The 72,089-nt window shown below is 45.7% G+C and overlaps 2 long non-coding RNA genes across 3 annotated transcripts in view; one reads left to right on the forward strand and one right to left on the reverse strand.

Moving 5' to 3' along the window:
- Nucleotides 1–3,163, reverse strand: part of LOC115838311 — an 11,515-nt gene extending 8,352 nt beyond the window's left edge. The window contains exon 1 of the long non-coding RNA XR_004033320.1: nt 3,086–3,163. This is a non-coding gene — a long non-coding RNA (uncharacterized LOC115838311). The remainder of the gene's footprint in view (nt 1–3,085) is intronic.
- Nucleotides 3,164–37,679: 34,516 nt separating this feature from the next.
- Nucleotides 37,680–46,007, forward strand: LOC115838296. Of its 2 annotated transcripts, XR_004033294.1 has the most exons (4): nt 37,680–37,777; nt 39,177–39,359; nt 44,941–45,048; nt 45,919–46,007. It is a non-coding gene; the product is annotated as an uncharacterized LOC115838296 (long non-coding RNA). The 2 variants fall into 2 exon arrangements; XR_004033295.1 differs by lacking the exon at nt 44,941–45,048 and having other exon boundaries at nt 37,688–37,777; nt 45,919–45,963.
- The last annotated feature ends 26,082 nt before the right edge of the window (nt 46,008–72,089 follow it).

A 72,089-nucleotide genomic window follows, 5' to 3' on the forward strand; every position in this document is an offset into this window, starting at 1 on the left:
CTAGAACTGCAGTGACTCCAGTTCCAGTGAGCAGAGCGTGTACAGACTCCAGACGGGCTCCTCTGAGTTCTGCTTTGGCCTCCTCCAAGGCTGGAGCTGAAGGCCACTCAGTCCAAAAAGGGCCCTGGGTGAGAAACTGTGACTCCCTGAAGCCATCAGGTTTTCAAATTGCTCCAAATCCCAGGTGCATCTATTCTTAGGGCCCTGACCCCTAAGGGGATTGTGAGGGCTGAGTTCTGGTTCCAGCTGGTACTGGAGTCCTCCAGGGGTTGTACATGTGAGTTGCACCAGGCTTAGGGGCACATGTGTGTGATGGCTGCACGTGCCCAGGTGGCCCCCCTGTGTAATTAAACACAGGCAGCATGCAGGGGAGTGATCACGTAATATCCTATCCATGCATACAACCTCTGATCTTTGGTCAGAACTTTATAACCCTGAAAATCCCAACTCCTGGGATGCAGATGCCCTGGAATACACCATCTGGAGGAGTCCCCAGGGTGTCAGCCTCAGTGACATCATAGTCATTAACAATAAGAAAGAGTCTCCTGGTATCTACAGGTGTTCATTGGGACACATATCTCCACCACCCGCAGGGCAAAGGCCTCCAGGACTAACACGGGCAGCACGCAGTGAAGGGGGTGTTGTGACCCCATTTTTTGGATGAAGAAAGGGAGGCTGAGAGGTTAAAGGGCTCACTCAAGGCCACAGGCTAGGAGTGACAGGAGGACAGAACAGACAGCCCATTGGTCCCAGACTCCCCAACCTCCTCCTTAACGAAGTGGGCTTCCAGGTCATTTAACCCCTGAGGACACACCTGGGCCAAGCTTCCCCCTTCTACCGCTGCGTGTAGCCAAGATGGCTTTCGAAGAAAGCAGGGCCCTTCTCTCCAGTCCTGGCGGGCAGGGGCTGAGCCTCCAGGGAGGGATTGGCTCTCCTTCCCTTAGCAGATCCCAGGGTAGATCTCTGGCTTTCCTGCTTGCCATTCCACAGGGTGTTCGGAGGTCACATTTTGGAAATCCAGGAGTTGGGTGGGGAGTGTGTGTTTTAGATTGGCACACCAGGGGGAGGAGTTTCCCTTCCAGCGGTCCTGGGTGGGGCCTGAGGGCAGACCCAGGGCCACACAGAAGGAAGCTCAGCCACTGCTTCGCTCTTACCCCCTCCCAGAGGGAGGCTGACACAGGTGCCCGGGGCTCAGGCTGGGCTACAGGGAGGCCCAGTGGGGTCTTGCTCACTCAGACCTCTCTCAGACACTGGCCACCATCCTGTTCAGGATGGCCAGAGCTGCAATCCCTGTTTACAGAAGGGACCAGGAGGCTTGGGAAGAGCACACAGACCTCAAGCCCTGGAAGCAGCCCCAGGAGCGGGACTGGGGTGGACCGTCAGCTCCTTCTGCTCTCTACGGGGGTTCCTAGAGCTCTTCCCACCCGCTCACTCCTGGGAGGAAGAGCTGCTTTCCGATGACTGATGCAGAAGAATGGACGCTAGGAACAGCAGCCCGCAGTGAGGGGGGCCACAGCCAACTGCAGCCCCAGCTCTGTCACTGAATTCTGAGGACAGTGACTTAGGTCCTGTGCCCAGTTTCCTAATCCTTGAATCCGGGAGAGTAAAAGCGCTTAACTCTAGGGGTGCCAGGAGGGGGAAGGCCTCAGCACTAAGAATCAGGCTGCAGGGACAAAGCCTCATTAAGGGTTGCCATCACTTTGAGGGGCCCAGCGGGACTCACTGCAGGACTGCTGAAGATGCAGGAAAAGAGCAGCCTGCCCACTCCACCCCCAGCCCGGCAGGCTCAATGCCCCGCACCCCTCACCTCCATAAACAAACACGCAGGGACACAGCCTACCCACAGACCTATGATAAATGGGGCTACCGGCAGCCGCAGGCACGCCCACCCAGACCTGCAGGGCTCAGGCTAGGACCGGGGCCTCCAGTCCTGCCTCTGAAGTCATTGGCTTTGTCTCTGCAGGACTTGGGCCTCAGTTTCTCCACCTGTAAAATGGCGGGGTAGAGATGGGATGGAGGGCGATGGAGAGACGATTCCCAGCGCCTGCTTCCACCTCTCCGCCTGGGAAGCCGCGTCTTCCACCAGTGGTACCTGGACCTGCCCCTCCCGCGGGTCTGTTCACGCCTTGCCCGTAGCCTGGACGGGCCTTGCCTCGGGGCAGCCGGCGGCGTCCAGTAGGCGCGCAGGGCGCGGCGGGGCGCGGGTCCCCGCAGGTGCGAGGACCGCGGGGCCAGCAGCGGGCGGTGGGCGCCCCAGGCGAGGTGCACCGCACCCCCTCTCCGTCACGCCGTTTCTCCACCCCCACTTCGAGCGAGGCCGAGACAGATTCTGTCTAAAGGAGATCGCGGCTCAACAGGTAAGGACTCGGCTGGGTTCAGGAATGTGGAAATATGACTTGGAGCAGCTACAGCAGAGAGCAGCTAGCGCGGCCAGAGGGAGCGCGGCGAGAGGGGCCGGGCCCAGGGCCCCGGGCAGGCGGGGCGCTGTCCCCAGACCGAGCCGGAGGCTGCCCGGCCAGCCCCACGGCCCATCCCGAGCCAGCTGGACAAGTTGTCAAGGTAATTTCAACACGTCTGGGTGATGGATAGAGACGAAGGGCCGCGGCAGGTGCCCCGGCCTGCGCGCTTGCGGCCGGGTGCGCACCCCCCGCCCTCCCGTGCCTCCGCAGGCGCCGGACGTCCCCCGACCCCGCCTCGGCGCACCCTCCAGGTGGCGAGCGCTCGGCCTGGGCTCGGCGCCCAGCGCAGCCCCGGAGGGGGAAGGCGCGTCCCACCCCCCGGTCCTGGAGCCCAAACAGGTGAAAGTACGTGCCGGGCACGCTCGCCGGTACCCGCGAGCCCAGCCGGACTGGCCGCGCGCCCCGCTCTCTCCTTCCGCGCTGGGCTCGGCCCCCCTCGGGAGCTCAGGGGGTTGGGCTGCGTCTCTGCTGGCGTGGGGTGAGGGTCTGACACACGGGCCAGCCCCGGAGCCCAGAGAGCTGCCGTGGCCCCCTCCAGTCCCTATGTCCCCAAGGGGACGCCCTGGAGGCAGCTCCTTCGTGCTGTCTTGGCCCCTGGCTGCCTCCCCAGCCTACGGGGTACTCACCCGAGCTTCACGTACAGGACGCCAAAGCAGAGAAACACGTAGAAAATCCACTTGCGAAAGTTTCTGTGCATGATCCAGGGAGGGGGGCTGCGCCATAGACAGCTGCGGCCAGAAGGGACTCGCGGGCCCGGCAGGGCCGGGCAGGGGCCAGGGGACTCCGGGCAGACTGCGCTCAGCCGGAGCTGCGGCTCGGACGGCCGGCGACGCGCGGGCACTCGGCGCGCGCTGCCACCATGGTGAGCCCGGGATGCCGCCGCCGCCGCCGCCGCGTGAGCTCGGGGAATTGACCCAGGCTGGGGGCCGCGACCTCGAAGCCCGGTTGAGCGACCGTGGGCCCCTGCAAGCGCGGGCTGGGGGCCAGAGCGCGGCTAGCAGGGGGGTGCAGCCTGCACTAGGCGCAGCCGCCTGAGGCCGTGCGCGCCTCGCCGAGCGCCGCGGCGGCCAATGTGTCCGCACTTGTCGGCCTCCCCAGGTGACTCGCCGCCCAGGCAAGCGAGCCGGGAGCGAGCGAGCGCGCCCCAGGTAGGAGGATCCGCCTCCCGCCCGCCCTCCTCGCTCGCCGCCCCTCTCTCCCTCGCTCCCTGGCTCTCCCCTCCCTTTTCTCCTCCCTCCCCCGTGACACACAAACGCATCTACCCCCCCGGACCCCCTCCCCAGGCCAGCTCCCTTCCGATTGCCCTCTGGGGACTAGGCAGGGGAAGAGGGCTTGGGTGACGGGTGGTGGGGGTGCAGGGAGGGTGCGGCTCGGAAGAGACACCTGCGCTCCTCCACGCACGCGGGGGTAGGGGCGGAGGTACAGGTGGGGGTGGGAAACCACTGGTACAGGTTGCGGTGGCCACTTGGCTTTCAGTTTCCGGTGGGGGAGGGAGAGACCAGCCACCACTCCCTTTGCCTCTCCGAGTGCACTTTCCTGACCCCCCAAAATTATCCGCATGGGGTACTCTGGGGCCATCCTTTTAGTCCAGGCATCGCTGCCACTCCAGCAAACCTCAACGGGAGATTCCCACAACCCCAGGTCCCAGCACTGCTGCCACCTGCGCTAGCCCAGCTTTGGGACCTGAAAGATGACAGACGGGCTAACCTGGCCACATGCAGGGAGATGGCATGCGTGACCTCCTGCACAACCCATTGGCCAAGTGCCGTGATGGAGGCCTGTGGAAGGAGGTTGAGGGGCTTCCCCGGCACTAGGGGAGGCTCCTGGCCCCCAGAGTCCCTGCCCCTGCGCCATGGTTTTCGTGGCCTCCTCTGCAGCGCCCAGCTGTGTTCAGTTTCCCTGAGGAGAGCCCGAAGTCAGATTGACTCGGTGCCGCGCACACCCAAAGCCCATCTAGCTTGATTCAGCCCAGAGCGAACGAGCGCCAGAGTCCCGCAGACCCTACTGCGCCAAGCCTCGTCTGTCCTCAGGGGGCAGGACCCAGACCCACAGCCAGATCGCTGTCCGGGCCAGGTTCCCTGCCTGCTCTGTGCTTTCTCAGCCCTGGATGGCTCCCCGTGTTGCAGGCGGGCGGGACAGGGAAGAGCTCAGTCCCCGAGGACCAGCAGGGACCGCGGCCACCAAGGCGAGAGTCTGTGTGTGCATCCGGCTGCCCTCTCCCACCTGGCCAAGCCTGGGTAGGGACCTCGAGCTCAGAGCCTGCCTCCCCTGCCCCCGCAGTCCCGCCAGACCCCCTGCCCCGATCCCTTCTTAATCCCTCCAAATCCCTGAACCTTTGCCACGACCCCGGTGCAGTTCATTCCTGGACCCCTCGATCTGAGGCCCCCGGTGCCGCCGAGCCCCGTGCGCCGATAGGGAGGCTTCCCAGATAAAACGGACGTTGGCGATCAATACAGACAGGGGAACCGAGGCACAGGAAGAAGTGAAATGGCAATAGCAGCTCCACCCCTGGGTGGACCCTGCTCCCCAGAGCCCCACTCTAGGGCAGCCACCCCCATTTCACGGCTTGGAAGCTGGACGTGGGGAGCAGGAGGGTCTGGCCTGGCCCTCGCAGCCAGTGGCGGGAGCGGGCGCAGCTCGGGCTCGGGCGGATGCTGCCACCCGGCGGCGGCACTGAGGTCGCTGGGACTCAGGCGCGCAGGGGCTGGAGGTGTCGGGCGTCGGAGCCACGCCGGGCCCCGGGGCCATGAGGCAGGAACTCCATCCCTTCCCGGAGCCCGGGACCCCGTCCCCACTGCCGCCAGCCTCAGTCTTGGCGCCCTTTAATGGTGCGGATCGCCAGGAGCTGTCGGGCTGTGGCGGAGCTGGAACCACATGGACTGCACCGGCGGCGTCCCTGCTGCGGGTCTGGGCGCTTGACCCCCGACCCAGCCGCGCCAGCCTCCACCCGATCTTCTTCCGGCCCGAGGTGGGGTCGGCTCTGGGACCGGCCGGGCGGGGTTCATCCGGGAGAGGAGGGGGTTACGGTCGGTGGGCGGGATGCCCGGGTTCGTTCGCAGCCTCGGCTGCGTCTCAGTGCCTTGGTTTCCCCGGGAGAGAGGGAGGCGGAGCCGCGCCTCAGAGCGCAGAGGGACCGCGGCGTGGTTCTGTCCCCTGTCGGCCGCGGGGAGAGGCGGCGCGCGGAGAAGGGCGGGGCTGAGCGGGGTCCGGGCTGCTCGCAACCCAGCGAGTAGCTCCCACCCCAGCTAGTCGCTCCCACCACGGGGTGCAGTTTCTCCATCGTGGTCTCCGAGGGTCTTTGAATGGCTCCAAGGTTGGGGAAATGTGGGGTGGGAGGAGCTCACAGCCCACGCGCACACAGCACACATAGACCTCACACAAACAACACACATACACCACACAAACACACACCACACACACCACACACACACACAAACACACACAACACACATACACCACACACAAACAACACACATACACCACACACAAACCACACACCACACACAAACAACACACATACACCACACAAACACACACCACACAAACACACCACACACCACACAAGCAACACACACCACACACAACACACATACACCACACACCACACACACCACACACACACCACACACACCACACACACACCACACACACCACACACACACAACACACACATCACAGACACACCACACAACACACACCACACACACCACATAAAAACAACACACACCACACAAACATACACCACACACAACACAATACACACGCACACAACACAACACACGCAACACACAACACACATACACCACTCACCACAAACACACAACACACATACACCACACAACACAACACACACCACATACACAATGCACATAACACATCACACACATCACACACATAAACACATCACACCACACAAACACTACACAAACAACACATATAACACACCACACACAACACATACACAACACACACATCATACAGACACACCACACATAACACAAGCACAACACACCACACACACGCACACACAACACACACAACACACAATACACGTACACCACATACAACACATACACAACACAAACATACAACACACAACACAGAAACAGCATACACACAACACACAAACATACACCATACAAACACAACACATGCCACACACAAACACACAACACATGCAACACACGCAACACACAACAGAGAAACATACACCACACAACACACACCACACACAACACACAAACACACACCACAAACACACAATACACAGATCACACACCACACACAACACACACACACCACATGCAACACACACAACACACCATACACACAACCCAGAACATACACCACACAAACACCACACTTACCACACACACAGCACACACCAGAAATCACACAAACACACAACACTCAACACACCACACACTACACACACAGCACACAAACACACACAACACACAAACACAACCCACAACACACAGCCACCATATAACACACACACAACACACACAACACATACAAAACACAATACACACACAACACACAACACAACACACATACACTACACGCAAACACAACACACAACAGACACATGCAATGCAATACACACAACACACCATGCACAAATACACATCACACACAACACACACAACACACCATACACATCACAAACAGAAAACACAACTCACACAACACACATAACACATCACACACACATTAGACATAACACACATAAACGCACCACACCACGCACACAACACACACAAAACACAACACACATAACACACCACCCACAACACATACACAGCACACACACATCACACACACCACACATACACAACACAAATACACACACAACACAGCACACACACAACATGCGAACACCACACACACAACACAACGCACACACGCCACATTCATACACGATGCACCCATACCACACCACACACAGGCAGCAGGAGTCCCCAGGGCAACAGGGCGGCTGTGTCTGAGCCTCCACCCAGCTGGGGCTCCGAAGGCTGGTCCCAGGCCTCAGAGGTCTGCATGACCACAGGCAGGTCCACTGTCCCCCCATATGGGATCATGGCTCTGATCATCTCGAATGTGAGGTTGGCCGGGATCCAGGCCTAAGGGTCCCCACGCCTGTTGTGGGTAGGGGGTGATTGAGTGGGCAGAGGTGGAGCCTGTGCTTCTGCTGGGAGTGGAAGCCTCTCTGGTTCCCAGTCAGCATGGAGACCTGTCAAGGACTGATGTCTCCAAAGTCAGGATACCCTGGGGCCCCAATGGTCACCTTTGGGCTCCATGGAACTCAGCTACTTCTTATCCGTGTGTGCTGTGTGTTTCTGTTGCGTGTGTTGTGTGTGGTGTGTGTGGTGTTGTGTGTGGTGTGTGTTGTTTGGTGTGTGTGGTGTGTGTTTGTGTGTTGTGTGTTGTATGTGTGTTTTGTGTGTGTGCATATGTGGTGTGTGTGTTTGTGTGTTGTGTGGTGTGTTTGTGTGGTGTGTTTGTGTGGTGTGTTTGTGTGTTGTAAGTTTGTGTGCTGTGTATGTGTTGTGTGTGGTGTGTATGGTGTGTGTGCGTGTGTGTGATGTGTGCATGTGTGTGGTGTGTGTGTTTGTGTGTGGTGTGTGTTGTGTGTGGTGTATGTTTGTGTGTGACCGCAGGTAGAACTGTCAATGTCCCCAGCCCAGGCATAGTAATCATGAGCCCACACTCCATGGGGTTCTTCTGTCAGGGGAATGAGTTAACTAAAAAATGATTTGACCAGCCGGGCACAGGGGCTCACGCCTGTAATCCCAACACTTTGGGAGGCCCAGGCAGGCAGATCACGAGGTCAGGAGTGTGAGACCATCCTGGCTAACACAGTGAAACCCCGTCTCTACTAAAAATACAAAATATTAGCCGGGCGTGGTGGCAGACACCTGTAGTCCCAGCTACTTGGAAGTCTGAGGCAGGAGAATGGTGTGAACCCAGGAGGCGGAGCTTGCAGTGAGCTGAGATCGAGCCACTGCACTCCAGCCTGCGCGACAGAGCAAGACTCCGTCTCAAAAAAAAAAAAAAAAAAAAAAAAAGATTAACCTGGCCAGGCGTGGTGGTTCATGCCTGTAATCCCAGCACTTTGGGAAGCCGAGGCGGGCAGATCACCTGAGGTCGGGAGTTCAAGACCAGCCGGACAACCATGGTCTTTAGTAGAGACCAGTCTCTACTAAAAATACAAAATTAGCTGGGTGTGGTAGCACATGCCTGTAATCCTAGCTACTTGGGAGGCAGGAGAATCACTTGAACCTGGGAGGCGGAGGTTGCGGTGAGCTGAGATCACGCCATTGCACTCCAGCCTGGGCAACAAGAGCAAAACTCCGTCTCAAAAAAAAAAAAAAAAAAAAAAAAATGATTAACCTAAAAACGAGTACAGTGCCCAGCGCACACGGGCATTCAATCAGTGCATGTTCTATGTCCTGACCCTACAGGCCTGTGCCAGGCAGAGCTTAGGGTGTGGCCCAGGAGGACAAGCCAGGTGCCTGATCCCACTGCCAGACCACCTCCCTCCACCAGCCCCACAGTTCCCAGAGAAGGCTGAGAGGAGCTGACTGTGGGGTGGCCATAAGCAGGACCAGTCCCTAATTGCACAGGGCGTTGGGGCAGGCATCCATGTGCCCTGCCCAGGCCTCCTTGAAGTACAGGAGTGTAGGGGAGAAGCCCACCACACCTCCCTCCGCCAGGCCCATGGTGGACTCACAGGTGCCCTGGGGCCTCTTTCTTTTCTCTGGGCAGCAAGGACTCTGGACTCTCTTTTTAAGCAGCTGCCTCTATTGGGTCTGCCTTCTCTGAACATGGAGGGTTTCTGGCAGAGGTGACCTGCAAGAAGCTGAGATCCGGAAGAGCATGGCCCCTGTGGGGAGAGACAAGTTCCGTGTGGCTGGAGTGGAGGCAGAGCCTTGGTCGCCCACCCAAGGATCCTGGGCTGGACCTTGAGCATGGTGTGAGCCATGAACTGGTTCCATACAGGGGAGCAACAGGGTCAGGTTTCCAATTTAGACAGCCCGTGTGCCCGTGACACCACATTGGCCTTTGGCCAGGGTCCTCCTCTGTGTCTTCCAGGCTAGACATCTTAAGGCCAGTGCCACATCTGACTTATCCCCATGTTCCCAGCATCTAGAACAGAGGTGAGGGTTTGGTGAGAGTGAAAGATGGATGGATGATTATGTGTAATACTGGGAGGATGGATGGATGGATGGATGGAGGGATGGACGGACAGATGGATGTTTAATACAGGATGGATGGATGGATGGATGTTTAATACAGGATGGATGGATGGATTTGCTGTGGGAGGAGACAGCACACCCTCCTACCTTCACTCTGCTCCATGTGGACCAGTGTGGGCTGTAATGATGGAATCAGGTCTGAGTGTGGTTTGCCTGAGATGTTCCCAGTTTTAGCACTAGAAGTTCCACATCTCAGGAACCCTCAGTTCTGGGAGAACAGGGATGGTCGGTCACCCTAGATCTAAGATTGTAAAAGGAAGGATGACTTCATCTTCAGTATTTTCCTAGGTACAAACAGTTTTTCTGGTGCCCTGGCAAGGGGCTTCTGGACTGGTCACACTGGGATGTGTTTTGTGTGGGAACGGGACTATTAAAAGCTATTTAAATAATAGTAACAGCTCCCATTTAGTGAACAGCTGCTGTGCCAGGCCTGTCCCAGCTGCTGGATCCCCCTGAATCCTCGTGAGCTTACAAAGCAGGGCCTGTCCACACCCTCGTGCTCTGAGTTCATTTGTCCTCCCACTGGACAGGCATTCCTGAGCACTCGTGATGTTCCAGTCTGGAGTGAGGTCCTGGGATGTGGAGAGAACACGTCCCCACCTTTGGGGGCTGGCAGGCTGGAGGGGGAGGTAAGGACACCGAGGTCACAAGATAAGGGCCTGGGGCCCGAGCCCAGCGCTCGCACCTGTGAGTGCACATGTAACCCAACCTCCTCCCCAGGGGCTGCCTGCAGGGTGTGTTTGTGTCACTGTCACCAGAGTTGGAAGCTTGAGTCCTCCACTACAAAGCCTCATGCCAGTTTCTCAAGGTGGAATTCGAGGAGCTGCCCTCACTTCTTCATCCTTTCCGCTTCCCACACCAAATCCACTCACAAGGCCTTTGGCCCTCATTCCAAAACAGATCCTGCTACTACCCTCCCACCTCCACCACTGCTACCTACTGGTGTGAGTCCACCCAGAAGATGAAATAGGCCCCAACTGCTCCTCTGCATCCTCTCCTGACCTTCTGCAGTGCATCTTCCAGCTGGCAGCCAGAGGAGTCTTCGATAAATGCAAGCCGAATCAGGCCACTTCTCCTGCTTAAACCTTCTATGGCTCCCCATTGCTCTCTGAATAAAATCAAAGTCCTGATCTGGCCTGCAGCATGGCATCTTCTGGCCCCTGCCTGTTCCCCAGTCTCATCATGTAAATGAGCCCGCATCTTGTCTCCTCTCCATTCTCCATGTTGTTCCTTCTGTTACTTGAACAAGTCCAGGGTGGTTCCTGCCCCAGGACTTTTGTATGTGCTCTCTCTTTTAGCACAGGGCTCTTCCTCTGGTTTTATGCAGCCTCAGCTTAAATGTCCCACATCAGAGGGGGCCCACACTCCTCCCCACAAACACAATCTCTGATATTTGCTACCATAACACTTGCTGTTCCCTTGGTGACACTGAGGACACTATGTCATTATTTTTTCCTGTCTGTCTCCCACCAGTACATGAGCTCCACAGGGGTCATTGCAACACCTGCTTTGGTTACTGCTCTATCCCCAAGGTGTAAGACAGAACCTGGCATATAGTCAGTGCTCAATTAAACAACGAATGAATGAATGAATGAATGATTTTCTAGGAAGCAGCTGGCATACATAACCAGCATTGTTACAGGCTGGAGAGGGCAGAGACCTGACCTGGACTTTTTTGAACTTGACTTTGAGCCCAGCTCAGCATGTCCAGTGTCACCCCATTCTTGCTGCCCTGCCCTGGCTGCCTTCTTGCATGTTATGACTGATATGACTGACAAGCATCTCCTGAACCCCAGCAACTCCTGCTTGGGTGACACTGAGCGTGTATTGGTTCCTCTAGATAAGGAGCAGGTGCTTGTTTGTTGCACCTGGCACAGTCTTGTGAAATGGTGCTGCTGGACTCATTGTGCAGATGAGGAAACTGAGGTAGAGAAGGAAGTGCTTGAAGTCACACAGCTGGTGGAGCTGGGATTTGAACCCATGCTTGTCAGGCTCAGAGCTTGAGCTCCTTCCACTACATGGCCCAGCCTCCTGGAGTGGGGACTATGGGGCGTTCACAATCTGCTGCCAGGACCCCCAGTCCTATGGCAAGAGGACATGAGGTCATGAGGAGCACACTGCAGCAGGACCAAGGCAGGTGCAGGGGGCCTGGAATGGAATCAAGGTATGGTGGACAGAATCCTAAACCATCCCAAGATGTCCTGCCCTAGTCCCAGAACCATGAGTATGAACAGACATCACACCCATGGTTTTGTTGTGGTCCGTGGCAAAAGATGTAATTAAGATTGCTAATCAGTTGCTGTGATGGTTAAGTGTCAACCTGATTGGATTGAAGGATGCGAAGTATTGTTTCTGGGTGTTGCCAGAGGAGATTAACATTTGAGTCAGTGGACTGAGGGGAACACCCACTCTCAGGAAGACCCACCCACAGTGTGCATGGGCACCATCCAATGGGCTGCCAGTGCAGCTAGAAAAAGCAGGCAGAAGAAAGTGGAAGAAGCTGACTTGCTGAGTCTTCCAGCCTTCATCTATCTCCCGTGCTGGATGCTTCCTGCCCTTGAAGATCAGACTCTAAGTTCTTCAGCTTTTGGACTCTTGAACTTACACAAGCAGTTTGCCAGGGGGTCTTGGGCTGGAGACTGAAGGCTGCACTGTTGGCTTCCCTACTTTTGAGGTTTTGAGACTCCAACTGATCCACCACTGACTTTCTTGCTCCTCAACTTGTAGACGGCCTATCGTGGGGCTTCACCTTGTGATCATCTGACTCAATTCTCGTTAATAAATTACCTTTCTTATATACATATATCCTATTCATTCTGTCCCTCTAGAGAACCCTGACTAATACAGTTGCCTTTGAGTTTGTCAAAAAGAGATTTTTCCCAGTGAGCCTGGCCCCATCACGAAAGCCCTTTCCAGGCACAGTTTTTACTGACTTGTGGCCACAGGGCCATTCAGAGGGCTGTGAAGCATGAGAAGCCCTGCCATCGATAGCTTTGGAGAAGGAGGGGCCTTGAGGTGAGGAATGCAGGAGCTCTCTGAGCTGAGAGTGGCCCCTGACTGACAGCTGACCAGGAAATGGTCACCTCAGTCCTACAGCCACAAGGAACTGAATTCTACCAAAAGCCCAAATGAGCTTGGAAGAGGATCCCTCCCAAAGCCTCCAGATAAGATCCAGCCCTGGGATGCCTTGATTGCAGCCTTGGGAGACCCTGAGCAGTGCAGGCATCCACGCCAGGCTGGAGTTCTTAAGTACAGAACTGTGAGCTAATTAATAGATGTGGTTGTAAGCCGCTCAGTTTGTAGTAATATATACACACTATAAAACAAGCACAGGAGGACTTGGCCATGTGGCGATGGGGAGCAGAAGTTGAAATGATGGAGCCCTGTGAGCAATGGCTCCTGGAGGCCCAGCAGGTTATGGAGCAGAGGAAAGGGGGAGGCAAGGGCACACGCACAGACAGCCGGAGTGCCAGGCTAAGGAGCAGGATGTTACTTATGGTCACTGGGGAGCTATTGAAGGTTTTGAGAGAGGGGGGCACCAGAGGTAGACCCTGGATGGAGTGTCCCCAGCTTGCCTGACCAGCCAATTTTTAGCATCACCCCAGGCCCACTTCTCTGAAATATCTCAGGGAAGGGGCTAGGAATCTGAATGTTTAATCAACACCCAGGTGGCTTCAGAGATCAAGCACAATTGGCAAATGATACTTCTGGCAAACGTGTAAACTGCAGAAAGTTCCGTGGGAAGGTCCACACCCCAAGTCCTCTCAGTGTACACCCTGAGCCCCTAGGGGGTTCCCAGCCCTTGCCAAGGGAGGTGGAGGGCTCCTAGGGAGAAGCAGTCCATCCCAGGAGGGACAGAGCCCCCACTGGGGATGGGGAGCAGGGGCCACCTGGGGAGGAGGCTGCAGGCATCAGATGATTTCCAGCAGGAGCCTGTGTGTGCCCACCAGGACCCCTCATCCAAAGAAGGGCAGATAAAGCTCTGGCATTTCTGGAGGGAGAATGAGGAGCCCCAAAAGGCAAATCCAGGAGCTTGACCCAATTCAGGGCAGAAGCTAAGGGATATCCAGGAGCCCAGGGAGCAGAAGGAAGGGGTGAGCACCAGTGATGGTTGTGGCTGCTCCAAGATGGCCTGCCACTGCCATCATGCAGACTGCAGCAGGGAGGCATGGCCAGGGCCACACACTCCATGGAACAGGCTGGAGCCCCACCCAAATTGTGGCTGCAGATCTGAGCATCCCTGGGCTCTTGTGGGGACAGGAGCAGGCAAGAGCCCTACCCTCCCAGGCACAGCAGCAGCCACCAAAACTGTAGCTGCAGACTCAGGAATTTCTGCACTCAGGGACCTGGGACGGCCCCCACTGCCCTTGCAGGCTTGGAAGTGCCTGTTCCCACTGCCTGGCTTTTCCCTGCTCTCAGTGCCTGCTTTGATCTCAAAGCAAAGTCAGGGCCAAGCCCTGGTGCCATGAATGGCAGCAAGAGGCAGGCACATCCCTGGGAGGAAGGGGACAGGTCCCCAGTGAGGCTCCACCTTTAGGGCCAGGGAGGGCCTGAAGGCTGGAGGCTCGGCTTCCAGTCCCACCAACCTAAATGGGAATTTGTGGTGCATTTTCTGGGCCTGCCCATGGCTACCCATGGACCAATCTGCACGCACTTTCTCCCCTCCGAGGCCCATAAAAACCCTGGGCTCAGCCAGAGCTGAGCAGATGACAAGTTGATCAGCTGCAGAGAGGAGCTACCCTCTCTGCTGAGAGCTTCAGAGACCTGCAGAGATGTCAGAATAACCTGCCTGCAGAGAGCCACTGCCCTCTCTGGGGCTTCCTCTCTGCTGAGAGCTGAACACTCGATGGGACAACCTGCCTACAGAGAGGAGCTACCCACTGTGGGTCTCCTCTGAGCTGTTCTAACACTCAATAAAGCTCCTCTTTGTCTTACTTACCCTTTACTTGTCTGCATACCTCATTCTTCCTGGATGCAGGACAAAAACTCAGGCAAAGACGCCACTGGTCACAGAGGTTTCCAGCTAAAAAGATGACACCCAAAAGATCCTGTAACACCAGGAGCTAGCATGGGTTCACTAGGAATGAAAAGTGTAGGCCCACCGTGACTTCTGACCTCTGTCAGGGTCATGAACCCAGGAGGTGAGGCATTTGACAGGGAGGCTCGGGACTGCCTCATAGACAAACTCACGTCACATTTTCTATGTTAAAACAAACGCTCTGTGTCTCTAACGAAAGTCCTCTCCAGGACCAGGAGAGCTGAGGACAGGCTGGCCCAGCACGTCCAGCTGCACCGTGACCAAAACTCCAGGCTGCCTGAGCCTGGCAGTGGGCCAAGAGAGGAGGTGATGAGGGCCAGGTGTGCTGTGTGAGGCTGAGGCAAGTGCGAGCCCCCATCTCTGCAGATGAGGATCTGGCGTCCAGGTGAGGCCTGGTCTGTGCTTGTCCATGAACCCCTTCCTTGGTAGGAAAGCCAAGGACCTGAGTCTGGAGAAGGATGCTCCTGGCCCTCCCTGGCCCCAACATACAATCACTCCTCGCCTGTGGCAACCAACCAGCACTGCCCTGATGGGGCAACTACAGGACCCTGGCTAAGCCGGGTTTGCCAGTGGGCAAAAGCAATGTGCCCTGGGCAGTCCTTTACCTCCTCCTTCCATGAGGGTCACTTTGACCCTCCCCCTCCCCACCCTCCACCCTGCACTGATGGCTGCTGGTGGGAGATCCAGGTTTGAGCTTTGAGGGAGGAGGAGGGAGGTCCCTTCCCAGTGCCACCCACCACAGAATGAAGAGTCTTTTGATTTCCTGCTTGAGTCCCTCATGGGGAGAAGATGGATGCCCAAGGCTGGATCTGAGCCTTCCAGAGTTTCCTGCATAAAGCCCACCCTCTACAAGTGCCACAACCCAGTGGGACTAACCTAGCACATGATGCCAGAGTGTCCAGCGCCCAAGGCTGAGGCTGGGTTAGGCCACAAAGGCCACCGAAATCCAGGCCAGCACTTGGACCTCATCCTTCTAGGCAAGGGCCCAACACTGAGCACTCAGCTGCCTGTCTCAGCTGGGGCTTCCTGTGGCTGCACCATGGGCATTCAGGGCAGGATCATTCTCTGTGGTGGGGACCGTCTGTGCCCGGTAGGATGTTCAGCAGCATCTCTGGCCTTTGCCCACTAGACGCTTTTAGCACACAGCATCCCCTGAGGTATGACAACAAAAAGTATGCCCAGATACTGTCGAATTTCTCCCGGGGGGCAGAATTGGCTCCAGTTGAGAACCACTGGTCTAAGATATGAGCTTTGGACTTTTTGGTGTGGAGGACCCAGATTCTATTCATCCTGTTTTGTGGACACCCCCAGGACAGGACCCGGGTGGCCAGGCTTAAGCTGAGCCACAGGCACATCTGAGCTCCTGCTTGCAGGAATCAGAACAGCCCAAATAAACAATTTATTTTTAAGCAAACCTGCAACCATGATCCTACCCGTCAGGATGATCTCCTGAAAGTCATGGGGTGTCTGTTTCAGTCTCGGGCACCAAGAGTCACAGCCCCAGGGCTGACCGCTGATGGCATCGACGCCTGGAAACTGGCCTGTTTACCCCACACCACACAGGACCCATGAACGACCAAGAACCACTGATCTGGTCTGAACCTCTTGCTTTAAGGGTGGGAAGGCCGAGACTCAGAGAGGCTGCCGGGGTCACACAGTCATCAAGCAGGGGTTTGAGCCCCAGCATGCTGGCCCCAGGAGGCAGGGACTCTGGTGCTGACAGTGGGGTCCCCCAGGGCCGTTGCGCCATCTCCTACTGAGTGACTACAGCTGGCAGATCTGGCATCAGACCCATGGCCTGGGGTCCCTGGCTGGACCATACAATCTTCCTTCCCTGCAAGGGCCTGGGAGGTTGGCACACAGACCTGGACTCCTTAGCCCCTCTCCACAGGGTTCCCCATTTCAGCCTGAGAATTCACACAGGCCATCAGGAGGCAGTGGCCAGGACGTGAGGGTGGGCTCCAACCCAGGCCCAGAAAATGCCTTCATAGCTGTAAGGCTATACACTGCAGAAGACCTCGGGCAATAGCTCAGACTGAGTCCAATTTGAACCCGGGCCTTCCGTGTACACGCTGTGGGATTCGGGCAAGTCATTCCTCTCCAGGACACCTCGACGAAAGGTGTGAATGTCCACATCACCGGGAGGTTTAAGGATGTAACACCATCTACCCAGCAGGGTGCTGGGGGCCTCCTCGGGAGCCGTCACAGCTGATCCTGGGTCCACAGTGAACAGAAAGTGGGTGTTGGGGGCAGAGTCTGGAGATGGGGACAGTGGGGCACCAGACTCTGTGACCCCGAGCCTCAGCTTCCCCATCTATGAAAGGGCACCCAGGTCCTTGATCTTTGGGCACATGAAGCCCTGAGTGAGGCCCTGGCATACGCTAAGTGTTCAGCTAAACCAGCGAGTCTCACTAACTGCGGAGACCAGGGCATTGCCAGGATTATTGGAGTTTGAAGGCCGCATATTGCAGTGATCCCACCTGGGCTGGGGCTGATTGCTCTTCAGAGTTGCTGTGCCCAAAGGAGGGAGCAGATGGCATGTCGGGGAGGCAGCCCAGCCGTCACCCCCTTCAGGTGGGCAGCCAGGGTCCCTAGGGAGGCGCTGGGCGGAGGGCATAGGTGAGACACCCCGTGGAAGTGGGCAGTAAGAAAGTCCAGGCCAAGGCCAGGGACAGGGCCTAGCTTCTGGGACAGTGGGTCCTGCCCATGTACCCTATTTCCTGGCCGCCTGAGACCACAAAGAGCTGCAGCTCCCGAACACTCCCCACTTTTAATGCACTCTTAGGTGCACCCTGAGTGCAGCATCTTGGGCCACCCCTCAGCGCTCGAGGTGCCTTTGGCCTCCCTGCTTGGTGGGAAATGGGTACATACAAGTCCCTGGCAAAAGGAAGGGTTGGGGCTTTTATAACACTCTTTTCAGGAACTGGAGCCAACATGGCAAAGATTTTGAGGGGTGGGAATCATGACACAAATCAACATGCCTCAAACATACACATCAAGCTAATTTCCTCACCAGTTAAAGTGGCTGAAATGTGGTCTTCTCATTGAGCCAGGCCAGGAGGAAATTGATCCGGATCCCAGGAGATTAAAACACGTGCAAGTCAAACGGAAAGCTCAGAGAGCGCTGGCTGGGCCCTGAATTGAATTATGTTGCCTACAGCTGGTGCTGTAGTCGTAGGGCCCTGCGGACCACTGAATTATTAAAACAGATACATTACTGCACAGGATCCATCCAGCAGGGCTGTTTCTGCTGGTGGAAATTTTTTTTTTTTTTAGACTGAGTCTCACTCTGTCACCTAGGCTGGAGTGCAGTGGTGTGATCTCAGCTCACAGCAACCTCCACCTCCCAGGTTCAACCAATTCTTGTGCCTCAGCCTCTCCACTAGCTGGGATTACAGGTGCATGCCATCACACCTGGCTAATTTTTGTATTTTTAGTAGAGACGGGGTTGCACCATGTTGGCCAGGCTGGTCTCAAACTCCTAACCTCAGGTGATCCATCCGCCTTGGCCTCCCAAAGTGCTGGGATTACAGGCGTGAGCCACCACACACGGCCTTTCTCTGGGCTTTTAAAAGTTCCACCAGGGCCGGGAGCATTGGCTCACACCTGTACTTCCAGTACTTTAGGAGGCTGAGGCATGTGGATCACCTGAGGTCAGGAGTTTGAGACCAGTCTGGCCAACATGGTGAAACCCCATCTCTACTAAAACTACAAAAATTAGCTGGGCATGGTGGTGCATGCCTGTAATCCCAACTAGAGGGGAGGCTGAGGCAGGAGAATTGCTTGAATCCGGGAGGCAGAGGTTGCCATGAGCCGAGATCATGCCACTGCGCCCCAGCATGGGTGACTGAGTGAGACTCTGTCTCTAAAAAATAAGATAAAATAAAAGCCCAGAGAAAGAGCTGCAGACTTTATGAGACACTAAGATTTCCTCCACTCCCACCGGGACCTGCGGCACAGGCCAGGCAGGCATGGAAAAGGCCAGATGAGGGACAGGCAGAGGGGCCCGCAGTTATATGCCGGCAGGGGGGCGGGGGAGAGCATGGGCAAGCTTCTAGCCTGTTGAGGCAGAATCTTTGCCCATTTGGGCCAGGGGCTCATTCACCAGGACTGGTGGCAGAAGGAGAGGGAGGGGTGGCATCAACTATGTTCAATGGGCAGGCCATGCTGGCTGGGCCCCAGGGCCTTGGGTAGAAATCAGAGGTGGCTCTGCTTTCAAAGGAAGATGCCACAGAAACTAACAAGAGCCCAGTGCCATGAGAGCCCCAGGGAAACATGCAGCAGATAGGGGTGTTCGGTGAAGGCTTCCTGGAGGAGGACAGCCATTGCTGAGCCCTGAAGGGTGAGCCAGGCAGACAGTCCAAGAAACCATCTTCCTGGCTGAGGGATAGCACGGAGGTGAGCAGGAGCAAAGCCTGCTGAGCCACGCATGGGGCCACACAGGCATCGGCTTCAAACCAGCATTGGGTGAGTGGCCTTCTCCCAGAAGTTTCAGTCTTTTGCTCTAAAATGGGGTGATAGGGCCTGCCCTGCCCTCATAGGGCCCCTGCAGGCACTTCCCTGGGGCTCCCAGGAGCACAGCCCCTGCACCCACCCTCATCAAACCCACCTGCACTGAGCTCCAGCCCTGGTTTCCACCACCCTTTTTCCCTAGTGACCCCTCATGCTATCTTTGGGGCACATTGCCTAGAGCACCCTCCTCCAACCTTCTCACCAGGAGACTCCTCTTCAGCCTACTGAGGTGGCTGGCACCTCCTCCAGGGAGCCCTCCTGGTTGTTCAAGTTAACCTTAGATGCTCCCTTCCCTTGCCTCCACACACGTTCTGCCTTCCTATCTCAGCCTGGACCCACTGCACGATGTCTGTCTCTGTCTCTTCAGGCGCAGCTTCTGGGAAGGTTTTGGGCCAGTGCTGTTGTGCTCTACCTTCCCCCAACACCTTGAGTGCAGAGGTACTTGTGGGAGACACACAAGCATGGCCGCGGCTGCCATGGGCTACCCAGTGATGACCATTGAGAGGGCTTCTTTGGCAAATGTTGTTGTTCTTGTTGGCGATGATGATGGTGGCGGTGGTAGTGAAGGTGATGGTGGAGGTGATGGTAATGATGGTGGTGATGGTGATGATGGTGGTGGTAGTGGTGGAGGTGATGGAATGATCGTGGTGATGGTGATGATGGTGGTGGTGGAGGTGGAGGTGATGGAATGATGGTGGTGATGGTGATGGTGGTGGTGGTGGTGGAGGTGATTGTACTGATGGTGATGGTGATAATGGTGATGGTGGTGGAGATGGTGGTTATGATTGTGATGGAGGTGGTGATGAAAGTAAGGGGGTTAATGGTGGAGGAAGTGGTAGTGGTAGGGGTGGAGGTGATGGCAATGATGGTGGTGATGGTGGTGATGGTAGTGGTGATGATGGTGATAATGGTGGTGATCATGATGGTGATGATAGTCATGGTGGTGGTGGAGGTGGTGGTTATGATTGTGATGCAGGTGGTGAAGGAGGTAAGGGGATTGATGGTGGAGGAAGTGGTAATGGTGATGGTGATGATGGTGATGGTGGTAGTGGAGGTGATGGTGGAGGTGATGGAGGTGATAGTGATGATGGTGGGGATGGGGGAAGTGGTGTTTATGATTGTGGTGGAAGTGGTGATGGAGGAAGGGGGGTTGATGGTGGAGGAAGTGGTAGTGGTGGTGGTGGAGGTGATGGTGGAGGTAATGTAATGATGGTGGTGGTGATGATGATGGTGGTGGTGGTGGTGATGGTGGTGGTGGTTGCAATGGTTATGATTGTGATGGAGGTGGAGGTAAGGGGGTTAATGGTGGAGGAAGTGGTAGTGGTGGTGGTCATGGTGGTGGTGATGATGGTGGTGGTGGTTGAGGTGATGGCAGAGGTGATGGTGATGATTGTGGTGATTGTGATGATGGTGGTGGAGGTGATAGTAATGATGGTGGTGGTGATGGTGATGACAGTGGTGGTGGAGGTGATGGTGGAGGTGATGGTGATGATTGTGGTGATGGTGATGGTGGTGGAGGTGATGGAGGTGATAGTAATGATGGTGGTAGTGATGGTGATGACAGTGGTGGTGGAGGTGATGGTGATGATTGTGGTGATGGTGATGGTGGTGGAGGTGATGGTGGAGGTGATAGTAATGATGGTGGTGGTGATGGTGATGATGGTAGTGGAGGTGATGGTGGAGGTGATGGTGATGATTGTGGTGATGGTGATGGTGGAGGTGATGGTGGAGGTGATGGTAATGACGGTGGTGGTGATGGTGATGACAGTGATGGAGGTGATGGTGGAGGTGATGGTAATGATGGTGGTGGTGATGGTGATGGTAGTGGAGGTGATGGTGGAAGTGATGGTGATGATTGTGGTGATGGTGATGGTGGTGGAGGTGATGGTAATGATGGTGGTGATGATGGTGATGATGGTGGTGGAGGTGATGATGGAGGTGATGGCGATGATTGTGGTGATGGTGATGGTGGCGGAGGTGATAGTAATGATGGTGATGGTGATGACGGTGGTGGTGGAGGTGATAATAATGATGGTGATGGTGATGGAGGTTATGGTAATGGTGGTGGTGGTGGAGGTGGTGATTATGATTGTGATGGAGGTGGTGATGGAGGTAGGGGGGTTGATGGTGGAGGAAGTGATGGTAATGGTGGTGTTTTTGTTGGTAGTAGTGCTGTTTTAGAGAATTAAAAAGAGGAAGATCTCTTCTCCACCCACTGGGTCCAGTTTGGAACCTGGACGTGCCCTCATCATGTTGCAGTCTCTGGACATGAGCTGCCCTCTTGGCTATCTGTTTTCCATGGAAGTAATGGGGTGATGGGGTTGGGTGCTAGGTGACCTCAGGGCACTCTTCTCAGTCCTGGGGTCCCAGGACCTCTTTTCTGTTGGGAGAGGGGAGGGGTCATTCTCTCCTTAGTGGGTAGAGTCAGGACCAGAGTTGCAGATCAACAGCTGGGCAGTAAAGGTGGGGAAGGCCAGCCTGTGCTCTCACGGCTACCTGAGCCTGCAAGCCAGCAAGTGGCCTGTCCCGGACTGGAGTCCACACGTCCCCTGCAAAGGATGGCCTGGCTCCCTGTGAGACGAGGACGCAAGGGCAGCTCTGAGGTGAGGCTGGTGATATCCAGGGCCTCGGGGCACGAAAGCTCCTTCCTGGGACCCTGCCGACCCCAATTCCACCTCCTGACCAGACCCCAAAGATGGAGCCTGAACGCGGGGCCTCCCAGTCCCAGGCTCCACTGCACAATGGAGCAGTGACACCAGCGCCTCCTGAGAAACCAGAGGTCTTTCCCCCAGGTCCCCAGGATTCGCGTAGCTCTTCATCCCCAGCCAGTCCCTGGCCTCTGGCCCTTCACCCTGTCCTTAATCTTGGGGTCGGCCCTGGTTCCTCTGCCTCATCCCTGACAATGCCCAGCAGGCCCACCAGAGGGCGCTCAAGGGCAGGGAAAGGACCTGGTTTGCGACAGGCCTTGGCATGGGAGCCGGGACTCCTGGGACAAGGGGAGTCTGTCCCACCCGTGGGAGACACAGGGCAGGAGAGTGTGGGATCTGGATTCCCAAAGACCAAGCTTCCAAGCCACTAGGCCGTATGACTCTGGCAAGTCCCTAGCACCTCCGTAGTACTGCCTGCCTGGGGGGCTTCAAGGAGGGCCCGGTAGGACCGGGGGACACTTGGCTGCACCCCTATCCCATGTGGGGAGACTGAGGACAGGTGGAGACATGGTGTCTGGGGCCTTTGCTGTCCCCATGAGAAGTAGGGTGAGTTTTTGAATCTGCAGTCCCCAGGGGGCTGAGGGGTCTGCAGGTCCCAGAAGCACCCCCTGGACCACCCAGGACACACAGCACCCCGCAGGGGCCAGGCTCAGCCCTGAGGTGGCGAGAGAGGAGGTGTGGACAGGCCCCATTCTGTTCCTCCATCCCCCTGGGTGCACGCCGGGGCTGTTTCTCCTCCGCTTCTGTGAGCGGTGCGGCTGTGAACCTCAGGGTGCAAGTGTCTGGTGAGTCCCTGTGGCCGCTTCTCCCGACTTACACGCAGGAGGGGACCTGTTCCTGTTCATGCCGTGGTGGCTCTGGCTCTCTCTTCGGTGTCCACAGTGGCTGCACCATTTCACCTTCCCACCAGCAAGCGTGTGCACAGGCTCCAATCTCTCCATGCCTTCCCCTGCTTTCTCCGGCTGGATGATTCTTCATTGTGGTTGCTGTCGCAGCATCAGTGACAGTGAATCGGTGCTGCACTGTGCTCCGTTCCTTCTCACGGCTGATTCCCACCCTTCGCTCTCCCCCCCAGGAGCTCACACTCAGGAGGGAGAGGGCTCCGGAAGCCAGCCCCGCACCGTGAGTGGCCAGGGTGAGGGAGCGGTGGGCCAGCAGGCAGGGGCAAGCTCGATGCATCAAGGAAGGCTCCAGAGCTCACTCATTCCGCAAGTGTCAACCAACGAGCAGCTCCCTGCGGGCCTTATGTGCCAGGCCTGGGCTGAGAGGCTCTGAAGATACCAAAATCAGCACCAAAGTGTAGCAGTCCCCCTCAGTCCATGAATTGCTAAATCAAGCTCAGAGTCTAGCGGGAGAAACAGACCGGTCAGCTAGACAGACAGACAGACCACCCTCCTCCAAGCTGGAAGGCACCCAACGCAACAGGGAGTGCTGAAGGCAGATCAGGGAGGGCTTCCCTGAGGTAGTGCCACTTGGCTGTGTCTGAGAGGCGAGGAGGGGATAGGTGGGCCCTGGGAACCACCTGCGTGCACAGTGTAAGTTCCATGTAAGGCCCCAGGGGTGACACTTGGGCCAAAAGGAGGTCAGCAGCAGGCAGGGCTGGGCCTGAGGACTGGGACAGAGCTGAGTCCTGGCCTATAGCAGTGGGGCCAGGGCAGGCACCAGGACCTCCAGGGTGCCCCGGTCCAGGGAAGGGACCTCCAGGGTTCTCTGGTCCAGGGAGGGGACCTCCAGGCCATCCCAGTCCAGGGAGAGGAGCTCCAGGCCACCCCCATCCGGGGAGGGCTGCTTGACTCTGGTCTCTGCTCCCTGCACTGACTCAGAGGGCCGGTTCTGCTTTGTGGAGCTCAGTGGGGCCACCCTCCTGGTCCACGGCCTGGTGGCCAGCTGTGGTCTATGCTGAGGAAGGGGAAGCCCAGGTCCATGCTGCCTGCCCAGCACCTCTCTGCAGAGCCTTCCTCTTCTCTTGGCCCAGGTCTGGCATCGGGGTGGGCTCCTGCAGTGGCCCACCCCTCCAGGATATTTCCAGGGCCAGGGAGACTGGCAAGCACACAGGCACGTTGTGATGGGTGATGGAGGGGTGTGCAGGCAATGGAGGGGCCCACGCCACATGGGTAGGCAGAGGCTGGGTGAAAGGGTGCCCAGGGACCACAGGAGCTGAGCCCTGAGGGTTCAGGGGAGAGTGCTAGGAGGGGGAGTAGGCAGGAGAGGAGGAGCAAGAATGACTGAGGGGACCTCAGGACCCAGACAGGAGATCACAGCACAGGTCGGGGCCCATGTCTGAGGATAGGGGACAGTAGGGGCTCTAAGGCAAGGATGGAGAGGCAGGCAGGCTACGGGAGGCCTCTGGACTGAGACCCAGATGCAGCAGGCTTCAGGGACCTCAAGAGAGGGCACTGCAGGCGGGGGCCCAGCCGTGCAAAGGCCCTGCAGTGGGAGGGCTGAGGTGCCACCCACACAGCCCGAGGGCAAGGGCTGCAGGAGGTGGGAGAGATGAGGCAGAGATTTTCCTAGGGCCATCCCTCCCAACTCAACCCCCTCCCCAACAGGGTCCCAGGGACCTGCCATTTTAAGGCTGAAAGAAACCAGTTTGACTCAAACTGGAGGCACCTCCTCTGGGAATCTACAGCCCTGAATCACAGTGCCTGGGCAGCGAGTTCACTCCAGGACACACTGGTCTTTATTCAGCAACCTCTGAACTCAAGGGCCGGGAGCATCTGCTTTGATGGCTGCATGGGACTCCAGAGATAGGCAATAAAGCCCATGGTTTCTACAGAGTGGGAAGCTCCAAAGAGGTTGCTGAATAAAGTTGGAACCCTAAAGTCCATAGTGTAAAAGGTGAATGAGAAAGAAATCTCTGCGTAGAAGAGAGAAGGAAACAAGCCTTAACTCATTGGAGTAGCAAGGAAAGTGCTTCTCTGAGAATTGATGACCACCAGAGGGCCTCCCACAGGTCTTCCCTGCACATTCCTGCTATGCTACTGGGGAGGTCCAAAAGAACCTCCAGCAAACAATTTAACGTGGTCTTCAAGTAGTTATGTACCCAGGCAACTGGCAAAAACAAATACAACTGCTCTCTGGAGGAAATGAATACCTTACATAACTGGAATTCAACCCTAAATCTGTTTGTGGTTGAAGCTTTTACCAAACAAATCTCCGGCTCCTGAGAACTAATCCTGACATTGCTTAGTCATTTGAAACCTTTGCTTATTTCTTTCTGCTTGTTGCCCCTTTGTCACAGGACTCTTTAATCCCAAAGCCTCATGTCCTGTGTGTACCCTGTTTCCGTCCTCCTCTTCTCCTCCATCCCTTTACTCCAGAGGCTTTCTCAGCAGAGCTCAGCCAGAGGTTAGGTCGTTGGTGTTCATGCTCAGTGACTTAGGCAACCAGCCCCAGGACCTCAGCACAAAATTTGAGGAGGTACTTGAGCTCAAGGCCATGTGCGTGCTGACCTTGTGTGTGTTCAAATGTCTTGGAGTAATAGAATAGTCCTGGATTATTACAAGAGGTGACAAAGATCTGGTATATCATGAATACCGACTACTTAAAGTGAAAGAAAAGTGTCGTATCATTCTTTGAAAGGTAGCTAGTGGAATCCACATACCATCGAGTTTTGATTGTCACTGTTATTCTGTTAAATAAATACTGAGCAAGCTGTTCGTCAGTCATCGAAAAGCTTATGCTTCTATGTCTCCTTTAACTTGTATTTCCATTTTATCCTTCCTATAGGATAACTCAGTTAACTTGTGTCCTTTTTGTGGGGGTGAAACTGAGTTCCAGAAGCCATGTGCATACCTTCAGCTATCATCTCTCTTCCATTACCTCCATTTACCGAGTTAACTCAATTTTTTTAATCTCTGAGGGTCTTTTATCGATTACTTTATCATTCTTCATTATTGCAGAAATATGTATAAAAATTAAAATTTAAAAAGCTATATTCTATGACTTTAGTACTAAAGGTTTCTTTGCATTGTTATAAATGTTAGTATTTGATTACAGTTGTAAACATTATAAAATTTATGAAAATATTAACAAAAGGTAAAATGTTATGAGTGAAAAGAATTTTTTTCAATTAGGTTTAGATATCTGAGATGAATATCACTTGCTGCTAGAATGAGATAGGATTTTCAGTAACAATTGCGTTCTTGCTTTTGAATAGATGCAAGGATTGAGAGCTTTGCTCATATTAATAGAGAGATGGGAGTAGGAGTTTTTTTGAGTTTTTAAAAAAATGTCCAGTAATGTCATTCAGTACTTTGACCCCCTTCTCAACTATTTGCCAAAAGTCAGATTATATTACAAAACATTTTTGTGTGTGATTTACAGGCTAACAACTCAATTAGGACTCCCTTCAGTGTTACTAAAAACACAACTTTGAAAAACTCTAACTTGCACAAAGTTTTGTTACCTTTCATTAGTCATTGGCTTCTTGGCCTGTGGGAAATACACCAGAGAAGCTTTTCCCAAGCTCTCCGATCTCAATTTGTTGAACTGTTTTTATGACTCAGTTGTACCTTGCAATACTGAGAAAGGGTTGAGAAAATTAGAATTTTTTCACTGAAGTTAACTTTTCCAATATGTTTTTGATAAAATGCTTTTATCTCACCATGAATTTTAAGATGTTTCCCACAAACTGAAGATTTAGCTCATTCATTCCAGAACAGAATGTCTGCCACATAGCCATGGGGCCAGACCTCATGCCCAGACATATCCCCAGGTCAGAGTAACTGTCAGAAGGGATGAGATGTTATTTCTGGATTCAGATAAACATGTGATACCCTATATGCCACCATGACAACAGTGTTATTCTTGCATTCCAACTCTAAGATAGATGCGGAGCTAGATAAGATTTGGAGCTTTTCCAAATCTGGCATGTTATAAATACCAACCAGAGAGACAGAGGATAGAAGGAGCAAGATAGTTAAACAAAATTTGGTGTCTCTACCCCCACACTCTACAGTGGTCTAAAATCAGAATGTTTCAACCTGGGGAGAAATGGCTTGAAGACCCGATTTCTCATGTCGTGTCTTTCTCTTAACTGAAACAGGCTGTCAAGGAGCCCTAATGTAAGTTAATGGTTCTTGAGTAAAAGAGGCTTTGCTGATAACAGTACTGCTTCTAAATTTCCCTGTCTAGTGCCCTGGAGGTTTTCACACTTCCATGTATAAATACTATGCTACGATTCAGGATGGTAGGAGATTAAGTCCTTTTTTCTTTTAGTAGCAGAGGGCAACTGTGAATGGGGAAATGAGCAAAGAGGAGCAGCATGGTCCCTCCAGTGCAGGTGCTGTCTGAGACTAGCCAGTTTCTAGGAAAGAATGCACGTGGGAGTAGATTCCCTTAAAGCCACGAATGCTGAGTGATCCAGGGCAAGCTTGCAGCCCATGCTTCCATTGTTTCTCCACATTCCTGTGTAGGTGTTGTCCAGCCTTTAGTGAAGTCCCCTAGCAGGAGGGCTCACACCACCTCCCAATTCTGAAACTAACTATTCAGCTCCTAAGCAGGAAGAATAGGAAAGGAATATCATTATATTCATTAGCATTTTCCTTAGAGCTTTTCTTATCTTCTTCTCCATGTTTCCCCACTGGTTGCACTGAGGTGCCCACACTGTGGTTCAGTTAACACATGATGAACACACCCCCTTTTCCCACTCCGTGGCGCCTTCCTTTCTGCCTGTGTGTCTTTCACTCTGGCCCCTGTTGTCCCCCATAGCTGGCCTGTGAGGACTGAGGACAGAAGGCATGAGGGCAGCAGGCTTTTTTTCAAACTGCCCATCCAGAGCGGCTGCAGGCAGCTATCCCGGGATGACTTAGAGTACTCGTCTACATGTAATCAGTGGTATTCAGATGGCAAGAACCTCATGCAGTGATAAACTAATAGATGAGATGCTAGGCATCATGTGGAGGGGAGGGAACCGAGCAGCATGAGATGGGAAAAGAAAGATATTTGGCCCTCCAAGGCCCTCAACTGTAAGCACAGTGAATTTTGTCAATATTGGTAGCTGTGGGAGGTTGAGGTGTCATAGAGGAAACATCCAGTGCCATCTTCATCTTGCAGGAGACACGGCTCCATCCAGGGGACAGCTGACTGCCACCAGCCCCCGCTGTCAGTGGAGCGAACCCTGGGGACCCACCAGGGCTTAGATCACACACGCGGGGGAGCACCCTGCCCACCAGCTGCTGTCTGGGCAACAGAGCAGACACACCTAGCCTAGCACTTGAGGAGATTTTTCTCTCTATAACCCAGGTCTTAAGTAGTTGCACTTCTATCCTGTTACAGTGGTTGACTTCACATTTATACAATATTTTCAATTTCAGTTGAGCTCAAACTTGGCCTTGCTCTCAGGTTTCTCTAGTGCTCAAGTGAAAACGCAGCCTTCTCTCCTTATTCTCAGTTTGTCAGCCAATGAGCAATTGCAGTTAGGAGTTTCTGCAGTTTCATCATTGGTTGCTATTAATTTGCATGGGTAAATTTAAACTTTGCTATTAGCTGGAATTGCTTGGCATAAATGTTTAACTTTTCCAGCTGCCTGAAGCTCTCAATGATAGAAGTTTCTAGGCAGTGTTTCTTCCTGAAGCTTGATCTTCATAATGTGAATTGTTGTTTTTCTTATTATTGGAATATACACACATATTAGTCGTATACAATATCTAGAGAATGCAACACCAGACTTCATTGGATTGGAAGTGAAAATGATGTATCAGTGAATTTTCAAGAGGTCTAAGAGGGAAGGAAATAAAATATACCTTGTGTCAGTGAGTTTTTCACTACCTCTCTAGGGAACTGTAGGTTTTAGCAATTGAAATAATTGTAAGATTATTCAAAAATAATTACAGATGATGGAGGCAATACAATTGCAAGTAAGTTGCTATATTTTAAAATAGCATGTTACACTCTTACAAGGTCCAGGTTGTTTTTGGTTGTTTTTAATGGCAATCTGGGTTCTGCCTCTCATTCCCTCTCTGTTATTTGGCCCAGCCACGTGCCTTTCCATTTTCTTGAATGCTTTCATTCTGAGTTACTAAAAGAAATAGAAAGCTGTTTAAATTATTATAGATGACAACATTTTATTAAAAGAGGCTTTTAGAATTTTAGCAGCTTTTCAGATGATTAAAAAATAAATCTACTTATTGAATTGGTGATAAACCCATATCCTTTGTGCCTTGGTCTCCAGAGGTCACACCACCCTCTTCGTCATTGGCTTCAAAACCCTGGAAAGCCTGGGTGGCTGGTGTTGAGCAGCACGTGGCTGTGGACACCTGCCTGCCCCGTCCTGCTGTGCTGTGTTTTCCCACGGAGCTGGATGTGGAGAAATGGCAGTGCACGCAGCATTGCTTTAGAGTTGAAAGGTTACATCCCTTGGCCAGTATTCCTGAGAAAACAAAGGAAAATCCCTTTGAGGGAAGCACTCCTGTCTTATAAATACTAAAATGTCATCCGTGGTCCATCTGTTCCTTCCTCAATGAGTATGTGATAGTCCTTAAGAGGGTTTTTCAGGAAAAAGAAATTCAAAATCAGACTTAGAGGTAAAGCTCTTCCTTTCTTTAATGAATAAACTTTTAAAATTTCTTTATGATCAATCCCACCCTGCTGTTGTGTACAATAAAGGGAAATGGAGAAAACAGGAAGAGAGCTGAGCCAGAAATGGCATACTCTGTGTCACCTACTGGCTGTCACTGGTTGCCACTGCAGTGAACCCCTGCCATCCTTGTGTTTGGATCCCTCCTGGCCCAGGCTTCAGGAAGGGCAGCACCCTGTCCCTCACTCCCTCACCTTTTAAGCCCAGGTCCCTATGCCATGCTGCTTCTGTAGCTTCTCTGCAGCTCACCTGTCCCTGGGTCAGGGCAAAGTATCCCAGCCATTGAGGCATACTTGCTTTCCTGCAACCTTGGAGGACTTGGAGATCTTGTCTGCATTATTAATAACAGTGATAATAGCTAGCATTTATTGCTCACTTAACAGATGCCTGGCACTATTCTAAGTGCTTTATATGAATGAATTCATCTCATCTTTACAAGGCTGGTGAGGTATGTAATGAAATTGTCCCCACCATGAGGAGAGGTTAGGGACTTGCTGGCTGCCATGCAAGCAGTAGGTAGTACAGTTAGGATTTGAATGCAGGAAGTTTGTTCTCAGAGCTCATTTTTTTCCCCTTGGTTTTAAAATTATGGCAAAATATACATAACATAAAAGGCACTACCTTTACCATTTTTAAGTATACAGTTCAGTGGCATCAGTACACTCGCAGTGCTGTGCTACCATCACCACCGTCCATCCACAGAACTCTCTTCAGCTTGCAAAACTGAAACTGTCCCCTCAAAACACCAACTTCCCCACTCCCCCTCCCTCCGCACGGCAACCACCATTCTACTCTTTGTTCAGAGCCCTTTCTTATTTATTTATCTTTGACAACCTTACCCAAGAAGTAGGAACCTCTTCTTTTAATTTCTTGTCTCTGGAACTTAGGAGTGTACTAATCTGAGTGTATTTTGTTGCTCTTCTTTTTCCATTGTATTACTTCTATGACAATTTTTCCTTGTCCATTTTATGACTAGCATCATGTAAATGTGTGTATTATAAGGTGGACCAGCTGCTGTGGTATGAGGCTATTAGTTTCCCTGGTCTTTCCTTTTGCCTGTCTGAAATTTTTTTTTTTTTTTTTTTTTGAGATGGAGTCTTGTTCTGTCACCCAGGCTGGAATGCAGTGGCATGATCTCGGCTCACTGCAACCTCTGCCTCCCAGGTTCAAGCAATCCTCCTGCCTCAGCCTCCCGAGTAGCTAGGATTACAAGCACACACCACCATGCCCAGCTAATTTTTGTATTTCTAGTAGAGACAGGGTTTCACCATGTTGGCCAGGCTGGTCTTGAACTCCTGACCTCATGATCCACCCACCTCGTCTTCCCAAAGTGCTGGGATTACAGGCCTGAGCCTCCGTACCTGGCCTATTGTTAGGTTTTAAAGTAACATCTCATTTTACCCTTGATTAGAAGAGCAGTACATGTTCATTTTAGGAAATCTGGAAAATATAGAAAAGCATAAGGATGGTTATTAGGATTCCCTATGCCCCCAACTCCTAGAGATACCCACTGTTAACTTTTTGATGTTACTATATTCTAGCATTTGTTTCTATGTCTATAAAAACATATTTAACAAGATTAGAATATTTTTGAACATGTTGCTTTATAACCTGTTTTTTTCTTTCAGATTTTAAGGTGAATATTTATTTAGAATGAGGAAAAATCATCACAAGTTTTGAAGTGTAAATATCACTATTACCACAGTAACATTGTTTGTGTCTAGTACCACAAACAATATACATCCAAAATCATTAGAAACTCTTTAATTGCCTTAACATTCTTCTATACTTCTTTTGTTACTCTTTTTTGGCTTTACATTCTCTTTTATCATGTGACTGTGACTGTGATTATTTTCTGTAGCAGGACTAGAAACATAATTTGATCTTTCCTAAAGTATGATTCATCAAAATCTGTTTTCTTAAAATTTTATTTTATTTTTTAACACAGGGTCTTGCCGTGTCACCCAGGCTGGAATGCAGTGGCACGAACATGATTCACTATAGCCTTGATCTCCTGAGCTCAAGCAAGCCTTCTACCTCAGCCTCCCGAGTAGCTGGGACTACAGATGCACGCCCCCACACTTGGCTAGTTTTCTGATTTTTTTGTAGAGATGGGATCTCACTTTGCTGCCCAGGCAGGTCTCGAACTCCTGGGCTCAAGTGCTCCTAGTGCCTTCATCCCCAAAGTGGTGAGATTACATGTGTGAGCCACCGTACTTGGCCTAATTTTATTTTTTAAAAGACTTTTATTTTATAAAGTAGTTTCCAGTTTACAGCAAAATTGAGAGGAAGGTGCAGAGAGTTTCCACACACTCCCTGGCCCCACACATGCATAGCCTCCCCATTGTCAGCATCCCTCACCAGGGTGGCCCATTTGTTAGAATTGGTGAAACTGGCTGGGTGCAGTGGCTCATGCCTGTAATCCCAGCACTCTGGGAGGCCAAGGTGGGCAGATCACAAGGTCAGGAGTTCAAGACCAGCCTGGCCAACGTGGTGAAACCTCATCTCTACTAAAGATACAAAAAATGAGCTGGGCATGGTGGCACATGCCTGTAGTCCCAGCTCCTTGGGAGGCTGAGGCAGGAGAATTGCTCAAACCCAGGAGGCGGAGGTTGCAGTGAGCTGCCATTGCACCATTGCACTCCAGCCTGGGCGACAGGGTGAGACTCAGTCTCAAAAAAAAAAAAAAAAAATCGGTGAACCTATGATACATCATCACCCCAAGTTCATAGTTTATACTAGGGCTCACTCTTGGTGTTCTGTGTTCCTGAAATGACATGTATCCAACATTGTAGTACCATATGGAGTGTTTTCATGCCTTAAAAATCCCCTTTGGTCTGTCTGTTCATCCCTCCCCCTTACCCTGGGCAACCGCTGACCTTTTTACTGCCTCCATAGTTTTGTCCTGTCCAGAATGTCATACAATTGGAATCATACTGGCTTTTTTCCCCTTAGTAATAGGCATCTAAGTTTCCTCCATGTCTTTCCATGACTTGATAGCTCATTTCTTTTTAGCGTTGAATAATATTCCAAAAGGAACCCATTTTTTTACTCAGCATTTAGCTGTGTTAACCACATGCATTATTAACATTATTAAGCAAGACCTTTGTCTTCAAAGAGCTCTCTATTGAAGGAGGTGGGAAGTGCAGTGTGTGACAAATGCCTGAAAAGGGAAAGCTCACAGAGCAGTGAGAATGCAGGGTGCATCTGGGGCAGGGCACACCTGCAGTGTTCCCCTCTTTCTGTGAGGTGATGGGGGGATGTAGATGGGGTATAAGATAGTGTCCGTTTCCCAAGGAATTGTATTACTATACATGTAGCAAGATAAGCTGGTTACCACCCATACTATAACAGTAGGTAATAGAATCTAATCTCTGATCAAATGCTCAGTTGTGAGCAGTACATTTTGGTACTCTAGCAGTTGGAAAGAGTAGGAAATCAGTGAGTGCTACAAAACTTGAGGAGGAAAGACTTGAACTAGGCCTTGAAATCTGGGTAGGACGTAGAGGAATAAAGGGAAGAGAGAGCAGGGCATTCCAGGTTAAATGGTTGTAATGAGGCTTTTACTGCAGTACGTGGCACATAGTAGGTGCTCAGTTAAATATGTTTAATGAAAGCATAAACATGACAGAAGGATCAAATTGGGAATAATACACCTCTTTTAGCATCAGAGATGTTGACTGTCATGCAACATTGATGGGAGTATAAATTGGTTAAGCTGTTTTGGAAAGCATTCGGCTTGGTAGTATCTGTAAAAAACAAATAAATTAAATCAGCATGCTCTTGACCCAGAAACTCCACTTTAGAGAAATCTACTTAAAATCCATATTTGCCTATATTCTTAAAGATATATGATTAAATAGTTCATGGTGTGTCCATATATGGACTTTGTTTTAAATTCAACAAATACACATATAGCATTACTAATGTGCCCAGAACTATGCTTTATGATATATACTATTATGTTAGTACTTAGTACTTATTGATGAGGAAAGTGGCACATGGTTTAACTTGGTCAAAGCTACACGGCTAGTAAAGGTGAACCCAGCAGTGGAACTCAATCTGGTTCAGTGGTCTTAGCATTACATTACCCTGTGATTAGAAAGAACTTGAAAGACTCGATGTATGTACCTTACATGTGTATAACACCCCACTAAAAATCCCCAAATCACAGTGAAGGTGTAATGAGTCAGTACATAGAGCTGACATCATGCATTAAAACAAACAAACCTTGGCTGGGCGCAGTGGCTCATACCTGTAATCTCAGCACTTTGGGAGGCTGAGGTGGGTGGACCACCTGAGGTCAAGAGTTCAAGACCAGCCTGGCCAACATGGTGAAACCCCGTCTTTACTAAAAATACAAAAAAATTAGCCAGGCATGGTGCTGCACGCCTGTAGTTCCAGCTACTCGGGAGGCTGAGGCATGAGAATTGCTTGAACCTGGGATGTGGAGGTTTCGTTGAGCCGAGATCGCGCCTTTGCACTCCAGCCTGGGCGACAAGAGCAAAACTCTGCCTCAAAAAAAAAAAAAAAAGAAAAGAAAAAGAAAAATCTCTCTGTGTGTGAATATAAATCAGGAGTCTGTATACATATGTGTGTAAATACATAGGTATGTATCCCAAAGTGTTGCTGTTGTTTTGTCTCTAGGGAGAGGAGTGGGAAAGGGAAGTAAAGAGACATTTTCATGTTTTTATTTCAATATTATTATATTTTATACTAAGAAAGTTATCTATTTCCCAGTTAGTTTTTTTAATAGAAAAAAACAATAACGATAGTTTTTATCGAAAAATAGAAGGCCAGGTGCTATGGCTCACACCTGTAATCACAGCCCTTTGGGAGGCTGAGGTGGGAGGATCCGATCCCTTGAGGTCAGGAGTTCGAGACCAGCCTGACCAACATGGTAAAACCCTGTCTCTACTAAAAATACAAAAATTATCCGGGTCTGGTGGTGCACATCTGTAATCCCAGCTACTCCGGAGGCTGAGGCAGGAGAATTGCGTGAACCTGGGAGGCAGAGGTTACAGTGAGCCAAGATTGTGCCACTGCACTCCAGCCTGGGTAACAGAGTGAGACTCCATCTCAAAAAAAAAGAAAAAAGAAAGAAAAAGAAAAAGAAAAATAGAAGAAAGAGAGCCTGGGACATTTCAATTAAGACAAGCTTTGACAGTCCCAGTTTTTTTAACTTGTCCCCAATAGTGAATCTCTGGGTTTAATGAGCTCTTACAGTATATGTAGTTGAGACTTCTTTTATTTCTCTATATACATTCCTGTTTTTTCTCATCTCCCCAGTGATGCAGCAGTAAATTTACCATTTCTTTCAATTAGGCTGAGCTGTTACATGTCTGTTTGTTTTCTGCAGTATTTTATGGTAACAAATGAGCTTATTTTCTTTGAATGCATTCCAGTTTCAGTTCTGTGCAGGTTGCATTATTTTTAATTGAAAATCTCAGTGGAAATATGGATATTTAGGTGGAAAAGTCAGAGGTAAGTCAGGTGGCATTCAGCCTGACTACACCTCAAGACTGTTCACCTGCCCATGCGACCATCCAGCAGGCCTCATGAAAGACCTGATTCCCAACGGAATGGTCGATAGAAGTTTGGGAAGATCGTCAGAATATTCCAGTAAATACCAAGATAAGTGTGTTACTTAATGAATTTTGTGAAGGTCTCACCAGAATATTGCTTGCTGGTGGCACATGGTAAACAGAATTCAACTGTTGCAGTCGAGGTCAGAAACTTCCTACCTTATTGTTAAGTTATTTTTGAGAGTCGATTGTGATAGAGGCATTTTGGCAGACAGAATTTAAAATTTATTCTGTAAAATATGCAGTAGGCTGCTAGTACCCTAGACCATAATTTATACTAGATTGGTGTGCTCAGATAAGCTCAGTGTTGTCATATCATTTCATTTCATTGTCATTTCAAAAGCTGTGAAATTTCTTTTGGAAAATTACTCACAAAAATGGTATGTGTGGTTAATCCTTAGCCCATTGTTACAAGATAAATGTAGATATATTGAAGTTTTAACACATATATTTGAACAGACAGCGCTTCATGACTTGAACGGCCCCAGACCTGAAGCTGTTCCACACTCCACTGAGAAGGCAGGAAGGGGAGCTTTTATAAGATATTCTTTGAGGGAGCTGGACAAAGAAAGTTATTCATTTGGTGAAAGTGTAACGTTCCTAGATAGAGGTTAGTTTGGCGGTTTCTGATTGGTAAAGCTTAAGTCGACAAAGGAGAGGGTTTCAACGGTTTGCTTATGAAGGAACTCAAGTCCCTGGAGCCATCTCCAGTAATTAATGGCCCTGCAGTTAATTATTTTAACACCACTATGAAGAGTTTTGTTCTGTCTCCGTTGCCTTTGTCTCCCATTTCCTAATTCTGATGTAAGGCAGACTAAGAGTCATCTGCGCATGCTCGCCAGCAGATAGTGAGCTCCCTGGAGCCGAGGAGAATGTTTGGGCAGTCTTTGTATTTCCTCCTTCAAGGCCTAGAAGGATATACTCCATGGTATTAGGTGCTCTGGAAAGATTTTGTGAAATTGAACCAATATTGATGAAATTTCATGAGTTGCTGGTTTCTGTTCTGTCCTTTCCTGGTGGATGTTATGTAAAGATAACAGTAGGTTTGTTTGTTATGTATATGGGACATAACACTTTTAATTTGCTGGTTAAATAGGAACTATCCAAGATCACGATGCCAGTTATATTTAATGAGCCTCTGAGCTTCCTACAGCGCCTAACTGAATACATGGAGCATACTTACCTCATCCACAAGGCCAGTTCACTCTGATCCTGTGGAATGGATGCAGGTATGAGCCAAGGGAGGAAAAGGTCTAACTCTTAAGAGACCTCGCTACCAACCCAGCCCCGAACACACACACATTCACACAATTAGTGTTAAATTCAATGTGAGGTTGGGCAATTTTATCAAAGCTCAGTCCGCATGTCTGGAGTGTCCTCTGGTTAGGGTGACACCATCGTGCAAAGACGGATGAGTATTGCAGGAGAAGCGGGAGGTGGCGCATAAGCAAACCTGGATATTAGTGGGCTTTTGCTAAATCTTTTTTTTTTTTTTTTTTTTTGTGAGACAGAGTCTCTCTCTGTCGCCCAGGCTGCAGTGCAGTGGCGCAATCTCGGCTCACGGCAAGCTCCGCCTCCCGGGTTCCCGCCATTCTCCTGCCTCAGCCTCTGGAGTAGCTGGGACTGCAGGTGCCTGCCACTATGCCTGGCTAATTTTTTGTATTTTTTTAGTAGAGACGGATTTTCATCTGTGTTAGCCAGGATGATCTCGATCTCCTGACCTCGTGATCCGCCCGCCTCGGCCTCCCAAAGTGCTAGGATTACAGGCGTGAGCCACGCGCCCTGCTGGCTTTTGCTAAATCTTTAGTTGAGAAAGTAGCGTTGTGTTAGGGGAAGAATTCAACCTTTCTTCTTTCAGACTTTCTCGGGGTATTTCCAAGCAGTTAACACACACACACACACACACACACAATAGAAAAATATGTTTGTGCTTACTTGTGTATATAAATATATATACATTGCTATATGTTAAAACACGGCAAGGAATTGCACTTTTAAATTTTTTAGATGGAAGATTTTATATGTTGTACATGGATGGACTAGTTAGAGGCAGAGTATAGTGGACACATTGTTCTCCTTCAACAAAGCAATAGCATTCTAAACTTGAGTCGTTCTGTCCTTTCATTTATATAAGTCAGCATTTTCCAACTTCAGTGGACTTAACACCAATTAAGTTGTGGAGTTTTATATCTCTTTCCCCAATCCTGGAGTGTCATACTTTTAAAAAATTTTAAATGAATTAAAAGTAACTTTGGACTTGAGGGTTTTGTAAAAGTCCTTGAGAGAATTTGTAGCACTGTTAGAGTGTGATGAAAACCATAGTTGGAAATAACACTACAGGAAGTGACTGAAAGTAATTTTCATTCTGAATATCCAAGTTTCCATGTCCCACTGCTAGAGCCATATTAAAACTCCAAAGTAATTAAACTCCTCAAAATAATTCTGTAAATTACTGTCTTCGGTAAAATTTCAGTTCCTAAAAGAATGTGGAGCGAGCTCGGCTATTTTTGACTTGTTCTCATGCTCTGTCCCACAGTGTGTAACTGCGTTTGCTGTATCTGCTGTTGCTTCTCAGTGGGAACGGACTGGAAAGCCTTTCAACCCACTGCTGGGAGAGACTTATGAATTAGTGCGGTGAGGCCTTTCACTTGCATGCTTTCTATAGCGTTGCAGATGAAGAGGAGAAATACATACATATTGGTCATCACCAATAACAAATATAGGACTGGAGCAAGTTAACAATTTTGATGTTTGCTTCTAAGATAGCTATTATTTTAGAGACTGTCAAAAACACTGAAACATACATAAAAGGTACCATTATAAGAAATAATTGCAAGGATTTTGGTAATCCTGATCACATGGGATTAATCACCCTGCTTTTCTCCTTATGTAGATCATAAGACATGATCGAGTTTTTAAAAATAATCATTTAAAGTATATTAGCTGTGTATAGTGGCACAGGCCTGTAGTCCCAGCTACTTGAGAGGCTGAGGCAGCAGGATCTCTCGAGCCCAGGAGCTCTGGGCTGCAGTGCACTATGTTGGCCAGGTGTCCACACTAAGTTTGGCATGAATATGGTGACCTGCCAGGAGAGGGAGGTCAGAAATGGAGCAGGTCAAAACTCCTGTGTTGGTCAGTTGTGGGGCTGCACCCATCATTAGCCACTGTGTTCCAGCCTGGGCAACAGTGAGGCCCTTTTATAAAAATGTCTCTTTATTAAAAAATATAAATAAAATATATTAGCATAAGTATATATTATTTGCATAAAGCCAATGACTACATCTGTAAGTGCAGTTCTGTTTGCTTGAGCTAGCCTGTGTCTTGTTTGTATATGATTAAGGGACTTTATTTGGCTTTAGTTTTTCTATGTGTTCCTCCTCTTCTCTGCACAAATTTTGATCTCATTTATTCCCTAGATGTTTGAAAGTGGATACACTAGATTTCTCTATTTTAATGTAAAAGGAATGATATGTTTTAAATTTACATGACTAATATTTTTTCATGCAAATCATTCAAATTCATCTGGGTGTTCTTTATTTTAATTTGTTCAAGTAGCTAGCATTACAACATTGGATTTGGCGGTTTGGGTTGCATTTGTATAATTTCTCATATATTAAGTTGTTTCATTGCAATGAGAATAAAGAATTGTTGGCCGGGCATGGTGGCTCACGCCTGTAATCCCAGCACTTTGGGAAGCCGAGGCGGGTTGATCATGATGTCAGGAGTTCGAAACCAACCTGGCCAACATGGTGAAACCCCGTCTCTACTAAAAATACAAAAATTAGCCAGGTGTGGTGGTGAGTGCCTGTAATCCCAATTACTCGGGTGGCTGAGGGAGGAGAATTGCTTGAACCCGGGAGGCAGGGGTTGCAGTGAGCCAAGATCACGCCACTGCTCCTGCCTGAATGACAGAGGGTGATTTTGTCTCAACAACAACAACAAAAGAATTGTTTACTTTGAAAGGGCAATTATGTACATGTTTAATGATAGAGTTAATTATAATGTTGCTTTTTTAAAAAAAAAAAATCTTAAGAGATGACCTTGGATTTAGACTCATCTCCGAACAGGTCAGCCATCACCCACCAATCAGTGCATTTCATGCTGAAGGATTAAACAATGACTTCATCTTTCATGGCTCAATCTATCCCAAACTGAAATTCTGGGGGAAGAGTGTAGAAGCAGAACCCAAAGGAACCATCACCTTGGAGCTCCTTGAGTGAGTTCTAATCAAGCCCTTACACTCTTTTCATGTAGACCTGCCTGTAAGTGTAGACATGCACACTCAGCTGACCTTACTGTTCAAAAGCTGGAGAAAAAGAAACAGCTTTCATACAGTGCAAACTGTCTACCTCTATGTAAAAGAACTTGAGAAACATGGCAGTAGCCATTGCTAATTAATCTGGGTATGTGTAAATAGTTTAACTTGACGTTTGACTGTGGTGTTTGGACCTATTTTAAGATCGATGGAGTTAATTGCCTCATGACAGTACTTATGAAACATGCTTTTTTATATCCTTGTGCCAATGTTTTGTTTACAGATCTTTCAAAATGAATTCACTCTGAGAAATAATGAAATGACAATTGTGTGGCACATGTTAGGCATTAAGTTGGGAGTTCTCTTCTTTTGCACGATTAGCTTTAAATCCACAATTAATTCCAGTTAGGATAGAATAAGCATACGATACCCTATCTCTTTAACACTGATTACAACTAGATTCCCCGGACAGAAGACAAAGCAACAACCCAAAGACTCTGAAAAGCAGATAGTAGCAGGCAGACTGGGGAGAGAAATCAAAACCTGAACACCAATATGGCAGTGAGTTTACTGGTTTTATATATTTCTTCCAAATCTCCTGGCTTAGAATCAGAGCAGCAAATTGCAGAACTGGGGATGGAGGCCAACTGAAAAAGTTCTAAGAGTAATTCTTTCTTTCTAATTAAAGGACCTAGGATACCCTTGCAGAAAGCAGAGAATAGGGGAAATCCTGTTTTAATTTTGTCTCACAGCCTTGCCCCAAAGCAAGCACTAGGGTCTGTAGCTACACTCCTGCTGCGATGGTGGCTGTGGCAATCACACACTTACCTCAAACTCAGAGTCCTTCTCTTTGGCCAGAGAAACCGAGTAAAGGAAACCCTAGGGTCCAAAGAGTGTGAGAGAATTCCTGTTACTTGTTTTTCTTTCTTTTCCTTTAACCATTTGCCCCAGAGGAAGACCTAGTTGTGGGAGATACAAGACAGAGCAGAGAGGCTCAAACCCCAGCTTGCCAGCCAGAGTGGAGAGAAAGCGCCCCCTGGTGTCTAAGAGTGTTGGGGAAACCACAAAGAGGAGGGAGCTCAAGAAAGGGGTCCCCTAAATCTGCATGATGAGTTCCTAAGCTCGTCCCTACACGCATGCATTGAAATGACCCAGAAGGGTACACGAGGGCCTCAGGATCTGAAATGCTGTGTGGCCTGAGAGCCAGGTCCCTGGATGGCTATTGAGGGGTAGATCTGAGCAGCACTACAGAGGCTTTGAAAATTAAACTGACACTGGAATCAAAGCCCACAGGAGGAGAGTCAGGACTTCTGGCCTGAAACTCTGTTAATTGCCTACTAAAACAAAATTTTTATCAGTATTCTCCAGAAGAGGTTAAGAAGACAGAGTCTTATAGTATTCAGGTGTGCAGAATACATCCAAAATCATTCAGCATACCAAGCAACAGGAAAATCTCAACAAACTAAAATAAAAAAAGACATTTTAGCAAAAAAAAAAAAAAGAAGTATTTTTGGAAATTTTAGTACTAAAATATAGTAATAGAAGATAGTAACTGGGATAGGCTCAATGGCAGAATGCAAATGTCAAAATATGTACAGGATGTGTATGTTGAAAACTACAAGATACTGTTGAAAGTAATCAAGGATTACCTGAGTAATGCAGAGACACACTGTTTCTCGATATATTTGGAAGCCTCAATTATAGTTAAGATGTCGGGTCACCCCTCACTGATCTATAAGCAATCTGTATGAACACAATCCAAATCAAAATCCCAAGATGATTTTGAATAGATACAGAGAAGTTGATTCTAACTTACAAATTCTAAGTTACAAATTCTAAGTTTGTGTGGAAAGGCAAATGACATAGAACAGCCAAAATAATTTTGAAAAGGAAGAACAGAATTGATGGACTCCCACTACCCAATTTTAAGACTTAACTCTAAAGCTGTTGTAATCAAGACAGTGTGGTGGTGGCCAAACTATAGACAAAGTATAGATTAATGCGACAGGGAAGAGAATCCAGAAATTGACCTGCAGAAATGTGGTCAGTTGATTTTTGACAAAGGTGCAAAGGCAATACAGCTAAGAAGAATAGTCCTTTCCACAGACAACCATGTGTGCTATGGAGACAGTTGGACACCTATATGTTAAAAAAGTGAACCTCAAACTAGACCTCACACCTTTTCCAAAAATCAGCTCAAAATAGATCATTTACATAAAATATAAAACTAAGGGTTTGGGAAGAAAACATAGGAGAAACTCTTACAACTTTGGGTTAGGCAAAGAACTCTTATGGATATGATACCAAAATTATAACCCATAAAAGACAAAAAGTGATAAATTAGATTTTATTAAATTAAGAACCTTATATTGAAAGATACTGTTCAGAGAATGAAAAGATAAGCTACAGAATAGTAAAAATTATTTGCAAATCATATAGCCAACAAAGGACTTGTAGCCACAATATATAAAGAATTCTTAAAACTCAACAATAAGATATGATAAGGTCAGGCTCAGTGACTCATGCCTGTAACCCCAGCAATTTGGGAGGCTGAAGTGGGAGGATCACTTGAGCCCAGGAGTTAGAGACCAGCCTGGGCAACATAGTGGATCCTTGTCTCTACTGAAAGATTTTAAAAACAGCCAGGTTTGGTGACATGAACCTATAGTCCCAGTTACTTGGGAGGCTCAGGTGGGAGGATCTCTCAAGCCCAGGAGTTCAAGGCTGCAGTGAGCCATGATTGTGCCACTGTAGTCCAGCCTGGGCAACAGAGTGAGACCCCATCTCTGGAACAACAACAACAACAAAAAAGAACAATAAAAAATTATTTTGCCCAATAAAAAATTGGGCAAAAAATGTGAATAGATACTTCATATATATATATATATATATATGTATATATGGCAAATAGGCACATGAAAAGATGCTGTCAGCTGACTGCAGTGGCTCACACCTATAATTCCAGTTACTTAGGAGCCTGAGGCAGGAGGATTGCTTGAGGCCAGGAGTTCAAGACCAGCCAAGGCAACATAGTGAAACTCTGTCTCTAAAAAAATAAAATAAAATAAATTTAGCCAAGCATGGGGACACATGCCTTTAGTCAAAGCTACTAGGGAAGCTAAGGCAGGAGGGTCACTTGAGCTGAGGAGTTTGAGGCTGCAGTGAGCTATGACCCACCACTGCACTCCATCCTAGATAGTAGAATAAGACCTCACCTCTAAAAAAATAAAATAAAAATTTTAAAAGATGTTCAACAGCATCAGTTATTAGAGAAGTACAGAGTTAAAACCACAATGAGATATCCTATTTATACCAATTACAATTTATATTTATACCTATTACAATGTTTAAAAGCAAAATAATTGTAAACATCGACAATACCAAGTGCTGACAAGGATGTGGAGGAGCTAGAAATCTCATACAGGTTGAGTATCCCTTTTTTGAAATATACCAAAAGTGTTTTGGATTTTGAATATTTTCAGATTTTGTAATATTTGCAGTATACCTACTGGCTTAGCATCTCAAATCCAAAGTTCCAAAATCTGAAATGCTCCAGTGAGCATTTCCTTTGAGTGTCATGTCAGTGCTCAAAAAGTTTCAGATTTTGGAGCATTTCAGATGTCCAAGTTTTGAATTTGGAATGCTCAACCTGTATATTGTTGGTGTTGGAATGTAAAATGGCAGAGCCACCCTGGAGAACAGTTTGGCAGTTTCTTATATAGTTAACCTTATGTTTACGACATGACTCAGCAATACTACGCCTAGGTATTTACCTTAGAGAAATGGAAACTTACGTTCATCCCAAAACCTGTATGCAAATGTTTACAGTAGCATTATTCATCATCACCAAAAACTGAAAACAGCCCACATGCCCTTCAGTGGGTGAATGGTCACACAAACTGTGGCATATCCATATAGTGGAATCCTACTCGGCACAAAGATTGATACGTAGAACAACACAGATGAATTTCAGGCGCATTATACAAATTGAAGATGCTAATCTCAAAAGGTAATTTATATGACGTCTAGAAAAGGAAAAACTATTGCAATGGAGAACAGATAAGCTGTTGGGGATAAGGAATTAGTTGGAGATCCTAGGGATTAGGAGTGGAGAAAGGTTTGACTACCAGAAGAAGCATGAGTGAAGTGTTTGTGGGTGGAGGAGTTGTTTAGGATTCTGATTGTGTTGGTGGTGGTTACACAGATCTGTACAAGTATAAAACTGAGTACCAACAAAAATGAATTTTACCTTATGTAAATTAAAAGACACATATCTAAGGACAAATATATGAAGGTGCAGTGGTGGCTCACCCCTGTAATCCCGGCACTTTGGGAGGCTGAGGTGGGTGGACCACCTGAGGTCAGAAGTTCGAGACCAGCCTGGCCAATATGGCGAAAACCCGTCTCTACTAAAAATACAAAAATTAGCTGGGCGTGGTGGCACGTGCCTGTAGTCCCAGCTCCTTGGGAGGCTGAGGCAGGAGAATCACTTGAACCTGGGAGGTGAAGGTTGCAATGAGCCGAGATCATGCCACTGCACTCCAGCCTGGGTGACACAGCGAGACTCTGTCTCAAAAAAAAAATAAAAAATAAAAAATAAAACTTTTTCTTTTTTCTTTAACGTTTACTTTAGGTTTGGGGTTACATGTGCAGGTTTGTTCTGTTGGTAAACTGTTGTCATGGGGGTTTGTTGTACAGATTATTTCATCACCCAGGTACTAAGCCCAGTACCCAATACTTATTTTTTCTGATCCTGTCCCTCCTCTGAACCTCCATCCTGAGGTAGGCCCCAGTGTCTGTTCATCCCTTCTTTGTGTCCATGAGTTTGCATCATTCAGCTCCCACTTATAAATGAGAACATGTGGTGTTTGGTTTTCTGTTCCGGCATTAGTTTGCTAAGGATAATGGCCTCCAGCTCCTCCATATTCCCAGAAAAGACATGATCTTGTTCTTTTTTATGGCTGCATAGTATTCCATGGTGTATGTGTGCCACATTTTCTTTATCCAATCTATCATTGATGGGCATTTCGGTTGATTCTATGTCTTTGCTATTGTGAACAGTGCTGCAGTGAACATTCACGTGCATGTGTCTTTATGGCAGAATGATTTCTATTCCTCTGGATATATAGGGTTATAAAATCAGAGTTTATTCACGTAGATGAGTTTTTTCCTTTGGTGAGCTGGAGGGTACTTTCTCTAGAAAGTGCTAAATAGACTTTTTATTTTGTGTCTCTACTTTAGCTTTTTTTAATGTTTCATGACACTTTTGAATGCTTAAAATGATTATGTACATAGTTTATTTGGAGTTTGGTGGAAGTATAGAATTTTTTCTTAAGCTGTTACTCCCTTTTAAGAAACAGGAATGGGCAAATGATCCCAATTTTACAGTGAGTTAACATCAATAGAATTTGTAAAGTCTTAGAACTCAGTTATCTCAAGCAGCCTGGTTTGTTATTCTGAGTAATGGCATTTGGAGCAAGTGCACTTTTTAAACAAAGTGATACCTCTCACTTATGTTTCTGGTTTTGTTTTTGTTTTTTAGACACAATGAGGCATATACATGGACAAATCCCACCTGCTGTGTGCATAATATCATTGTGGGTAAACTGTGGATCGAACAGTACGGCAATGTGGAAATCATAAACCACAAGTAAGGCACTTTGAGTACTTCATCCATTCCTTCAGTTTTCATCAAGCAGTTTTAGTGGACTTCAGTTTTTTTGTTTTGTTTGTTTTTAAAGAAAAGCTCTAGAACAGGCTGATGAAAATTTAAGCATCAGGCAATATAGTCTGGGAGCGGTGGCTCACGCCTGTAATCCCAGCACTTTGGGAGGCTGAGGTGGGTGGATCACGAGGTCAGGAGTTGAGACCAGCCTGGCCAAGATGGTGAAACTCCGTCTCTACTAAAAATACAAAAATTAGCCGGGCACGGTGGCGGGCACCTGTAATCCCAGCTACTCGGGAAGCTGAGGCAGAATTGCTTGAACCCAGGAGGCAGAGGTTGCAGTGAGCTGAGATCGTGTCACTGCACTCTAGCCTGGGTGACAGAGCAAGACTCCATCTCAAAAAAAAAAAAAAAAGAATCAGGCAATATAACTAACTCTTGAATGACTAGAAGCCCATTTATTTAATAAAGAGGGTTCATTAAAGTCTGATTAAGGAAGACTGGGTGAACCCAGCTTCCCTAGCTTCTGTGAACCTTAATTCCAATCTCAGCTCATTTTGCTTCCTTTGTTTAGTGGGGGCCAGGGAGACAGGGCATAGGAGTTACTAGAAAGAACTGGGCTCCCATTCTACTTTGTGACCTTAGGCAAGTCACGTATTCTTTCTGCACCTCACATACCTTTTCTTTATGATGGGAAGATTACCAGTCAAGGATTAATCATTATCACTTTAGTATGCCTGGCACACAGAGAAAATCTGTAAACAGTAGCTGCTGCTAGAAGAGTGATCACAGTTATCTTTCTCTACTGCTGCTTTGTTAACAAATGATAATCTGAACTTAATATTTTCTTTATAGGACTGGGGACAAATGTGTGTTGAATTTTAAGCCATGTGGCCTTTTGGTAAGGAATTACACAAAGTTAAAGGCCACATTCAAGATAAAAGGTAAAATTTCCATTTTAAATGTTGAATAGTATAGATTTTGTTCACTAGATAAAATGTCGATATTAAAATACATTGTTGGCTGGGCGCAGTGGCTCACACCTGTAATCCCAGCACTTTGGGAGGCTGAGGTGGGCAGATCACGAGGTCAGGTTCAAGACCAGCCTGGCCAACATAGTGAAACCCCATCTCTACTAAAAATACAAAAAAATTAGCTGGGCATGGTGGTGGGCACCTGTAATTCCAGCTACTTGGGAGGCTGAGGCAGGAGACTTGCTTGAACCTGGGAGGCAGAGGTTGCAGTGAGCCGAGATGGCACCACCACACTCCAGCCCAGGTGACAGCGAGACTAAAAAAAAAAAAAAAAAAAAAAAAAAATTGCCATAACCTAGGAAACAAGCATTCTAATAAGTTGAAAAATCTTTCTTCTACAGGGAAGTTTATTTCATTAAAGAACCTGATTTGGTTGAGCACAGTGGCTCACGCGTGTATTCCCAGCACTTTGGGAGGCTGAGTGGGGAGGATTGTTTGCAGACAGTTCGAGACCAGCCTGGATGACATAGTGAGACCCTGTTTCTACAAAAAAAAACTTTTTTTTAATTAGGCAGGCATGGTGGCATATGTCTGTGGACCTAGTTACTCTGGAGGCTTAGGTGGGAGGAACCCTTGAGCCCAGGAGGTTGAGGCTACAATGAACCATGATTATACCACTGTACTCCAGTGGTACAGCCACTGGAGTGGTACAGCCACTGGAGTGGTGCAGCCACTGTACCTGTGCCTGGATCCCAACCCTCTGGAAAGACTGGATCTCCATAATTCAGGAGAGTCCTCTCCCAAATGGGGCATTGGAGCAGTGTCCATCCTGGGCCCTGCTGCAGTCAGCCCTAACTATTTTCTGAGCCCTTCCTACACCAGACCCTGTAGAAATCCACTGAGGGTCACTAGAGGAGGCTGTGGGTGGTGCCTGAGCTCATGTCCCATGCCCTGCACAGGGCAGGCACACAGTGGACCATGGGCAGGTGTCTGAATAGCCAGCCATAGGGCCACCCTGAGGACTGCAGGCAGCATCTCTGACAGCCCAGTTTTGGCCCACCACCTAGGCAGGTGGAGCACAAGATGTCTGCATGGCCATCACAGAGAAAGGGCTAAAGACAGGAAGGGGTGAGGTTGCGTTCCCAGGTCTCAGCCTCCAGAAAGACCCTTTGCAGACCTTTCCACTCTGCTTAGCCCCTATCCCCTAACAACCCTTCCATGCAAAAGGGATCTATAAGAAATTGTTCCATGCAGTGGAGCCAAGATGGACAAATAGGAACAGCTCCAGTCTACAGCTCCTGGCATGAGTGACGCAGAAGATGAATGATTTCTGCATTTCCAGCTGAGGTACTGGTTCATCTCACTAGGGATTGTTGGACAGTGAGCGTGGGACAGTCAGTGAGGTGCACCGAGCCTGAGCCTAAGCAGGGTGAGGCATTGCCTCACCCAGGAAGCACAAGGGGTCAGGGAATTCCCTTTCCTAGCCAAGGAGAGATGGCACCTGGAAAATCAGATCACTTCCAGCCTAATACTGTGCTTTTCCGACAGTCTTGGCAATGGCAAACCAAGAGATTATATCCCGCGCCTGGCTCGGAGGGTCCTATGCCCATGGAGCCTCCCTCACTGCTAACACAGCAGTCTAAGATCAAACTGCAAGGTGGCAGTGAGGCTCGGGGAGGGGCGCCTGCCATTGCTGAGGCTTGAGTAGGTAAACAAAGTGGCCAGGAAGCTCAAACTGGGTGGAGCCCACCGCAGCTCAAGGAGTCCTGCCTGCCTCTGTAGACTCCACCTCTGCGGGCAGGACATAGCCAAACAAAGGCAGCAGAAACCTCTGCAGACTTAAATGTCCCTGTCTGACAGCTTTGAACTGTAGTAGTTCTCACAGCAAACAGCTTGAGATCAGAGAATGGACAGAATGCCTCCTCAATGGGCCCCTGACCCCCAAGAAGACTAACTGGGAGGCACTGCCAGTGGGGGCAGACTGACACCTCACATGGCCAGGTACTCCTCTAAGACAAAACTTCCAGAGGAATGATCAGGCAGCATCATTTGCTGTTCATCAATATCCGCTGTTCTGCAGATTCCACTGCTGATACCCAGGCAAACAGGGTCTGGAATGGACCTCCAAAAAACTTCAACAGACCTGCAGAGGATCCTGACTGTTACAAGGATAACTAACAAACAGAAAGGAGATCAACACCAAAACCCCATCTGTACGTCACCATCATCAAAGACCAAAGGTAGATAAAACCACAAAGATGGGGAAAAAATAGAGCAGAAAAACTCAAAATTCAACAAATCAGAGTGCCTCTCCTCCTCCAAAGGAACGCAGCTCCTCACCAGCAAAGGAACAAAGCTGGACAGAGGATGACTTTGATGAGTTGAGAGAAGAAGGCTTCAGACGATCAAACTTCTCTGAGCTAAAGGAGGAAGTTTGAATCAATGGCAAAGAATTTTAAAAACCTTGAAAAAATATTAAATGAATGGCTAACTAGAATAACCAATGCAGAGAAATCCTTAAAGGACCTGATGGAGCTGAAAACCATAGCACGAGAACTACATGATGAAAGCACAAACCTCAGTAGCCGATTTGATCAACTAGAAGAAAGGGTATCAGTGATGGAAGATCAAATGAATGAAATGAAGCCAGAAGGGAAGTTTACAGAAAAAAAGAACAAAAAGAAACCAACAAAGCCTCCAAGAAATATGGGACTATGTGAAAAGACCAAAACTACATCTAATTGGTGTACCTGAAAGTGACAGGGGGAATGGATCCAAGTTGGAAAACACTCTGCAGGACATTATCCAGGAGAACTTCCCCAATTTAGCAAGGCAGGCCAACATTCAGATTCAGGAAATACAGAGAATGCCACAAAGATACTCCTCCAGAAGAGTAACTCCAAGACAGGTAATTGTCAGATTCACCAAAGTTGAAATGAAGGAAAAAATATTAAAGGCAGTCAGAGAGAAAGGTCAGGTTACCCACAAAGGGAAACCCATCAGACTAAGAACTGATCTCTTGGCAGAAACTCTAAAAGCCAGAAGAGAGTGGGGGCCAGTATTCAACGTTCTTAAAGAAAAGAATTTTCAACCTAGAATTTCATATCCAGCCAAACTAAACTTCATAAGTGAAGGAGAAATAAAATACTTTACAGACAAGCAAAGGCTGAGAGATTTTATCACCACCAGGCCTGCCCTAAAAGAGCTCCTGAAGGAAGCACTAAACATAGAAAGGAACAACCGGTACCAGCCACTGCAAAAGCATGCCGAATTGTAAAGACCATCGAGGCTAGGAAGAAACCGCATCAACTAACAAACAAAATAACCAACTAACATCTTAATGACAGGATAAAAATTCACACATAATAATATTAACCTTAAATGTAAATGGGTTAAATGCTCCAATTAAAAGACACAGACTGGCAAATTGGATAAAGAGTCAAGACCCATCAGTGTGCTGTATTCCGGAAACCCATCTCAGGTGCAGAGAAACACATAGGTTCAAACTAAAGGGATGGAGGAAGATCTACCAAGCAAATGGAAAACAAAAAAAGGCAGGGGTTGCAATCCTAGTCTCTGATAAAATAGACTTTAAACCAATAAAGATGAAAAGAGACAAAGAAGGCCATTACATAATGGTAAAGGGATCAATTGAACAAGAAGAGCTAACTATCTTAAATATATATGCACTCAATACAGGAGCACCTAGATTCATAAAGCAAGTCTTTAGAGACCTACAAAGAGACTTAGACTCCCACACAATAATAATGGTAGACTTTAACACCTCACTGTCAAAATTAGGCAGATCAATTCACAGCCGAATTCTACCAGAGGTACAAAGAGGAACTGCTACCATTCCTTCTGAAACTATTCCAATTGATAGAAAAAGAGGGAATCCTCCCTAACACATTTTATGAGGCCAGCATCGTCCTGATACCAAAGCCTGGCAGAGAAATAACCAAAAAAGAGAATTTCAGGACAATATCCTTGATGAACATTGATGCAAAAATCCTCAATAAAATACTGGCAAACCGAATCCAGCAGCACATCAAAAAGCTTATACATCATGATCAAATGGGCCTCATCCCTGGTATGCAAGGCTGGTTCAACATATGCAAATTAACAAATGTAATCCAGCACATGTACAGAACCAAAGGCAAAAACCACATGATTATCTCAATAGATGCAGAAAAGGCCTTTGACAAAATTCAAAAATGCTTCATGCTAAAAACTCTCAATAAATTAGGTATCGATGGGACATATCTCAAAATAATAAGAGCTATCTATGACAAACCCACAGCCAATATCATACTGAATGGGCAAAAACTGGAAGCATTCCCTCTGAAAACTGGCACAGGACAGGGATGCCCTCTCTCACCGCTCCTATTCAACATAGTGCTGGAAGTTCTGGCCAGGGCAATCAGGCAGGAGAAGGAAATAAATGGTATTCAATTAGGAAAAGAAGAAGTCAAATTGTCCCTGTTTGCAGGTGGCATGATTGTATATCTAGAAAACCCCATTGTCTCAACCCAAAATCTCCTTAAGCTGATTAGCAACTTCAGCAAAGTTGCAGGATACAAAATCAATGTACAAAAATCACAAGCATTCTTGTACACCAATCACAGGCAAACAGAGAGCCAAATCATGAATGAACTCCCATTCACAATTGCTTCAAAGAGAATAAAATACCTAGGAATCCAACTTACAAGGGATGTGAAGGACCTCTTCAAGGAGAACTACAAAACGCTGCTCAATGAAATAAAAGAGGATACAAACAAATGGAAGAACATTCCATGCTCATGGGTTGGAAGAATCAATACAGTGAAAATGGACATACTGCCAAAGGTAATTTATAGATTCAATGCCATCCCCATCAAGCTACCAATGACTTTCTTCACAGAATTTGAAAAAACTTCTTTAAAGTTCATATGGAACCAAAAAAGAGCCCGCCTTGCCAAGTCAATCATAAGCCAAAAGAACAAAGCTGGAGGCATCACACTACCTGACTTCAAACTATACTAAAAGTCTACAGTAATCAAAACAGCATGGTACTGGTACCACAACAGAGACATAGATCAATGGAACAGAACAGAGCCCTCAGAAATAATGCCACATAAATACAACTATCTGATGTTTGACAAACCTGACAAAAACAAGCAATAGGGAAAGGATTCCCTATTTAATAAATGGTGCTGGGAAAACTGGCTAGCCATATGTAGAAAGTTGAAAGTGGATCCCTTCCTTACACCTTATACAGAAATTAATTCAAGATGGATTAAAGACTTAAATGTTAGACCTAAAACCATAAAAACCCTAGAGGAAAACCTAGGCAATACCATTCAGGACATAGGCATGGGCAAGGACTTCATGTTTAAAACACCAAAAGCAATGGCAACAAAAGGCACAATTGACAAATGGGATCTAATTAAACTAAAGAGCTTCTGCACAGCAACAGAAACTACCATCAGAGTGAACAGGCAACCTACAAAATGGGAGAAAATTTTCACAACCTACTCATCTGACAAAGGGCTGATATCCAGAATCTACAATGAACACAAACAAATTTACAAGAAAAAAACAAACAACCCTATCAAAAAATGGGCAAAGGACATGAACAGACACTCCTCAAAAGAAGACATTTACACAGCCAGAAAACACATGAAAAAATGTTCATCATCACTGGCCATCAGAGTAATGCAAATCAAAACCACAATGAGATAACATCTCACACCAGTTAGAATGGCGATCATTAAGAAGTCAGGAAACAACAGGTGCTGGAGTGGATTTGGAGAAATATGAACACTTTTACACTGTTGGTGGGACTGTAAACTAGTTAAACCATTGTGGAAGTCAGTGTGGTGGTTCCTCAGGGATCTAGAACTAGAAATACCATTTGACCCAGCCATCCCATTAGTGGGTATATACCCAAAGGACTATAAATCATCTGCTATGAAGACACATGCACACATATGTTTATTGTGGCACTATTCACAATAGCAAAGATTTGGAACCAACCCAAATATCCAACAACAATAGACTGGATTAAGAAAATGTGGCACATATACACCATGGAATACTATGCAGCCATAAAAAATGATGTATTCATGTCCTTTGTAGGGACATGGATGAAACTGGAAACCATAATTCTCAGTAAACTATCTCAAGGACAAAAAACCAAACACTGCATCTTCTCACTCATAGGTGGGAATTGAACAATGAAAACACATGGACACAGGAAGAAGAACATCACACTTTGCGGACTGTTGTGGGATGGGGGGAGAGGGGAGGGATAGCATTAGGAGATACACCTAATTCTACATGGCGAGTTAATGGGTGCAGCACACCAACATGGCACATGAATACTTATGTTACAAACCTGCACATTGTGCACATGTATCCTAAAACTTAAAGTGTAATAATAAAATAAAATAAAAAAACTAAATATACATTAATACAGATTAACCAACTAAAAAAAAAGGAGAGAAAGGCCATTTAAAAAATATAAAGGATACAGTAATAATCTAACTGGAGTTACTCTTTTAGAGTTAAAGAGTAGTAAACTGGACAAAATATATGAAGGAGAAAACAGCTGGTCTGAACAGCATTTTAAGTGGCAATGTTAGAGGTTTTATCAAAATTGACCAATAACATTAAACCACAGGTTCAGGAGGCTTTGCAAACCAAAGGAAAACACACACAGAGGACACACCTAGAAACATAATGGGACAATTTCTAAAATGTAAAAGAAAAATGTAAAGAGCACTTGAGAAAATAATTGAGCTAACTACAAGGAGAAAGAGTTGACTGATAACAACCTTCTCAAATGAATCAATGAAAGCCAACAAGTGAGGTATTTATATCTTTCAAGTCCTGAAATAAAATAAGTGCCGACCTAGAACTGTCTACTTGGTGGACACATCCATCACAAGCAAAGATACAATAAAGAATTTCTCCCAAGCAGACCCACAGGAAAGGAAATACTAAAGATTACTCTTCATGTAGAAGAGCCATAATCCCTGATGAAAGTTTGCAGTTAGAAGAACAATTTTTTTTAATGAAAGAAATAAACATGGAGAGAAATTTATTTGGATATAGACTATATAACAGAATGCTATCTCATAAAGTTTAAAATGTATCTTCCATACAACAGCAGAAGCATATAAGTTGTGAGTTGGATAAATTAATTTTAAAATATCGTCAAGTATTTTTTTTGCAAATAGACAAATGTACCAATTATATTAGACCCTGAAGTCAAGAAGGCACCTTGTAATAAACCAGTTAAAACATAATCAGACCAGATTTTTTTAAATGGACTCTCTTAAAGTTTTTATAATTTATATTTATATTTCACATATGTTGAAAGTAAATAATGGAAAAGCATGCAATGTAAATATTAACCAAAATATAGCTTTAGCTGTACTTTTATTCACATTTAAAAAGTTGGACACAGTTAAGTCTCAGTGATTTTTTTACACAACGGAAGCAAGCTGTGCAGTTATAACTAGTATTATATTATGCTCTTGGCCTGATTACAAAAGGGAAAGGGGCGGTCATACCAGACAATGGCAGAATGAAGCAACAAGGAGTAGGGTTACAGAACATGATGCTGTAACTGGGACTGGAGTTACTCTTTCAGATTTAAAGAATAGTAAACTGGACAAAATATATGAATCATTTTTTTGAAGTACTGAACATCAGGCAGCACAGGACTGTGCTCTGCAAGAGAAGAGAAGGAGCAAGAATGAGTCCTGCTTTATTCCCAAGTTCTCCGTGACAGCAGTAGAGAGGAATCCCAGAGAGAGCAGACATTGTCATTGCATTGAGGAGCCAGATAAAAATCAAAAAAGGTTAAGCAGCTGGAATGTGTAGTAGAAGAAAACGTTTACAGAAAAAGGAACCAAGAATCAGCATAAGGTTTCTCCCAAGTCCCTAAGCCAAATGTACATAGGATGAAATTCTAAGGAGCTCAGCAAAGGACTCTACAAGGGGGTTGGAAGAACATTTCCCTGGCATCACATGACAGGAAGACATGTTAGCTCTGACCAGCCAGAGAAGGGAATCCCCACTGTACATCCAGGATATTCAGTAAAGACCACTGGAGGTTCATGCCCCAGTGACAGTGCTAATTTAGCTCCAAATTACAGGTGGCTCTAGACTAACTCAACAAAGTTTAAAGAGAAGATTTAAAACAACAACAGAAAAATACTCATCCTGAAGTTACTGAACTGCGTGCCACAACATTGTTCAAAGGTAGCCAATAAAATCTGGATATTCAATAGCATAACATCAAAATACCCCCCAAAAAACTCTGACATGCAAAGAAGCCAGAAGATATATATTATTAAGATATATATTAACAGGATAAAAATAAGCCATTTATAAATGACAGAGAAGAAGGAATTTTCAAGGTCCTTCAAGTAAATATATTTTATAAATACATACAGATAAATACATATATTGTGAAATTACTTAAATGAAAATTGAACATAGGAGAAAAATAGAAGCTATAAAATGAAAAATGTGACATGTATAGATGAAAAATAAATATTTGAAATAAAAATTCCATGAGATAGAATAAGTAATGGATTTTACCCTAACATCAGGAAATTTACAGAAAAAAATAGAAGCTTTACAAACTAAAGGACAGAGGGTAAACTAAGAAAGCCAGAAACTCCCTGATATGTGAGACAATATGCAGCAGTGTAACATACATGTAATTAATATCTCAAAAAGGATGGGTGGGGGAATTATAGTTGAATAAAAAATGGTACACTAATTCTTGAGGTTACCGAGGAGGGAGGATAGCTTGAGATTCCTAAGGGAGGTTATTATCAATTCATGAAGGTCCATCCCCATGACCCAACATCTCCCAGTAAGCCCCACCTGCAACACTGGGGATCAAATTTTAACATGAGGTTTGGCAGGGGCAAGCATTCAAACCATAGCGAGAGTTAAATTTCCTTTTAAAAAAATCACTGATATGATTCAATTTCGCCATAGATAAAAACTAGTATTTCAGCCTACCGTTGAGTGTACTTATAGCTAACCAAAAAGGCACTCTGTCTCGGGAATACAGATTTGCCTAGAGGTATCCTATTGCAGTCAGAGAAAGAGCAATGAGGGACAGAAAATGTTAGTGATGGAGACACCAACGCTGCATTTTACAACAAACAATGTAAAAACTTTACGGATTGCTTCTGCTAACTTACTACAGTTTACCTTCCTCTCATGTGGGAGAATTGTTGAGTTTTTTCTTAAGTTAGAAAAGCAATTCAGATCATCTGAAATCTCCACAAGAAGGATAAGAAGCACAGCAGAAACTATTCTAGGCAGGAAGTCAATCCTTTCAAATGTCTGTGCTCCATAGAAACAATTGTCTGCACTGGGAGTCATATGAGGTACAGACAGCAGCCAGACCTCTGATCCTGTCATTTGTGATTTCAGAAGAAATTACCAGTCAACTGAGTAATTCACTGAGTAAAGTAAACATTTGGCACTGAAAGAGGTTAGACGGATAACTATTTGTATCACCATATTCATGAAGCTGGAATATTTTCCATTACTGCTATCACATCTGAATGGAAGATGTTAAAAGGTCTCTCATCTTGTAAGATGGATATGAAAGAACATTTTCTGAGAGATGAAATTATTAACACACCTGCGAGGTGGATGGAAGAGAAAAAAATGAATAATCAGCTTGAGTTCTTCTCCTTGATAAGACAACTCACTAAAAACATAAAGAGAAAAATACAAGTTTAAAATAATTAACCAGAAGAAGACAACTCTAGATATTTTAAATTGCTGATAAGATTTTAATTTGCTCCAAGTTGAAAATAACTATATTGCTTGTGTTTTAAGGCACATAATGAGCAATTATATCACACATGATAGATTCAGCAGTAAAATATTATCCGTTAACAGCTGGAACTCATAAAAGCATAGCACAATGTGAAGATGGAATTTGCTAAAATAAACCATCTGCTGAAAAATACTATTTTGCAAATTTACAAATAAAGTTTAAACGTTATTTGTCTTATTTAATAGGTGTGTGAAAAAAATGAGATATTTGAAAAGTAGGTGCTGCCCTAATTAGTTCTTTATATTAGACAGTTGGTTACAGCAATGCACAGTAACGTGCTACATACAAATATTGCTAAATTTTCTGCATATACTATGTATTTAGCTTAAATTATTTGAAATTTTATAGTCAAAGTAACAAATGTATATTTAAATGTTTTGACACAAATGGCAAATATACCTTTAAAAAGCGTCTTACATTCTAAATATTATTTGTCACATATATTTGTCTTTTCTCTATAGGAAAGTTTAAATTTTTCCCTTGAAGCTTTAATTATTTGAGTCTATAAAACAAACTGATAATGTACAAATTAACAGAAAAAAACGTTCACAGATATAATTATGTGCACGAGTATGTACTTGGACTTTACATAATATATATAAATATATATACAAATATTTGGATATTATAAATAGATATACAAATATATACTATGTATATAAAAACTCCAGGAAAGGCAAGGTAGTTAACACGTCTATGCTGTCTTGAGGTTACAGAAAACGCAGAGCTGTACGTTGGTAAATCAGGCTTGCGGAAGACAGGTAACGACAAGGAAGAAAGAGGAGCCTGGCAGCAGAGGTGGTCTTGTTACATGGATGAAGCCTCCCAGGGAGAAGCCCTCCTCTTGGGAAGTATAGATAGGAAATGGTTTTTTGAAATTTAAACGTGCCAGACTCAGTTAATCTTTCCTAAACCCAGACAAGGGAGTATCTCAGGGAAAGCCTGGCTATATCAATGCAGATTTTCTCTACAAATGCAAATCTCCCCAACAAACACAGCTTTTCAGCTATTCTTGTAGAAGAAGCTATTTCCAATCTTCCGAGTAGCCATCTTGAAATATGTCAAAAAATTGGCCAGGCCCACGCCTGTAATCCCAGCACTTTGGGAGGCTGAAGTGGGTAGATCACCTGAAGTCAGGAGTTTGAGACCAGCCTGACCAACATGGTGAAACCCCATCTCTACTAAATACAAGAAATTAGCCCCGTGTGGTGGCGCATGCCTGTAATCTCAGCTACTTGGGAGGCTGAGCTAGGAGAATTACTTGACCCTGGGAGGCTGAGGTTGCAGTGAGCCATGATTGTGCCACTGCACTCCAGTCTGGGCAATAAAAGCAAAACTCCATCTCAAAAAGAAAAAATGTATTTTAGGGTAACATTTTGAGTAACTTTACCTCCATATGTACATTAAATATTACTGTGATTTTTAATCTTTACTCTTCTGTGGAGAAAACATAGGTGTGATTTCTAGTGTAGCTGAACATCACATGTTTATTTGAAAATATTGCACTTGTGTGTGGGTGTGTGTGTGTGTGTTTGTTTGTGTAGCTACTCTTTACCTTTGTTCTCACTTAATGATTAAATATTAACAATTAATTCAGTAAAATGTAGGTTTTGCAATATTTCTCCATGTTATTATGCCTTAAATTAGTTTAATCATGCCCCTATAACGTGTACATTTTAACCTTTTACTATAGGTCTCAATCTTACTTTGGTTCCTGTATTTGAACTTATGCTAATAAAGTCCTACAGCTAAAAAAGATTATATAAACTTATCTACATTTTTACTAGTATTCTGGTGTCATTTTAAATTATGCAATTAAATCAAATTTTAATTTGGATTATTGTTATCTGGGTTAAGGATATAAATTTTCAATTTTCTTATAAATATTACTTAATTCTTTCTGAACAATATATTGACTAATCTGCCCTTTTTATGATGTGCATTATAAGAGCTTGGGATTGATTCATTTGCAAAGACGAATGCTTGAGAAGTAGATATTTAATCACAACATTTCAAAATCTACTGGATAACCTAGAATTGAAAAATAGCCTATAGGTTGAAAAATCCTGTGGTGAAGAAAGAAAATAACTAATATACAGTGACAATATAAATATGATAAGTATTTATTTTATTATTGCCCCGAAATTTGATAATACAAACATGTAATATCTACATATCATCCATATATCAGATCATAAAAAAATCAATACATTCTTCCAAAATTTAGCATAACAAAAAATGCACTCTCTCTCCTTGATGGAATTAAGTTACAAATAAAAGAAAAATAAGCAGATAAGTAGATGGAAGTAGATGTTTAAAAACAAAGAAAAATATTTGTTTTGGATAACATAAAAACTCAATTGACCATTCCAATATTTCAAGAACTTTGGCTGTCAAGTGGTGGAGAGTTTTCCCCAGGAGACATTTGGCAATGTCTAGGGTTATTGTGGGGATGTCAAGACTGGTGGAGGTGTGAAATTGAGAGGTCAAACGAAACAACTAGCATTGCTAGGACAGCCTCCCACAACAAAGAATCCTCTGGTCCTAAAGGTAAGTAGCACCAAGGTTGAGAAACCACAATCTAGAAAGTAAACACAATGTAACTATTCCAAGTGCTCAGGAAAACACATCAATGCCCTCGAGGGGAAAAGTGTAAACATTTTAACTGCTGCACATGGTGACAGAAATCCATGTTGTTAATCTAAGTGGAAGAGGCTGAAGCAGAAAACGTCATTCAAAGAGTTTACTTGAGCCAAAATGAGGACAGCTGCCTGGAAGAAACAGACCCGAGTATGCTTGGATATGAACTCCATTTGGAGCTTTGCAACAAGCAGTTTCTTAAAGGCAACAAAGGGACAAGAAGTGGGATGATGCAAAGAGGTTTGTCACAAATTCTCATTGGCTTATGGAAATAACATTTATTAGTGACTGGTTATGCACTGTTACACTATTATTGGGTGTGGATTATAGTGTCTGGTGTGGCGTTATTGGTTAATTTATAGCTACTTTGGCAACAGCAAGCAGCCTAGATGAACACACAACTCAAAGAGGAGCAGGACAGAACTGCTGTCTCATTTTCATACCTCTCTGGACCTGATTCTTTAAAAGGACTTGCATTTCTCACGTGAAAGTTATTTTCTTTTCTCAATGTCAATAAATGAGAATAAATAGACATAAAATAGATCTTTTCGAGGATGAAGTAAATGGAATAAAAAACAAAACCCAGGCTGACCAGAAATCATAGAGGGAAGAAAAGGTTATAAATATATGGATTTTTCAAGGTGATTTTAAGATATCAGGAATCAGTTAAATGTCGGGGGATTTTGTCTGAGTATGGGCTAAAGGAGAATGTCCCTTTTGCCTTCTGAAGTTTCCCTGAAAATCACTAATAGGAGGCAGATAAATAGTAGAAAAGGCATACAGGTTTCTGCAATGTGTGTACACTGGAGCCCTTAGAATGAAGACCCAGACACACAATGGGTGCAGAAGCTTATCTACCACATGAAGTTTACAGAAAGAATGGGGTCTTGGATCACAGCGAAAAAAAAAAAAAGAAAGAAAAGATTATGTGTGAAAAGGACCCTGGCTAGCAACAGTGGACTTATTACATAGGTGAAACCTCACTGGGAGCAGTCCTCAGAGAGAATAGACAGAAAATGTTTCTTTCAGACCTTTGGAGACCTCAGACTCTCAGTTAACATTTCCTAGATCCAGACAAGGGGGCAGACCTCAGAGAAAGCCTGGCTGCATCAGGGCAGATTCTCTACCGATGCAAATCTCCCCAGACAGCTTTGCAGCTATGTTTGCATTTCCAGCCCTTCTGAATAGCCATTTTGAAATATAGCAAGGAAATATATTTTGGGATAAAATATATTGGTTTCCTTCATACAGCTATAAAACATACAGGAATAATTTTTGTCAATGTCTATTACAAATCCAATATAGCAGTAATTATAAAACCCAGCAGATATTGAAGAAAAAATATGTAGAGTACATCACTTACAAATATTGATACTAAAATGCCAAATAAAAGAAAAATAATATCCAACAATATTTGAAACAGTAAGACAAGAAGTTAGCAAAAAAAAAACAAATATCCACCTTGGGGATGAAAGTGTGATTCCAAATTTGGTAATCCAATAATATTAATAATCATATTGATTACCCCAAATAAAAAATAAATAGGGGATTCTCAGTACATGCTAAAATATAATGTCAAAAGGTAATATTCACGTCTTTAAAGATTTGAAATGCTATAAAGAGTGTGATATTCTATATGCAAACACGTGTACATCTATTAGAAAAAGAGAGGCCTGATTTTCATATGTTACTACATAGAGATAGAGAAGTGGATAAATTAATTTGCATATGCATAGAGAAAGCATAAAATAGAAATTTACTATCATACTTCAAGGAATTTAAATTCAACAATAAAATAATTCAAAGGTAAAATTTTAAATATTTTTAACAGTTGCATTATTAATATTAGATAATATTTATAATAATTGTGAAAATATTCAGTGCTAAAATAAGATAGAATGTCCAAACATCAGTACTAAATCTAGTATAAATATTTGCTTGTTTATACAAGGAAAATTGAAGCTCAACCTAAAATTATATAGGAAATGAAAGAAAAATTTTAAGGGAGCTCTTTAATAACACAAACATATATATATACACACACATATAACATGTATATACGTTATATGTGATAGATATAGATTTAACATGGTATACCTATATTTGTATCTATCTATAACTACATCTGTGTGTATCTACATTTCTATATATTTACTCAGTGATATAGACTGGAATAAATATAAAGGCACATATGATTCTTGAGTAAAAATGATTTAGTATCATGAAGACAAATTCTTTCCAAATTCACCTATCAATTCACAACAATATACAGTTTCATTAGTATAATTTAAAATTTTTAAATAAATTCCAAGATTCATTTAAAGGAATACACATGTATACCAGCAGTAAAGAAAGAAGCAAGAGTGCACTAAACTAACTTGCTATTAAAATACATTTTTAATCTTAGTAACTAAAACTGAGCAGTACTGATTTGGAGTGCTGGAATATGTGGGATGTCAAAAGCATAGAGCTCAAAGGAGACCCCTGTATGCACAAGAGCTTAGGATGTGCTTTAGAAGGCATTACCAAACCACGGGCAAAGTTACTTTAGTGTCTTAGTCTTACTAGGTTTGAAAAGGCAGAGAAAAGACTCAAGGCCACCATATAAGAGCAAAACAAAAAGACAGGGGGAGAATGTGAAGAAACTGAAACATGTTACATAAAGTTGTATAAAACATACTTTAAAGAAAATGTAAAGCTTAGGATATACATCAAAATCAGCAGAACCACTAAATAAATAAGTAGGCATTGTAAAATAGCAAGAGAAAATTTAAATGGATTCCTAAAAAATATTGACACCTACGGTTTTAAAATATGTTTAAGAAATCCTGTATTTCACAGGGCAGCCTTTCACAACATAGATATATTAGGACATAAAGGTCCTTCTGTTTTTAATTTACTAGTGTTTATAGGGCTAAAGATATCTTCTACCAGTGTTAAAGTGACTTCTCAGGGGGTGGAGCCAAGATGGCCGAATAGGAACAGCTCCGGTCTCCAGCTCCCAGCCCCAGCGACACAGAAGACGGGTGATTTCTGCATTTCTGCTTGAGGTACTGGTTTCATCTCACTAGGGAGTGCCTAACAGTGGGTGCAGGACAGTCGGTGAAGCGCACTGTGCGCGAGCTGAAGCAGGGCGAGGCATTGCCTCACTCGGGAATCGCAAGGGGTCAGGGAGTTCCCTTTCCTAGTCAAAGAAAGGGGAAGCAGACGGCACCTGGAATATCGGGTCAGTCCCACCCTAACTGCGCTTTTCCAACGGGCCTGGAAAACGGCACACTAGGAGATTGTGTCCCGCACCTGGCTCGGAGGGTCCTATGCCCACGGAGTCTCGCTAATTGCTAGCACAGCAGTCTGAGATCAAGCTGCGAGGCGGCAGCGAGGCTGGGGGAGGGGCGCCCGCCATTGCCCAGGCTTGCTTAGGTAAACAAAGCAGCCAGGAAGCTCGAACTGGGTGGAGCCCACCACAGCTCAAGGAGGCCTCCCTGCCTCTGTAGGCTCCACCTCTGGGGGCAGGGCACAGACAAACAAAAACTCTGCAAGAACTTCCACAGACTTAAATGTCCCTGTCTGACTGACAGCTTTGAAGAGAGTAGTGGTTCTCCCAGCACGCAGCTGGAGATCTGAGAACAGTCAGACTGCCTCCTAAAGTGGGTCCCTCACCCCTGAGCAGCCTAACTGGGAGGCACCCCCCCAGTAGGGACAGACTGACACCTCATTCAACCCGGTACTTCTCTGAGACAAAACTTTCAGAGGAACTATCAGACAGCTGAATTTGTGGTCTCACGAAAATCTGCTGTTCTGCAGCCACCACTGCTGACACCCAGCCAAACAGGGTCTGGAGTGCACCTCTAGTAAACTCCAACAGACCTGCAGCTGAGGGTCCTGTCTGGTAGAAGGAAAACTAACAAACAGAAAGGACATCCACACCAAAAACCCATCTGTACATCACCATTATCAAAGACAAAAAGTAGATAAAACCACAAAGATGGGGAAAAAACAGACCAAAAAAACCGGAAACTCTAAAAAACAGAGCACCTCTCCTCCTCCAAAGGAACGCAGTTCCTCACCAGCAACGGAACAAAGCTGGATGGAGGATGACTTTGATGAGTTGAGAGAAGAAGGCTTCAGACGATCAAACTACTCTGAGCTACGAGAGGAAATTCAAAACAACAGCAAAGAAGTTAAAAACTTTGAAAAAAAATTAGAAGAATGGATAACTAGAATAACCAATGGAGAGAAGGGCTTCAAGGAGCCGATGGAGCTGAAAGCCAAGTTTCGAGAACTACGCGAAGATTGCAGAAGCCTCAGTAGCAGATGCGATCAACTGGAAGAAAGGGTATCGCTGATGGAAGATGAAATGAATGAAATGAAAAGAGAAGGGAAGTTTAGAGAAAAAAGGATAAAAAGAAATGAACAAAGCCTCCAAGAAATTTGGGACTATGTGAAAAGACCAAACCTACGTCTGATTGGTGTACCTGAAAATGATGGGGAGAATGGAACCAAGTTGGAAAACACTCTGCAAGATATAATCCAGGAGAACTTCCCCAATCTAGCAAGGCAGGCCAGCATTCAGATTCAGGAAATACAGAGAACGCCACAAAGATACTCCTCGAGAAGGGCAACTCCAAGACACATTATTGTCAGATTCACCAAAGTTGAAATGAAAGAAAAAATGTTAAGGGCAGCCAGAGAGAAAGGTCGGGTTACCCACAAAGGGAAGCCCATCAGACTAACAGCTGATCTCTCAGCAGAAACTCTACAAGCCAGAAAAGAGTGGGGGCTGATATTCAACATTCTTAAAGAAAAGAATTTTAAACCCAGAATCTCCTATCCCGCCAAACTAAGCTTCATAAGTGAAGGAGAAATAAAACACTTTACAGACAAGCAAACGCTGAGTGATTTTGTCACCACCAGGCCTGCCCTAAAAGAGCTCCTGAAGGAAGCACTAAACATGGAAAGGAACAACCGGTACCAGCCACTGCAAAAACATGCCAAATTGTAAAGACCATCGAGACTAGGAAGAAACTATAGCAACTAACGAGCAAAATAACCAACTAACATCATAATGACAGGATCAGATTCACACATAACAATATTAACATTAAATGTAAATGGGCTAAATGCTCCATTCAAAAGACACAGACTGGCAAACTGGATAAGGAGTCAGGACCCATCAGTGTGCTGTATTCAGGAAACCCATCTCACATGCAGAGACACACATAGACTCAAAATAAAGGGATGGAGGAAGATCTATCAAGCAACTGGAAAACAAAAAAAGGCAGGGGTTGCAATCCTAGTCTCTGATAAAATAGACTTTAAACCAACAAAGATCAAAAGAGACAAAGAAGGCCATTACATAATGGTAAAGGGATCAATTCATCAAGAAGAGCTAACTATCCTAAATATATATGCACCCAACACAGGAGCACCCAGATTCATAAAGCAAGTCCTGAGTGACCTACTAAGGGACTTAAACTCCCACACAATAATAATGGGAGATTTTAACACCCCACTGTCAGCATTAGACAGATCAACGAGACAGAAAGTTAACAAGGATATCCAGGAATTGAACTCAGCTCTACATAAAGTGGACCTAATAGACATCTACAGAACTCTCCACCCCAAGTCAACAGAATATACATTTTTTTCAGCACCACACCACACCTATTCCAAAATTGACCACATAGTTGGAAGTAAAGCTCTCCTCAGCAAATGTAAAAGAACAGAAATTATAACAAACTGTCTCTCAGACCACAGTGCAATCAAACTAGAACTCAGGATTAAGAAACTCACTCAAAACCGCTCTACTACATGGAAACTGAACAACCTGCTCCTGAATGACTATTGGGTACATAATGAAATGAAGGCAGAAATAAAGATGTTCTTTGAAACCAACGAGAACAAAGACACAACATACCAGAATCTCTGGGACACATTCAAAGCAGTGTGTAGAGGGAAATTTATAGCACTAAATGCCCACAAGAGAAAGCAGGAAAGATCCAAAATTGACTCCCTAACATCACAATTAAAAGAACTAGAAAAGCAAGAGCAAACACATTCAAAAGCTAGCAGAAGGCTAGAAATAACTAAAATCAGAGCAGAACTGAAGGAAATAGAGACACAAAAAACCCTTCAAAAAATTAATGAATCCAGGAGCTGGTTTTTTGAAAAGATCAACAAAACTGATGGACCGCTAGCAAGACTAATAAAGAAGAAAAGAGAGAAGAATCAAATAGATGCAATAAAAAACGAAAAAGGGGATATCACCACCGATCCCACAGAAATACAATCTACCATCAGAGAATACTACAAACACCTCTATGCAAATAAACTAGAAAATCTAGAAGAAATGGATAAATTCCTCAACAAATACACCCTCCCAAGACTAAACCAGGAAGAAATTGAATCTCTGAATAGACCAATAACAGGTTCTGAAATTGTGGCAATAATCAATAGCTTACCAACCAAAAAGAGTCCAGGACCTGATGGATTCACAGCTGAATTCTACCAGAGGTACAAGGAGGAACTGGTACCATTCCTTCTGAAACTATTCCAATCGATAGAAAAAGAGGGAATCCTCCCTAACACATTTTATGAAGCCAGCATCGTCCTGATACCAAAACCTGGCAGAGACATAACCAAAAAAGAGAATTTCAGACCAATATCCTTGATGAACATTGATGCAAAAATCCTCAATAAAATACTGGCAAACCGAATCCAGCAGCACATCAAAAAGCTTATCCACCATGATCAAGTGGGCTTCATCCCTGGGATGCAAGGCTGGTTCAACATACGCAAATCAATAAATGTAATCCAACATATAAACAGAACCAAAGACAAAAACCACATGATTATCTCAATAGATGCAGAAAAGGCCTTTGACAAAATTCAACAACCCTTCATGCTAAAAACTCTCAATAAATTAGGTATTGATGGGACGTATCTCAAAATAATAAGAGCTATCTACGACAAACCCACAGCCAATATCATGCTGAATGGGCAAAAACTGGAAGCATTCCCTCTGAAAACTGGCACAAGACAGGGATGCCCTCTCTCACCGCTCCTGTTCAACATAGTGCTGGAAGTTCTGGCCAGAGCAATCAGGCAGGAGAAGGAAATAAAAGGTATTCAATTAGGAAAAGAGGAAGTCAAATTGTCCCTGTTTGCAGATGACATGATTGTATATCTAGAAAACCCCATTGTCTCAGCCCAAAATCTCCTTAAGCTGATTAGCAACTTCAGCGAAGTCTCAGGATACAAAATTAATGTACAAAAATCACAAGCATTCTTGTACACCAATAACAGACAAACAGAGAGCCAAATCATGAGTGAACTCCCATTCACAATTGCTTCAAAGAGAATAAAATACCTAGGAATCCAACTTACAAGGGATGTGAAGGACCTCTTCAAAGAGAACTACAAACCACTGCTCAATGAAATAAAAGAGGATACAAACAAATGGAAGAACATTCCATGCTCATGGGTTGGAAGAATCAATATCGTGAAAATGGCCATACTGCCCAAGGTAATTTATAGATTCAATGCCATCCCCATCAAGCTACCAATGACTTTCTTCACAGAATTGGAAAAAACTACTTTAAAGTTCATATGGAACCAAAAAAGAGCCCGCATCGCCAAGTCAATCCTAAGCCAAAAGAACAAAGCTGGAGGCATCACGCTACCTGACTTTAAACTATACTACAAGGCTACAGTAACCAAAACAGCATGGTACTGGTACCACAACAGAGACATAGATCAATGGAACAGAACAGAGCCCTCAGAAATGATGCCGCATAGCTACAACTATCTGATCTTTGACAAACCTGACAAAAACAAGAAATGGGGAAAGGATTCCCTATTTAATAAATGGTGCTGGGAAAACTGGCTAGCCATATGTAGAAAGCTGCAACTGGATCCCTTCCTTACACCTTATACAAAAATTAATTCAAGATGGATTAAAGACTTATATGTTAGACCTAAAACCATTAAAATCCTACAAGAAAACCTAGGCAATACCATTCAGGACATAGGCGTGGGCAAGGACTTCATGTCTAAAACACCAAAAGCAATGGCAACAAAAGCCAAAATCGACAAATGGGATCTCATTAAACTAAAGAGCTTCTGTACAGCAAAAGAAACTATCATCAGAATGAACAGGCAACCTACAGAATGGGAGAAAATTTTTGCAACCTACTCATCTGACAAAGGGCTAATATCCAGAATCTATAATGAACTCAAACAAATTTACAAGAAAAAAACAAACAACCCCATCAAAAAGTGGGCAGAGGACATGAACAGACACTTCTCAAAAGAAGACATTTATGCAGCCAGAAAACACATGAAGAAATGCTCATCATCACTGGCCATCAGAGAAATGCAAATCAAAACCACAGTGAGATACCATCTCACACCAGTTAGAATGGCCATCATTAAAAAATCAGGAAACAACAGGTGCTGGAGAGGATGTGGAGAAATAGGAACACTTTTACACTGTTGGTGGGACTGTAAACTAGTTCAACCATTGTGGAAGTCAGTGTGGCGATTCCTCAGGGATCTCGAACTAGAAATACCATTTGACCCAGCCATCCCATTACTGGGTATATACCCAAAGGACTATAAATCATGCTGCTATAAAGACACATGCACACGTATGTTTATTGCGGCACTATTCACAATAGCAAAGAGTTGGAACCAACCCAAATGTCCAACAACGATAGACTGGATTAAGAAAATGTGGCACATATACACCATGGAATACTATGCAGCCATAAAAAATGATGAGTTCGTGTCCTTTGTAGGGACATGGATGAAACTGGAAAACATCATTCTCAGTAAACTATCGCAAGGACAAAAAACCAAACACCGCATGTTCTCACTCATAGGTGGGAATTGAACAATGAGAACTCATGGACACAGGAAGGTGAACATCACACTCCGGGGACTGTTGTGGGGTGGGGGGAGGGGGGAGGGACAGCATTAGGAGATACACCTAATGCTAAATGACGAGTTAATGGGTGCAGGAAATCAACATGGCACATGGATACATATGTAACAAACCTGCACATTGTGCACATGTACCCTAAAACCCTAAAGTATAATAAAAAAAAAAAATAATAAAAAAAAAAAAAAAAAAAAAAAAAAAAAAGATATCTTCTACCCTTGTCTTTTGTCCGAAGGTGCAAAAAATTTTCATAAGCATGTAATTCTGAATGCCTGATGGACTGACATATATAATATGCTGCTAGTATTAAAATATGTCACAGAAAACGCATCCAATCTTCTCACTGTTTACATAAATTCTAGGTTTCTCCTATTTACCTCAAGCACGTATGGAGCAAATACTTACATTTTAATATTGCCATGGCATTCACATTGAACGTAAGTTAAACTCTCTCATATGGTATCTGGGTTCAGATTCCCTTGACAATTTCCATTTTTAACCCTCACAGTTCCTCAGTGTGGCTGGTCCAGATATTGACCCTACACACTTGCCTCCCCCTGGTGACTAACCGCTGTGGAACCGTCGGATACAACCTACCTAGCTCACCCCACAGACCTCAGAGCCCACATGGACAGCCCCCACACGCCAGAGTGACCTGCTCAGTTGCAGCAGGAGCCAAGAAATGTGCCTGCTGGCACTCACCCCACCGGCTAGAGCCCCGTGGAAAACTTATCTGGGTAATGTTCTGGGCCCAGTAAAGGCTGGAGTCCCACAGACCCCTTTTCTCTCTCTTGCTCCCCACTCATCTTCCCCATTGTGTTCAGCTCTATGAGGTGTGCTACTGTATTACTCCACTTTCACACGCTGGTAAAGACATGCCTGAGACTGGGTAATTTCCAGAAGAAAGAGCTTTAATAGACGCACAGTTCCACGTGGCTGGGTAGGCCTCACAATCATAGCGGAAAGTGAAAGGCACATCTCACATGGCAGCAGACAAGAGAGATTGTGCAGGGAAACTCCCCTTTATAAAACCATCAGATCTTGTGGGACTTATTCACTATCAGAGGAACAGCATGGGAAAGACCTGCCCCCATGATTCAATTACCTCCCACCTGTTCCCTCCCGCAACATGCAGGAATTCAAGATGAGATTTGGCTGGTGACACAGCTAAACCCTCTTCTCAGCTACCCTCTTCTCTCTGGATCTGTGAGTGATAAACTACTTCTCTGATTTCCCGTGTTTGGTCCTGTGGCCTCCATGTGCCTGATCTGACCTACACTGGAACCTAACTCTCCTCCTGGCCAGGGTCTCTGAGAGTGTCTCTTGTCAGGCAATAGCCACCAGGCATCTCCTAGTCTCAGCAGATGTTCTGCGAGAGGGAGGCCTGGTCTTGGGATGCACACTTGGCCACTGCAGGGGTAAGGAAGTCTCCTGTGAAAGGCACATGTTAAGCATCCACAACTCCCTGCCCAGAACTGCAGAAAGGCAAGGCTCCAATTGACAGCCACTCTCCAGAGTCAAACCTCAAGCCTTAACTGGAGGAAAATAAAACAATGTAAAAATTTGAATTTATCTTACTATTTCAATGATCCAGTAAGGACAGTCTATGCCTGTACACCACATATTTTCTCCGCTTGTTGATATATTTCAGATAGAATTTTATGTCTGGCTTTGACTTTAGCCTGGTCCCTACCTCAAGCATAAGGTAAAGATTTTCCATGGGTTCTTTTCTGGTACTACTACCTGCCAGTGTGGGGTCATGTCCTAGTCTGTCTTGAGGGAACCCCCCTATTTATTATTGTCAGAGTGAGACTGTTAAATCTTGATTTCCCTGGACAACTTCATTGCATGACTTTTAATATGATTTTTAAATATACCCTTTACTGGACAATAAATTATATAGTTACCTGAGTAAGAGATATGGTCAGGAAGAGGCATTGCCTCATTCAGCTTTTCTGTTTGGTGAACTCGCATATGTTCTCCTCACCCACCAGTCACCTCTAAACCGTATTGTTCCAAGACAACAAACAGAACTCGAGTGTGTATCTTTCACCACTGGATTTGTCTTTGCTCCATAAAGCTTAATGCTTAATAGGGTTTCTGTTAGCATTTTCTCTATTTATTTTTCCCATAAAATATCACAGGCCTTCTTTAATATGGAATTATGGGTGATTTCCTTCAATCTGCATCACATGAAGTTGAGGTTCATGTTTATGGAAAGTAAAACGTATGTTTAAAATATCAGTAATGATATTTTCCCCTCCCTTTCAGCACATGTGCTTGTGAGAGTCATTGTAATACAATTCTAGTCTCATGCTTTGATCATTCCTAAGATGAAAATAACATTTTTAGATAAAATATCTGAGTTTTATGAGGTCTTCAGTATATGATGTGATAGAATATCAGAAGACCATACTTTTTTCTAGTTTTCCACGCAATTCTATCATTATTTCATCTTTACTCGTACCAGAGTAATTTTCCAAAATAGATATCTTGTCATTCTTCCTGTTGTTATCAGTAAATAAGTGAAATGAAAAGCTAGATTATATAATTTATCTAGAACAAGAAAGTAGAATTGAATATATAGTCATTAATGAGACTAACCAGTCAATTACACAGATAGGCATTTTACATTTTGAAGATCATATGGACCCATTGTCAGATATATTATTTTTTATGCCTATATGGACATCACCTGTGCATATTTCTGTAGAAATCAATGAGAGCTGATTTTTATTTTTATTATGTCTATTTTTTGAGATAGGGTCTTGCTTTGTTGCCCAGGCTGGAGTGCAGTGGTGCAATCACTGCTCACTGTAGCCTCAACCTCCCAAGCTCAAGCAATCCTTCCACCTTGGCCTCCCAAATAGCTAGGACAAAAGGCGCACATCACCATGCCCACAATTTTTTTTATCTTTTGATAGAGACTGGGTCTTGCTATGCTGCCCAGGTTGGTCTTGATCTCCTGGGCTCAAAGAATCCTCTCATTTCGGCCTCCTAAACTGTTGCTATTGCAAGCACGAGCCGCCATATGGGCTGGAAGCTGATTTTTAAAATACTGAGATCATATAGGTGACAGCACCTGAAAAATAGACAACACCAAGCTTTATGTTCAAAGGTGTGAGGGTATCAATATTGCTGTGGCTATTGGGGAGGAAAAAAATGTGTAAAACCAGTGAGTTAAAGCTGTTGCTTTAAACTTTGGCTTTAACTTAACAAATGTTCTCTGGGACGACAGTATATATGTAATCATGCTGTGCCCATTCACAGATGCAGTAGAGGGAAGAATTTCTCAAAGACAACTGTTCTAAGATTGAAATTAAACCGTACTGGGTTCCAAAACAGAAAGTCCAGGAATTACCAAATATTTTAGATATCAGATGAAAGATAATGCCAGGTTTGCGATGATAACCAGCAATGGTTGTTAACACAATACATCAAATTAGTATTTGAATTAGCTTTGGAATTACAAGGACAAATGGATCAAGTCTTGACTCTTTAGTAGATTAATCTTATTATGCTGAGATGTCTTTTCCCCTGTTTTTCCACAAGGAGATTACAAATTTGCAAACCCCAGCTGCTCTCATTTTATGCTCCCACCAAGCCAAAAGCTGAAGTTCATCAATCAATGTGTCTAAGTGTTCACTAGTTATATACCATTTTGTAGTCTAAGCTATCTTTCCAACTTCCTAAATCATCACCTTCATTTGTTCTTGTTTTTTTCCACTATCACTTCTTTATTGACCATATAAAGAATATAAGTAAGTTCTTATTTTGTTATTGTTCATTTTAGTCTAATTTCGTCAAAACATAATAATCCTTTAATTTCAAAGATTAAATTAAACCTGCATATAAATGAGTGTAAGATTTGCATTTGCATTATTTTGGCATCAATTTGCTATCCTCCCTCATACACATAGAGATCATTTCCATGTACCTGATTTCAAACATCCAAGTGCAGTATGAAAAGCAGTTGTAAACTATGGTTCTCATTTTCATGATACAATTACTATATAAACTTCCTCTTGCTGCTGTAACCAATTACCACAAACTTCATATCTTACAATAAAGTGACTGTTAATCCTACAGTTCTGGAGTTCAGAAGCCTTAAGTGAGACTCACAGGGCTAACATCAAGTTTTGGGCAGGGCTGCAGTCTTTCTGAGGGCTATGTGGCAGAATCTATGTACTTGATCTTTTTCAGCATCCAGAGGCCACCTTTATTCCTTGGAACATGACCTCATTCTTCTATCTTTTTTTTTTTTTTTTTTTGAGATGGAGTCTCCTTCTGTCACCCAGGCTGAGTGCAGTGGCACAATCTCAGCTCACTGCAACCTCTGCCTCCCAGGTTCAAGCGAGTCTCCTGCCACAGCTTCCTGAGTAGCTTGGACTACAGGCACGTGCCACCACGCCCAGCTAATTTTTTGTATTTTTACTAGGGATGGGGTTTCACCATGTTAGCCAGGATGGCCTCGATCTCCTGACGTCGTGATCCACCCACCCCAGCCTCCCAAAGTGCTGGGATTAGGCGTGAGCCACCGCATTGGGTCCTCATTCTTGTATCTTAAAAGTCAGTGATGTTGAGTAATTTCTCATGCCACCACCTCCATGGT

Source organism: Nomascus leucogenys, chromosome 14 (genome assembly GCF_006542625.1).
Source record: "Nomascus leucogenys isolate Asia chromosome 14, Asia_NLE_v1, whole genome shotgun sequence".
NCBI lineage: Eukaryota > Metazoa > Chordata > Mammalia > Primates > Hylobatidae > Nomascus > Nomascus leucogenys.